The sequence below is a fragment of the Triticum urartu genome, chromosome 5A (genome assembly GCF_056163025.1).
Source record: "Triticum urartu cultivar PI428250 chromosome 5A, HENAU_Tu73, whole genome shotgun sequence".
Lineage (NCBI taxonomy): Eukaryota > Viridiplantae > Streptophyta > Magnoliopsida > Poales > Poaceae > Triticum > Triticum urartu.
In genome coordinates this window covers 534,377,220-534,448,965 of record NC_141877.1, presented here as the reverse complement: position 1 = coordinate 534,448,965, position 71,746 = coordinate 534,377,220, and the positions used below count along the sequence as shown (strand labels likewise).

The 71,746-nt window shown below is 46.3% G+C and overlaps 2 protein-coding genes, 2 long non-coding RNA genes and 2 pseudogenes across 9 annotated transcripts; 2 read left to right on the top strand and 4 right to left on the bottom strand.

The window, feature by feature from the left end:
• The first annotated feature begins 25,173 nt into the window (after window positions 1-25,173).
• Window positions 25,174-27,647, top strand: LOC125538754 (uncharacterized). Of its 4 annotated transcripts, none has more exons than XM_087523228.1 (4): window positions 25,174-25,465; window positions 25,570-25,609; window positions 25,891-26,047; window positions 26,838-27,647. In XM_087523228.1, exons 1-3 carry the CDS (start codon window positions 25,251-25,253, stop codon window positions 25,984-25,986), a joined length of 351 nt encoding a protein of 116 aa, XP_087379354.1. In that variant the 5' UTR covers window positions 25,174-25,250; the 3' UTR covers window positions 25,987-26,047; window positions 26,838-27,647. The 4 variants fall into 4 exon arrangements, 2 of the variants coding, with proteins under 2 accessions (XP_087379354.1, XP_087379355.1); XM_087523229.1 differs by lacking the exon at window positions 26,838-27,647 and adding an exon at window positions 26,123-26,379; XR_015603442.1 differs by lacking the exon at window positions 25,570-25,609.
• A 535-nt stretch (window positions 27,648-28,182) lies between these two features.
• LOC147972561 (thylakoid lumenal 17.4 kDa protein, chloroplastic-like) lies at window positions 28,183-40,937 on the bottom strand (annotated as a pseudogene).
• LOC147972560 (uncharacterized) lies at window positions 40,138-45,040 on the bottom strand. Its single transcript, XM_087521526.1, has one exon. The coding sequence runs from the start codon at window positions 43,615-43,617 to the stop codon at window positions 42,649-42,651; it is 969 nt and encodes a 322-aa protein (XP_087377652.1). The 5' UTR covers window positions 43,618-45,040; the 3' UTR covers window positions 40,138-42,648.
• Window positions 45,041-45,100: 60 nt separating this feature from the next.
• LOC125510336 (uncharacterized) lies at window positions 45,101-62,696 on the bottom strand. 3 transcript variants are annotated; one of them, XR_015602599.1, is made up of 8 exons: window positions 61,914-62,696; window positions 61,734-61,801; window positions 58,058-58,085; window positions 54,743-55,307; window positions 54,431-54,652; window positions 48,156-48,256; window positions 45,602-45,740; window positions 45,101-45,367 (listed from the first exon to the last, which is right to left on the bottom strand). It is a non-coding gene; the product is annotated as an uncharacterized LOC125510336 (long non-coding RNA). The 3 variants fall into 3 exon arrangements; XR_007284550.2 differs by having other exon boundaries at window positions 45,101-45,740; XR_015602598.1 differs by lacking the exon at window positions 48,156-48,256 and having other exon boundaries at window positions 45,101-45,740.
• LOC125510338 (uncharacterized) lies at window positions 58,098-59,966 on the top strand. The gene is made up of 2 exons (XR_007284552.2): window positions 58,098-58,863; window positions 59,275-59,966. It is a non-coding gene; the product is annotated as an uncharacterized LOC125510338 (long non-coding RNA).
• A 4,748-nt stretch (window positions 62,697-67,444) lies between the features above and the next one.
• On the bottom strand, window positions 67,445-67,583 carry LOC125511831 (small nucleolar RNA Z247; annotated as a pseudogene).
• Between the last annotated feature and the right edge of the window lie 4,163 nt (window positions 67,584-71,746).

The window sequence follows — 71,746 nt, the reverse complement described above, 5'->3', positions numbered from 1 at the left end:
ATGGGATGAAGTCGGAGCATGATTTATTTATTGATTGTCTTCCTTATGAGTGGCGGTCGGGGACGAGCGATGGTCTTTTCCTACCAATATATCCCCCTAGGAGCATGCGCGTAATACTTTGTTTTGATAACTAATATATTTTTGCTATAAGTATGTGAGTTCTTTATGACTAATGTTGAGTCCATGGATTATACGCACTCTCACCCTTCCACCGTTGCTAGCCTCTCTAGTACCACGCAACTTTCGCCGGTACCATAAACCCACCATACACCTTCCTCAAAACAGCCACCATACCTACCTATTATGGCATGTCCATAGCCATTCCAAGATATATTGCCATGCAACTTTCCACCGTTCCGTTTGTTATGACACGCTTCATCATTGTCATATTGCATTGCATGATCATGTAGTTGAGATTGTATTTATGGCAAAGCCACCGTTCAAAATTCTTTCATACATGTCACTCATGCATCATTGCACATCCCGGTACACCGCCGGAGGCATTCATATAGAGTCATATCTTGTTCTAAGTATCGAGTTGTAATTCTTGATTTGTAAGTAAATAAAAGTGTGATGATCATCATTATTAGAGCATTGTCCCAGAGAGGAAAGGATGATGGAGACCATGATTCCCCCACAAGTCGGGATGAGACTCCAGACTAAATAAAAAAAGAGGCCATAAAAAAGAGAAAAGGCCCAAAAAAAGAGGCCATAAAAAAGAGAAAAGGCCTAAATAAAAAAATGAGAGAAAAAGAGAGAAGGGGCAATGCTACTATCATTTTTCCACACTTGTGCTTCAAAGTAGCACCATGATATTCATGATAGAGAGTCTCCTATGTTGTTACTTTCATATACTAGTGGGAAATTTTCATTATATAGAACTTGGCTTGTATATTCCAATGATGGGCTTCCTCAAAATTCCCTAGGTCTTCGTGAGCAAGTGAGTTGGATGCACACCCACTTAGTTTCTTTTTGAGCTTTCATACACTTATAGCTCTAGTGCATCCGTTGCATGGCAATCCCTACTCACTCACATTGATATCTATTGATGGGCGTCTGCATAGCCCGTTGATACGCCTAGTTGATGTGAGAATATCTTCTCCTTTTTGTCTTCTCCACAACCACCATTCTATTCCACCTATAGTGCTATGTCCATGGCCCACGCTCATGTATTGCGTGAAGATTGAAAAAGTTTGAGAACATCAAAAGTATGAAACAATTGCTTGGCTTGTCATCGGGGTTGTGCATGATTTAAATATTTTGTGTGATGAAGATAGAGCATAGCCAGACTATATGATTTTGTAGGGATAGCTTTCTTTGGGCATGTTATTTTGAGAAGACATGATTGCTTTGTTAGTATACTTGAAGTATTATTGTTTTATGTCAATATTAAACTTTTGTCTTGAATCTTATGGATCTGAATATTCTTGCCACAACAAATAAGATTACATGGATAAATATGTTAGGTAGCATTCCACATCAAAAATTATGTTTTTATCATTTACCTACTCAAGGACGGGCAGGAATTAAGCTTGGGGATGCTGATACGTCTCCAACGTATCTATAATTTTTGATTGTTCCATGCTATTATATTATCAACCTTGGATATTTTATATGCATTTATATGCTATTTTATATGATTTTTGGGACTAACCTATTAACCTAGAGCCCAGTGCCAGATTTTGTTTTTCCCTTGTTTTAGAGTATCGCGGAAAAGGAAAATCAAACGGAGTCCAATTGACCTGAAACTTCACGGAACTTAATTTTGGACCAGAAGAAGCCCACGGAGTAACGGAGATGGACCAGGAGAGTCCCGGGTTTCCCACGAGGATGGGGGCGCGCCCACCCCCCTGGGCGTGCCCCCCTGCCTCGTGGACAGCCCGGAGATCCACCGACGTACTTCTTCCTCCCATATATACACATATACCCTAAAAACTTCGGGGAGAAAAATAGATCAGGAGTTCTGCCACCAGAAGCCTCCGTAGCCACCGAAAACCAATCTAGACTCGTCCTGGCACTCTGTCGGAGGGGGGAATCCCTCTCCGGTGGCCATCTTCATCATCCCGGCGCTCTCCATGACGAGGAGGGAGTAGTTCTCCCTCGGGGCTGAGGGTATGTACCAGTAGCTATGGGTTTGATATCTCTCTCTCGTGTTCTTGAGGTGGTACGATCTTGATGTATCGCGAGCTTTGCTATTATGGTTGGATCTTATGATGTTTCTCCCCCTCTACTCTCTTGTAATGGATTGAGTTTTCTCTTTGAAGTTATCTTATCACATTGAGTCTTTAAGGATTTGAGAACACTTGATGTATGTCTTGTGTGGGATACCCGTGGTGACAATGGGGTTCTATTGATACACTTGATGTATGTTTTGGTGATCAACTTGCCGGTTCCGCCCATGGACCTATGCATAGGGGTTCGCACACGTTTTCGTCTTGACTCTCCAGTAGAAACTTTGGGGCACACTTTGAAGTACTTTGTGTTGGTTTGAATAGATGAATCTGAGATTGTGTGATGCATATCGAATAATCATACCCACGGATACTTGATGTGACATTGGACTATCTAGGTGACATTAGGGTTTTGATTGATTTGTGTCTTAAGGTGTTATTCTAGTACGAACTCTATGATAGATTGAACGGAAAGAATAGCTTCATGTTATTTTACTATGGACTCTTGAATAGATCGATCAGAAAGGATATCTTTGAGGTGGTTTCGTACCCTACGATAATCTCTTCGTTTGTTATCCGCTATTAGTGACTTTGGAGTGACTCTTTGTTGCATATTGAGGGATAGTTATATGATCCAATTATGTTATTATTGTTGAGAGAACTTGCACTAGTGAAAGTATGAACCCTAGGCCTTGTTTCAACACATTGCAATACCGTTTGTGCTCACTTTTACCATTAGTTACCTTGCTGTTTTTATATTTTCAGATTACAAAAACCTTTATCTACTATCGATATTGCACTTGTATCACCATCTCTTCGCCGAACTAGTGCACCTATACAATTTACTATTGTATTGGGTGTGTTGGGGACACAAGAGACTCTTTGTTATTTGGTTGCAGGGTTGCTTGAGAGACACCATCTTCATCCTACGCCTCCCATGGATTGATAAACCTTAGGTCATCCATTTGAGGGAAATTTGCTACTGTCCTACAAACCTCTGCACTTGGGGGCCGAACAACGTCTACAAGAAGAAGGTTGTGTAGTAGACATCAATCTTCAGAAAGAATCCTGTTCATTGAATCTGATTCAACTAAAGTTGGAGGAACTGACACCCGCCAGCCACCTGTGTGCAAAGCACGTCGGTAGAACCAGTCTCATGAACGTGGTCATGTAATGTCGGTCTGGGCCGCTTCATCCAACAATACCGCCGAATCAAAAAACAACTTGTGACGGCAAGCAATATGTATATACCCCCGCCCACAACTCCTTTGTGTTCTACTCGTGCATATAACATCTACGCATAGACCTGGCTCGGATGCCATTGTTGGGGAACGCAGTATTTCAAAAAAACTCCTACAATCACGCAAGATCTATCTAGGAGATGTATAGCAATGAGAGGGAAGAGTGTGTCCATGTACCCTCGTAGACAGAAAGCGGAAGCGTTAAGTAACGCGGTTGATGTAGTCGAACGTCTTCGCGATCCAACCAATCAAGTACTGAACGCATGGCACCTCCGCGATCTGCACACCTTCAGCTCGGTGACGTCTCTCGAACTCTAGATCCAGCTGAGGCCGAGGGAGAGTTTCGTCAGCACGACGGCGTGTTGACGGTGATGATAAAGTTGTCGACGCATGCTTCACCTAAGCACTACAAGAATATGACCGAGTTGGAAATCTGTGGAGGGGGCAACCGCACACTACTAAGAGATCAACTTGTGTGTCTATGGGGTGCCCCCTCCCCCGTATATAAAGGAGTGGAGGAGGGGGAGGGCCGGCCTCCTAGGGTGCGCCCCAAGGGGGATTCCTACTCCTACTAGGAGTAGGTTTCCCCCATTTCACTACTAGGAAAAGGGCTATAGATGGAAATGACACTAATGGCGCACCAGACATGTGGTGCGCCATTAGTATATACTAATGGCGCACCATGTGTTGGTGCGCCATTAGTGTCCAAATACTAATGGCGCACCACATCCACGGTGCGCCATTAGTAACAAATTTTTTTTAATTTTTTTCAAAACTACTAATGGCGCACCGTGGGAGTGGTGCGCCATTACTAGTTGAACTAGTAATGGCGCACCGCTCCCACGGTGCGCCATTAGTAAAAAAATTAATTTTTTTCAAAACTACTAATGGCGCACCGTGGGAGTGGTGCGCCATTACTTAGTAAAAAAATTAAAAAAAATTCAAAACTACTAATGGCGCACCGTGGGAGTGGTGCGCCATTACTAGTAACTAGTAATGGCGCACCACTCCCACGGTGCGCCATTAGTAAAAAAAATTATTTTTTTTAAAACTACTAATGGCGCACCGTGGGAGTGAACTAGTAATGGCGCACCACTCCCACGGTGCGCCATTAGTAACTTGGCCAGCACTTCCACCGAATGCACCCCCCCCCCTGGACCGCCTTTTCAGTTTTAAAAAAAATAAAAAGTAAATGATGGAAATGTCAAAAAAAATAAAAGAAAATAAGTTTCCCATGTGATATGTGGTCTAGTTGTTGTGAAAATTTACAAATATGAATTTTGACTTTATTTGTGAAATCTCTCGAGAATTTGTAAAATGGGCATAACTTTTGCGTACGAACTCAGATGAAAAAGTTTTTTATATGAAAAATCATCTACTCGAAAAGTTACATCCGAATTTAACAAAGGAGGAACCCCGGTAAACATTTTCAAAATCCCCAAAAACCTAACAAAAAAAAGTTACGGGGCTTCTAAGATCCGGAGGCAAAAAAATTCAAAAAATTTCAAACTTACTAGTGGCGCACCGTATGCTAGGTGCGCCACTAGTAACAGAAAAAAATTGGTTTTGAAAAAAAATGAATTATTTTTCAAAATATGATCGGGAAGTTTGAAATATTTTTTCAAAATTTCATCATACTCATGAACATGAACAAAGTCCTAGACATCAGCAAGGTTTAATAGGATTGATATGATACATATATCAACAAGTGCCTGTGAAGTGAGGTGGTGCTGGGGTTGGATAGAACTATGAAGTTAAGCGTGCTTGGGATGGAGTAGTGTGAGGATGGGTGACCTTTCGGGAAGTTTGACCACAGAGTGTGATTTGACCTGAGATTAAGCATATTGACTCGAGAATAAGCCATAGTAACCCGAGATTAAGAAAAAAATTGAATTTTAAAAAAAATGAAAAAAAATTTGAAAAAAATTTATTACTAATGGCGCACTTCTATGTGGTGCGCCATTACTAAGTCAGATAGTAATGGCGCACCTCTAGGCATACTAATGCCGCACTACTGGTGCGCCATTAGTATCTGGTATACTAATGGCGCACCAGTGGTGCGCCATTAGTAGGCAAAACTGGTGCGCCATTAGTAGGCCTTTTCCAAGTAGTGTTTCCTAGTCCAACTAGGAGTGGGGAGGAAGGGAAGAGGGAGAGAAGGAAAGCCCCCCCCCCCAAACCCTACCCCAATTCGGATTGGGCCTAAGGCGGCGCGCGCCACACCTGGCCGCCTCCTTCTCTCTTCCACTATGGCCCATTAAGGCCCATTAACTCCCCGGGGGGTTCCGGTAACCTCCCGGTACTCCAGTATATGCCTGAACTCATCCGAAACCATTCCGGTGTCCAAACATAACCTACCAATATATCAATCTTCATGTCTCGGCCATTTCGAGACTCCTAGTCATGTCTGTGATCACATTCAGGACTCCAGACTACCTTCGGTACATCAAAACACATAAACTCATAATACCGATCATCATCGAATGTTAAGCGTGCGGACCCTACGGGTTCAAGAACTATGTAGACATGACCGAGACTCATCTCTGGTAAATAACCAATAGCGGAACCTGGATTCTCATATTGGTTCCCACATATTCTACGATTTATCGGTCAAACCGCATAACAACATACGTTGTTCCCGTTGTCATCGGTATGTTACTTACCTGAGATTCGATCGTCAGTATCATCATACCTAATTCAATCTCGTTACTGGAAACTCTCTTTACTCGTTCCATAATGCATCATCCCATAACTAACACATTAGTCACATTGCTTGCAAGGCTTATAGTGATGTGCATTACCGAGAGGGCCCAGAGATACCTCTCCAACAATCGGAGTGACAAATCCTAATCTCGATCTATGCCAACTCAACAAACACCTTCGGAGACACCTGTAGAGCATATTTATAATCACCGAGTTACATTGTGACTTTTTATAGCACACTAAGTGTTCCTCCGGTATTCGGGAGTTGCATAATCTCATACTCATAGGAACATGTATAAGTTATGGAGAAAGCAATAGCAATAAACTAAACGATCATAGTGCTAAGCTAACGGATGGGTCATGTCAATCACATCATTCTCTAATGATGTGATCCCACTCATCAAGTGACAACTCATGTCTATGGCTAGGAAACTTAACCATCTTTGATTAATGAGCTAGTCAAGTAGAGGCATACTAGTGACACTCTATTTGTCTATGTATTCACACATGTACTATGTTTCTGGTTAATACAATTCTAGCATGAATAATAAACATTTATCATGATATAAGGAAATATAAATAACAACTCTATTATTGCCTCTAGGGCATATTTCTTTCAGATCCCCCCTCCTATTCCAACTAGGAGAAGGATGGAAGGAGGAAGAGGAGAGAAGGAAGGAGGGGGGCGCCGCCCCCACCCCTTGTCCAATTCGGATTGGCAATGGGGGTGCCACCTCCTGGATGGCCCTATCTCTTCTCCACTAAGGCCCATGGTGGCCCATTAACCTCCGGGGGGGGGGGGTCCGGTAACCCCGGGTACTCCGAAACTTATCTGAAACGACCTGAACCATTCCGGTGTCTGAATGTAGCCTTCCAATATATGAATCTTTACCTCTCGAACATTTCGAGACTCCTCGTCATGTCTGTGATCTCATCCGGGACTCCGTACAAACTTCGGTCATCAAATCACATAACTCATAATACAAATCTTCATCGAACATTAAGCGTGCGGACCCTACGGGTTCAAGAACTATGTAGACATGACCGAGAAACATCTTCGGTCAATAACCAATAGCGGAACCTGGATGCTCATATTGGCTCCTACATATTCTACGAAGATCTTTATCGGTCAAACCGCATTACAACATACGTTGTTCCTTTGTCACCGATATGTTACTTGCCCGAGATTCGATCGTCGGTATCCTCATACCTAGTTCAATCTCGTTACCGGCAAGTCTCCTTACTCGCTCCGTAGTTCATCATCCCGTAACTAACTCATTAGTCACATTGCTTGCAAGGCTTATAGTGATGTGCATTACCGAGAGGGCCCAGAGATACCTCTCCGATACATGGAGTGACAAATCCTAATCTTGATCTATGCCAACTCAGCAAATACCTTCGGAGACACCTATAGAGCATCTTTATAATCACCCAGTTACGTTGTGACGTTTGATAGCACACAAGGTGTTCCTCTGGTATTCGGGAGTAGCATAATCTCATAGTTAGAGGAACATGTATAAGTCATGAAGAAAGCAATAGAAATAAAACTAAATGATCATTATGCTAAGCTAATGGATGGGTCTTGTCCATCACATCATTCTCTAATGATGTGATCCCGTTCATCAAATGACAACACATGTCTATGGTTAGGAAACTTAACCATCTTTGATTAACGAGCTAGTCAAGTAGAGGCATACTAGGGACACTTTGTTTGTCTATGTATTCACACATGTACTAATTTTCCAGTTAATACAATTCTAGCATGAATAATAAACATTTATCATGATATAAGGAAATATAAATAACAACTTTATTATTGCCTCTATGGCATGTTTCCTTCAACACGTAGTTGAACTAGTTGTTTGCTCACACTAGAAATATTATTGATCAGTTGGTGCCCTAGGCACAACCAAAGATGGCTAGCATACGTTGGAGGGTGGCAGGTTGGTGACTCGGGCGGTGGCACACTTGTTTCTTCTGCAGTGGAGGGGCGAGTGTTCCCGCATAAGCCCATAGATGAAACCGGCAGCAATAAGCTGACAGGGCGTTCCTAGTGGCGCAGGCAAACATGTGCTTGTAGGATATCACGACGGAGAAGGTGAAGAGGCCGAGGTAGGCCATCGCTATCCAAAGGAAGATCAAGCCCCCACACACAAGTTGCCTGCCTCCTCTTCCTCCGCTGTCTTCATATCGTAGTTGCATCTTGACGATTCCATCTCTTCATAGTTAGGATTGATAGAACGGGGCCACTTGTAGTTGCAAATGAATAAGCCATCCCCTGTTCCAGAATGTGGAACGCATTGGGATTGAACCCGACACACAATGTGTGGTTTGCCACCGACAGCGGGAGGATGGCGGACATCTCTTCCTGTGATGCAAAGAGGTAGAGAGGATCTGGAGGGGTTGCGGATAGTGGCAGAGCTTGAGCCGAAATCAGGGGGCAAACATAATTGCTTTGGGGTGATTTTTAGTGGACAAATAGGCCTAATACTAGGCTATATACAGAAATTTTCTTATGAGATGGGGGGGTCATGGCCTAGGTTGGCCCCCACCATGCTCTGCCACTGGTTGCGGACTCGAGCATACACGGCAATCCATACTGAGCTGTGAGTTGCCACGAGAATTACTTGTTGCTATCTTCAAGTATACGTTTGGTAGGCTGCATTAGGTCCAGCCAAGACCGTGCTGGAAGAAATTGGCCCGTTTGGTTGCCTGGGCTGCATCTAAAACCTGGCCCGCATGAACCTCAAAGCAGGTTTGGGCCTGACTCTGGAGGAACGACCAAATCGACCATTTTTGCGAGCACCCGCACGCGTGGTGAAGCATCGGAGACGATGGAAGGCCTCATAACTCCCCTCGCTCCTTCCCGTCACCACCCTCAACAGTTCACCGCCCGTTTCTCTGATGGCAGAGCCGTCGTTTCGCTGCGCCCCACCCACTCCGGTCATCACCGACAACAATCGCATCCAGGAGAGGTGGAGTTCCAGCCTCTCCGCCTATGGGCGGGATCTCACCGGCCAATGCAGCGTTGTCGCCGCTCGCTCCAGCTCCGCCACCAGAGACGGAGCTCCTCTTCTTGGGATCAACGGCGGCGGGTATTCAATACCCGTCGGCTCCGTCATTTGTCGGCCCCTCTTATGGGGGTATTTTTACCCCCATTCGAGGGTTTTCTCCCCTGTGTGCGGGACAAGGGGAGGGGAGCTCGAGGATGCCGGACTCCTCGTCCAACCGGTGCACGACGAGGTCGACGACATCGGCTATCGAAACAGGCGGTTCTTCGTCGGCGATGGCGGTGGCACCCCTCTTCCCACCAGGGTTTTCTCCACGGCTGGCATACGCTCCACCGGCACCCCCGCGGTAAGCTCCTCTGATCTCCCCCTTGCTTCATAGTTAGGGTTCTTAGCGTAGATTATATGGTGGACCGTGGATATATGGTGGACCGTGGATTTGATATGATTCGATTCGAGTGGACTCGGTCCGAATTCACCTGTTTGGTGGTGAATCTGTGTGCATGCCTATCATGTTAATGTTGTTTCTTGCTGTTTGTGCAGAATGCTAGTGTTAGATTAGATTCATGACGATGAATGCTAGTTTGTTCACTCAAAATGGTACTGTTGATGTTTTTCTTGTTGCTGTTCTTAGCATTTTTCTTGATGGTGTTAGTGTTGTTCTTAGCATTGATCTTACTGGTGTGAGTGACGTTCTTAGCATTGATCTTGCAGGTGTGAGTGATGTTCTTAGCATTGTTCTTGATGTTGTTGTTGCCACATTTTTATTGTGTTCACTCCACATTGTTAATGCTGCTGTTCTTAGCATTGCTCTTGTGTATGTTGTGCAAGTGTGTTGGATGTTGTTCTTGCTGTTATTAGGCTACGTGAATGCATAATCAACATAGATTGATGGGTCAAATCTAACGGCTCGCGGCCCGTCGATCTTTGAAAAAGATTGGCTGGCGGACGCGTAGCACGCCCACACCAATTTTACATCATTGGTTAGAGAAGAAAATTTTCTTGTGTCCTAAAACTTTCTCTCTCCTGCCCTCAAACTTTTTCGGTAGTGATCAAAAACTGGCGTTAGATTTTTAATTACGGCAAACAGATTTTTAGCGAAATCCCAATTTGTTTTTGGCACTAATTTTTACATCATCTGATTTAAGAGCTTTAGTTCACTCAAGCCGGACAAGCACCTACTTTCTAGAAAACAACGGCAAAGATACCAACATGAGATCTATGGTATGCGGTGTCATCTAAGCTAGCAATATGTAATAGCGGCTGAGCCGAGGATGTTCCCGGTTCCCCTCTTCACGAAGAAAATTAATAATACTAGCTAAGATATATCAAAAGCATTTTCTAACGGAAGAAAAAGATAGTCACAACTAGCAAGCGGAAAGTGAAATAAACTCAATGAAACGTAAAATGTCATCAATCAATTCATGCACTAGAAATAACCAAGGATGCTAGCACACATCGGCAGGCGGCAGGTCGGCGACACATGCGGTGGCATGCTTGTTGCGGAAGGGCGAGTCCTCCCGTAAAAGCAGGTAGATGATGCCGGCGGCGATGAGCAGACAGGGCACTCCCAGGATCCCCCAGAAGATCTTGTCGAACCTGGTGGCATGGGCAAACACGTGCATGTAGGAGATCACGACGAAGAAGGCAAAGAAACCGAGGTAGAGCACCACCATATAGAGGAAGATCCAGCCCACACACAAGCCGGCCTCCTCCTCTTCCTCCGCCGTCATCACGCGGTAGTTGCTTCTAGACGATGTCAGCTCTTCCTAGTTAGCACCTATAAAGGCGCCTCGTGTAGCCATAAAACAAAGAAGCTTTCGTGCCTGCCAGGTGATTAATAAATACTAGCAAAAAGGCCCGTGCGTTGCAATGTGGGAGGAAAAGAAATTAACGCGGGCCTCCATGGGAGGTTAGTTGGCCACGTTATTAGTTTTTCAATTCACCTAGCCAAACTACTCTTATCCATGCCGGTATGCTACTATTCTTCGGAAAATACACTAAGGGCGTAATTTTTTCCAAGCTTTTAAGCTTATCCATGAGAAGCGGGAGTTCAACACAGACGCCCATAATTTAGCTAAGGCAGCTTCCTCACTACCTTTCGGGGGCCATGTGTGGCTCTTTAATTTGCTCGATATTACCTGTATTCCTATAAATGTTTTAAACTCTGAATAAAAGGATGCAATTCTTTAAAAAGAGAAACCTGGCCGAACAACTTTTACCTCCTACCACGGGGCCACAGATCGTTCGCTCAAAAAAAAGGAACCCTTACACCGGCCAGGATATGTGGGCCGAAATACTTGGCCTCGATAGATTTCTGCTGGCACAAAGAAAAAAACAGATTGTTCGCTTATATAAAAAGGAAACGGATCATTTGTCATCGAGCCGGACGTACGAAGCTGACGGACGATCATAACGACGGACCAAACTAAGGAAGGAAATGAATCATCCTTATTTTTGTCATCAAGGTGGCAGGAGCAGGCCCATTAGAGGAAGGATGCGGGCCAAAGGTGACGTACGAAAGTTCAGGTCGAGGCCCAGCCAGTTGAGCCTGCTCGTGACAAAAAAATCACATGAATAGTGCCATCTCGGATATCTCTCCCTAATAATAAACCAGCTATTGCTTCTGGTCGCCCGTCGCTTAGCGTCGCTGCAATTTTACAGAATAGTCCCTCTGTTATTTAGAATTCAACCCGCAGTCCTTTTTTGAGTGACTACGTGAGATAACGTTTCATTTTTTCAGAAACGTCCCTGTAGTTTAGTACATTCAACCCGCGGCCCTCAAATCATACATCACGCCACGATCCCCTTCCTGTCCCCACGCACGGGCGGTCGCCGCCGGCGTCGCCGCCGCCGCCGCCTTCCTCGCTGAGTCCGCGGCCGAAATCCACGCCGGGAGAAGAGGTATCCATCCCTTCGACGCCTTCCTCTCCCTCAAGCCTCGACCTCGCCGGCAGCCCTCCTCCCGTCCCAAGTCCAGGAGACGCATGGGAACGGCGGTGGTGGCGAGGCGTCTCGCACCCACGGACACCCCCACCTTACGCCCGCTCGTGCGCGCTGCCCTGCGAGGTTTAAGGCATCGCGCCTGCTGTGCTCCCTTGTGGCGATGATGTGGCTTACTGCTGCCATACAGCGCCTCATCAAGGAGTAGAGCAGCTGCCCCATGCCAGCCAAGATCTTCCAGATCCTCTCCACCCTGCCACCGTCATTGCAGGAGGACTTTAACGAGTGGTCACCAAGAAGCTGCCCCAAATCCTACAAAAGGCTCAGGTAAGAATACATACGTACATTAACCTTAATATCTACTTGATTAATTCAGTTATAACACTTTCCTTTTGAACCAATATATGCACTTTCAGTTGAGGACACTCATCTTGCTAATTAAATTGTGTGGAAAAACTTACATGGGCAGTTTAATTGTGTAATTGCTGAGTGGTCCAGTGAGTAGTGCTTCTATAAGCAAGGGAATGATAGAATGATGCACGATTCTGCAGGTTAGATGAGCCGCTGACAAAGACACACCTCTATTCTGAATTTTTACATGCGAAGATGGACCATCAGCTACGGAATATGTTGGCTAACCTCTCACAGGTTGCTAACAATTTTTTTCTTATTGTCATCTTGGTAATTGACATTGGTGGTATTGTCTTTTAGTTCAACAGAAAGTTGTTCAAGTGAAAATTCACAGGAACATGTGGAACAAAAGACATGGTATAAAAAGGAAAGGAAAGACTAAATAGTACAATGATGCAGGTTCAGGTTTCATATGTTGTCTTCGCTGCCTCATGAATATGCTAGCATGGTTGTCTTCTGGATTATGCACATGTCTTTGTTTGCCATATAATGTCCACGCATTGTGTAGTATGTACTAATTCTAGGGAGACTGATCTCATATTGTTCACTCTTCAGAATTAGTATTTATAAGTTTTTGTGTGGTTTTAGCACCTCAGTTAAGAAATAAATATTAGCCTTCTCTAAAGAGGTTTGTTGCCTTGCTTTTTAACCTTTTCCCCTGTTCAAATTGTCAGATGATGGCTACAAATATGGACACCTATATACATATGGGATGTTTCTGTAACACCCTGGATATGACTTACCCAATATGTATTCCAACTCTTGCCCTTTTTGGCCTTAAGTTATTTTATTTTCTCGGGTTCGGGTTTTTATCTCCGTGTGTTGTTATCGTAGTCATGCATCTCATATCATGTCATCATGTGCATTGCATTTGCATACATGTTCATTTCATGCATTCGAGCATTTTCCCCGTTGTTCGTTTTGCATTCCGGCACTTCGTTCACCTCCGGTGGTCATTCCTACCTTTCTTTCATGTGTGGGGATTAAACATTTCCGGATTGGACCGAGACTTGCCAAGCGGCCTTGGTTTACTACCGGTAGACCGCCTGTCAAGTTTCGTACCATTTGGACTTCGTTTGATACTCCAACGGTTAACCGAGGGACCGAAAAGGCCTCGTGTGTGTTGCAGCCCAACACCCCTCCAAGTTGGCCCAAAACCCACCAAAACCCTCTTCATCATCTAGAGCATTCGATCACGATCGCGTGGCCGAAAACCGCACCTCATTTGGACTCTTCTAGCTCCCTCCACCTATATATATAGAGCCCCCCATTCAACTCACGGACGAAACCCTAGATCCACTCCATGCGCCGCCGCCAAACAATTTTCCTCGGGCCGGACGTGTCCGTCTCCACCCCGCCGCCACGTGTCAAGCCACCATTGGCCCGCGCCTCCGCGCCCACATCGCCGTCCTGCCCGCGCGCTGGCCCGCTGGGGCCCAGGCGGGGCCCTCCCGGCCCGCGCGCCCGAGCCGCCGCACCATCGCGCCCCCGCCGCCGTCCTCCTCCCGTCCGGGCCGCCTCCTCCTGCCGCTCCCCGCCGGACCCCGCCGCCTTTCGCCGCCCGCCGCCCGAGAGCCTCCTCGCCGCCGCCGCGCCATTGCCGGCGGAGCAAGCGCCGCCGCGGCCAGCTCCTCCCTCCACCGGCCGCACCTCGTCGTCCCGCGCGCCCGCGGCCACCACCACCGGCCGGCGAGCCCCTCCTCCGCGCCAAGTGAAGATTGGAGGCCGTTCCTTGTTGGAACATTATTTACTTGTTGGGATATCATTATATTGCCATGTTATCTTAATGCATTTATATACTTGGTAAAGGGTGGAAGGCTCGGCCTCTCGCCTAGTGTTTTGTTCCACTCTTGCCGCCCTAGTTTCCGTCATATCGGTGTTATGTTTCCGGATTTTGCGTTCCTTACGCGGTTGGGTTATAATGGGAACCCCTTGATAGTTCGCCTTGATTAAAGCTTTTCCAGCAATGCCCAACCTTGGTTTTACCATTTGCCACCTAGCCTCTTTTCCCTTGGGTTTCCGGAGCCCGAGGGTCATCTTATTTAACCCCCCCCCCCCCCCGGGACAGTGCTCCTCTGAGTGTTGGTTCGACCGAGTAGACTACGGGGCCACCTCGGGGCAACTTGAGGGTTGGTTTTACTTGTAGGATGTCTCATCTGAGTGTGGCCTGAGAACGAGATATGTGCAACTCCTATCGGGATTTGTCGGCACATTCGGGCGGTGTTGCTGGTCTTGTTTTAACCTGTCGAAGTGTCTTGAAGAACCGAGATACCGAGTCTGATCGGAACGTCTCGGGAGGAGGTCTATTCCTTCGTTGACCGTGAGAGCTTGTCATGGGCTAAGTTGGGACTCCCCTACAGGGATTTGAACTTTCGAAAGCCGTGCCCGCGGTTATGGGCAGATGGGAATTTGTTAATGTCCGGTTGTAGTTAACTTGAACCTTAACTTAATTAAAATGTATCAACAGTGTGAGTTACCGTGATGGTCTCTTCTCGGCGGAGTCCGGGAAGTGAACACGGTGTTGGAGTAATGCTTGCCGCAGGATGCCCTCTAGTTACTCGTTCACGCTTTGCCTCCTCTTCTCGCTCTCTTTTGCGAACAGGATAGCCACCAAATATGCTAGTCGCTTGCTGCAGCTCCACATATTTATCTTGCCTTTCCTATTAAGATTAAATAGTCTTGATCACGAGGGTGCGAGATTGCTGAGTCCCTGTGGCTCACAGATTACTTCCAAACCAGATGCAGGGCTTGATGTTTCCGCTCCAGATGGCGCGCTTGAGCTCAAGTGGGAGTTCGACGAGGACTCTCAACGATACTATGTGTCTTTCCCTGATGATCAGTAGTGGTGCCCAGTTGAGGGTGATCGGGACCGTGTCACATGTTGGGTTATCTTTTATTTTGGCGTCGGAGTCGGGCCATGAGTGTTTGAATGTTGTAACGTTATTTATGCACTTTGATTGACGTGGCGAGTGTAAGCCAACTATGTATCTCCCCTTTATTATTTATATTACATGGGATGTTGTGAAGATTGCCTAACTTGCGACATTGCTTTCAATGCGGTTATGTCTCTAAGTCGTGCCTCGACACGTGGGAGCTATAGCCGCATCGAGGGCATTACAAGTTGGTAATCAGAGCCTTCCCCGACCTTAGGAGCCCCCATTGCCTGATCGTTTTTAGCAGCCGAGTTGTGTCTAGAAAAATATTTTGAGTCATTTAGGAATTATATATCGGAGAGTTTAGGAATTCTTTTTACTCCCCAGTCTCCTCATCGCTCTGGTAAGGCATCCTGACGTAGAGTTTTGACTCTTCTCTTCTCAAATTTCACTAAAAAAATTTAGGATCACGTGGGTATCTTGGAATCGTTCCGATGGTTTTGTGACGAGAACATTGTCTTGGTGCCTCCTGTCAGGGGTTTTGTGGAAGTGTCCCGGGGAGTTGAGCTCCGAGGTGTTGTCGTCATAATTTTATCGTTGCAATTCTGGAATACCTGAGTTTAGTACGCCGACATCGAAAATCTCTTTTATGCAGTTCGTTGGTGAGATAACCTCGACGCCACCCAGTACTGGGGTGGGAGTTCGGGAGTATCGCCATAACTTGTATAACGGATGCTTTTCGAAGGTTGAGGTAGATGGTTTCCGAAGTTTTCTCGGTTATGTGTTGAAGGATGGATACAGCTGGATGTAGGATTTGCTAGATTTGGGTGAGATATTATGCTTCCCCTGTATCCCCAACACCTGATTGCATAACCGGAAAGGTTCGGGAGTTTCATAGGTGGGAATTCTTGTAGCTCTAGTCCTTCTTCCACGGATATTTGGTTTGAGATTGGGATTTCTTACTGAGTATACGTTCTTGATCCGTACCTTGTTGATTTATTTCTCTACCTAAATTCTAAGTGGCTTCTCAATTTATGGATGTGTGACCATTTCAAGAGGAATGCATTCGTTCATTTTGTTCGGATGTGAAGACTTTATGTTGCAATTTTCTTTCCGTTGGATTCAGCTTCATTTATCTGTCAATGTGCTAACGGTGGTCAACCTCTTCAGGATGGCTCCCGCTAAGAGCACCAATCAGAATCAGAATCAAGATCCGCCATCACCTCCCCCTCCTCCGGAGGCATGGCAAGTTGTGATGGCCGCAACCAATGCAAACACACAGTTGATCATGCCAATTCTTCAAGAGCGCAATCAAGCGAACCAAGGCAACCAAGGCAACAATCAGAATCACTTTGCTACACTCAACCAGTTCCTTGCTAACGGGCCAAAGACTTTCAGCAATTGTGTTGAGGCAACTGATGCTGACGTTTGGCTCGTGGATCTGTGCAAATATTTCAAGTGCAGTAACGTCAGGCCTGAGGACTTCGTCAAGTTCGCATCCTTCCAACTCAAAGATCAAGCTGCAGAATGGTTCCAGCAGTACAAGGACTCCAGAGGTGGACGTGTTATTACCTGGGATGAATTCCGTCAAGATTTCAAAGCTCATCATATTCCTCAGAGCATGGTTGAAAGCAAGCGTGAGGAATTCCTCAACCTGAAGCAAGGCTCTTTGTCTATCTATGACTACAACAAGTTGTTTCAGAAGCTCGCCCGCTTTCCTAAGCAGGACGTCCCTGACGAGAAGAGCATGATATACCAGTTCAGGGGTGGTCTCAGAGAAGAAATTCAGCTAGCTCTTGTTCTCTTTGAGCCCTTGAGGTACGATGAGTTCTACAACATGGCATTGAAACAAGAGGCTGCTCAACTGAGGTGTGATGCTTCCAAGAAGCGAGTCAGAGATGCTACTCCTTCTTCCTCTACTCAAGTGGCCAAGCAGTAGAAGTATTGGCTTCCTCCTCCTCTGTTTCGTCAGCCGTATCAGAAGAGCAAAGGTGGCAGTGGATCTTCCCACCCACCCAACCCTGGCTTCCAGAACAAGACTTCATCTCAAGCTCCAAGATCAAGTGCTCCATATCACCGTCCGCTTTCAGAGGTCACGTGCAACAAGTGCCAACATAAGGGTCACTATGCCAACAAGTGTTTCAACCAGAGGCGCCTTCCTCCTCCTCCTCCTCCTGTGAGATCGGCAAGTACAACTGTGGTCAAGCATAACCCCAAGCACGCCAAGGTCAACTTGATGAATGCAGCTTAGGCAGAGGACTCGTCAGATGTCATCATGGGTAACCTTCCTGTTAACAATGTTCCTGCAAAAGTATTTTTTGATACTGGTGCATCGCATTCTTTCTTGTCATGCCCTTTTGCATCGAAGCACAATGTTGATACTGAGATCATGCCCAAAGTCATGCAAGTTGTTTCTCCCGGCAAGCTTTTGACTTCTAGTTTGGTTGCTCCCGATATCTCTATCACGTTGGGCGATTACAAGTTTCTTTCTTCTCCGGTGGTTCTTGGTGACTCGGATATTGATCTTATTCTCGGAATGGATTGGCTTTCTAAGCACAAGGCGCATCATGATTGTGCAGCCATGCAGATTCAATTGACTCATTCGTCTGAGGATGTAATTGTCTTTGCCGCTCATGATGATACCATCCGTCTATTTTCTCTCAATGAGAAGGGTGAACTGGATGCTATCTTGCAAATTCCAGTCGTTTGCGAATATCAAGACGTTTTTCCAGAAGAGCTTCCAGGAATGCCTCCACACCGGCCAGTTGAATTCGTCATCGATCTTGAGCCTGGCACGGAACCTGTGTGCAAGCATCCTTACAAGCTCGGACCTGAAGAGTTGAAGGAGCTGAAGAAGCAACTCGATATTCAAGAGAGAATGGGTCTCATCCGGCCTAGTTCTTCTCCGTGGGGTTGTGGTGTTCTTTTTGTGAAGAAGAAGGATGGAACGGACCGACTTTGTGTTGACTACCGTCCATTGAACAAGAAGACCATCAAGAACAAATACCCACTTCCCAACATCAACGAGCTGTTCGAACAACTCAAAGGTGCCCAAGTATTCTCCAAGCTTGATCACCGTATGGGTTATCATCAGATTCGTATCCGTGAGCAAGATATTCCCAAGACGGCTTTCAGGACAAGCTATGGTTCATATGAGTACACTGTCATGTCTTTTGGCCTCGTCAACGCTCCTCCGACGTTCTCTCGCATGATGAACTTCATCTTCAACACCTACACCAATGACTTTGTTTTGGTCTATCTCGACGACATTCTGGTTTTCTCGAAGAACAAGGAAGATCATGCCAAGCACTTGCGTTTGGTACTTGATAAGTTGAGGGAACACCAGTTCTACGCCAAGTTCTCCAAGTGCGAATTTTGGCTCGATGAGGTTCTTTATCTTGGTCATATCATCTCTGCCAAGAGCATTGCGGTGAATCCTGAGAAGGTGTCTGCAATTGTGAATTGGGAACCTCCTCAGAATGTGAAGCAACTCCGTAGCTTCCTCGGTCTCGCAAGCTATTGCCGAAGATTCGTTGAAAACTTTTCTAAGATCGCGAAGCCTCTCACAAATCTTCTCCAGAAGCACGTCAAGTACGTTTGGTCTCCGGAGTGTGACATTGCTTTCAACACTTTGAAAGAGAAATTGGTCACTGCTCCAGTTCTGACTCCGCCTGATGAATCCAAGCCGTACGAGGTCTTTTGTGATGCCTCTCTCCAAGGTCTCGGTGCAGTTTTGATCCAAGAGAAGAAAGTTGTGGCTTATACCTCTCGTTAGTTGAAGCCCAACGAGAAGAACTACCCCACTCATGATCTTGAGTTGGCGGCAGTTGTGCATGCTCTTTTGACTTGGAGACATCTCTTATTGGGAAGAAAAGTGGACATTTTCACTGATCACAAGAGTCTCAAGTACATCTTCACTCAGCCTAATCTCAACCTCAGGCAGACTCGATGGGTCGAAATGATTCAAGAGTATAATCCGAGTATCGAGTATACTCCAGGAAAGGCCAATGTGATTGCTGACGCATTGAGCAAGAAGGCTTATTGCAACAGTCTGATTCTCAAGCCTTATCAACCCGAGCTTTGTGAAGCTTTCCGCAAACTTAATCTGCAAGTTGTTCCTCAAGGTTTCCTCGCCAACCTTCAAGTATCTCCTACCTTGGAAAACCAGATTCGCCAAGCTCAGCTTCTTGATGCTATGGTGAAAAAGGTGAAGATTGGGATTGCCAAGAGTCAACCCAAGTACAAGTGCTACCGTCTTGATGACAAGGATACTCTCTTCTTCGAGGATCGTATTGTTGTGCCCAAAGGTGACCTCCGTAAAGTGATCATGAACGAGGCTCACAATTCTCTCCTCTCCATCCACCCTGGGAGCACAAAGATGTATCAGGACCTCAAGCAGGCTTATTGGTGGACTCGAATGAAGCGCGAGATTGCTCAATTCGTGAATGAATGTGATGTCTGCAGAAGAGTGAAGGCAGAACACCAAAGGCCAGCTGGTCTCCTCCAACCTCTTGCCATTCCAGAATGGAAGTTTGACCAGATTGAAATGGACTTCGTGACTGGGTTTCCAAAGTCCAAACGTGGCAATGATGCTATATTCGTTGTCATCGACAAACTCACCAAAGTGGCTCACTTTCTGCCTATCAAAGAGTCTATCACTACAGCTCAATTGGCGGAACTCTATACCTCTCAGATTGTCTCTCTGCACGGTATTCCACAAGTGATCTCTTCAGACCGTGGCAGCATCTTTACCTCCAAGTTTTGGGATTCGTTTCAGAAGGCCATGGGCACCAACATCCGCTTCAGCACAACTTTCCATCCTCAAACTAGCGGTCAAGTCGAGCGTGTCAACCAGATTCTTAAAGATATGCTCAGGGCTTGTGTGATCTCCTTCGGCATGAAGTGGGAGGATTGTCTTCCATATGCTGAATTCTCCTACAACAACAATTTTCAAGCAAGTTCGGGTAAGGCCCCATTTGAAATTCTGTATGGCAGGAAGTGTCGTACCCCTCTTAACTGGTCTGAAACCGGTGAACGTCAGCTTTTGGGTAATGACTTAATCACAGAGGCAGAGGAAATGTGCAAAGTCATTCGAGATAACCTCAAAGCAGCCCAATCCCGCCAGAAGAGCTACTATGATAGTAAGCACCGTGATTTGGCTTTTGAGATCGGAGATCATGTTTACCTCCGCGTCTCTCCTATGAAAGGTACTCGTCGCTTCGGTATCAAAGGGAAGCTTGCCCCTAGATACGTGGGACCTTTCAAGATTGTCAGCAAGAGAGGCGATCTCGCCTATCAACTCGAGCTTCCTTCAAACTTTGCAAATGTTCATGATGTGTTCCATGTCTCTCAGCTCCGAAAGTGCTTCAAGACTCCTGACCGCACCGTCAACTTCGAGGACATTGAGCTCCAAGAAGATCTCTCTTATCGTGAGCACCCAGTTGCTACTCTTGAAGAGACTGAACACAAGACTCGCAACAAGTCAATCAAATTCCTCAAAGTCAAGTGGTCACACCATTCCGACCGTGAAGCTACCTGGGAACGCGAGGATCACCTCCGTTCTGAGTACCCGGCGTTCTTTCAGTCCTAGATCTCGGGATGAGATCCTTTCGTAGTGGTGGAGTGTTGTAACACCCCGGATATGACTTACCCAATATGTATTCCAACTCTTGCCGTTTCCGGCCTTAAGTTATTTTATTTTCTCGGGTTCGGGTTTTTGTTTCCGTGTGTTGTTATCGTTGTCATGCATCTCATATCATGTCATCATGTGCATTGCATTTGCATACGTGTTCATCTCATGCATTCGAGCATTTTCCCCGTTGTTCGTTTTGCATTCCGGCGCTTCCTTCACCTCCGGTGGTCATTTCTACCTTTCTTTCGTGTGTGGGGATTAAACATTTCCAGATTGGACCAAGACTTGCCAAGCAGCCTTGGTTTACTACCGGTAGACCGCTTGTCAAGTTTCGTATCATTTGGACTTTGTTTGATACTCCAACGGTTAACCGAGGGACCGAAAAGGCCTCGTGTGTGTTGCAGCTCAACACCCCTCCAAGTTGGCCCAAAACCCACCAAAACCCTCTCCATCATCTAGAGCGTTCGATCACGATCGCGTGGCCGAAAACCGCACCTCATTTGGACTCTCCTAGCTCCCTCCACCTCTATATATAGAGCCCCCCATTTCAACTCACGGACGAAACCCTAGATCCACTCCACGCGCCGCCGCCGGACAATTTTCCCCGGGCCGGACGTGTCCGTCTCCACCCCGCCGCCACATGTCAAGCCACCATTGGCCCGCGCCGCCGCGCCCACATCACCGTCCTGCCCGGGCGCCGGCCCGCCGGGGCCCAGGCGGGGCCCTCCCAGCCCGCGCGCCCGAGCCGCCGCACCATCGCGCCCCCGCCGCCGTCCTCTTCCCGTCCGGGCCGCCTCCTCCTGCCGCTCCCCGCCGGACCCCGCCGCCTTTCGCCGCCCGCCGCCCAAGAGCCTCCTCGCCGCCGCCGCGCCATTGCCGGCGGAGCAAGCGCCGCCGCGGCCAGCTCCTCCCTCCACCGGCCGCACCTTGCCGTCCCTCGCGCCCGCGGCCACCACCACCGGCCGGCGAGCCCCTCCTCCGCGCCAAGTTCGACTCCGGCAAGCTCCATCTCCGGCGAGGACGAACCTCGAACCGCGTGCACCGGATCTGGATCTGAGATCCCGTTTGGGTTGACTTTTGCCTCTAAACCCTAATTATTTGCTCCTGTTCATCGCATCGTAACTTTGCATCTGTAACTCCGTTTTGGGCATATAGCATATCAAAATATTCGTCTTAGAGAGCACATCATTTCATCTCACTGCATCATTTTCATTTGAGTTCATCTTGATGCCCGAAATGCTGTTAGAAGAGTGCTATTTGAGATAATTGTCAGATCTGCTGCTCCAATTAGTTATTTGTCATTTTTGCCATGATTATTGTGTGCATGATATGCCCCTGAGCTCTACATATGTTTTGTTAAGGGTTTTGCCATCTTTCCAGAGGTGCAACCCATGTATTTTTGTGATGTGTGTGGTGACTAGCACAAGCTTGCAAAGTGAGGCATTTGTTAATGCTGATTTCAGGGACTTAGCATTTCCACCAAGTCCTTGAGCTGGTTGTCTCATATTGCCATATGTTCATGTTGTTTCCTAGTGATCCGTGCCTCTTTTGAGGATGATCAGTAAGGATGTTTTGTTAATCTTGTAGTGCTCTATCCATCCATGTCTTTGTTTGCAATTATGGAGCACCCTAACTTGAGTCAATCGAGCTCTATTTTTTCTATTTCATGAATCTGGGCAGATTGTCTACTTGTTAGCGATTTTGCCGAGGATGTTGTAGTTGATCCGTGCATGCTATGTTATTGTTCTTGCCATGTCTAGCTTGTATTTTGTGTATTCTTGATGGGTGCATGCTTAGTTTTGTCATGAATTTCTCTGTAGTGAGTGCATCGAGCTCGTAAACATGCCTACTTGATATCCGTTTCAGCATGTTCCAGTTTTCACTAAGTCTGAGAACTGATTATGTTTTTGCCATGTTCACATGCTTGAAAATGTATTTTATGATCCCTTTTGGCTCAAGGTCATTAAGGGACTTTTGTTAAGCTCTTTGAGTAGCTCCATGCCATGCTTTACTTTGCCATGTTCAGGTCCTGTAGCATATTGTTTTCATGCTCCAAAGAGTGCTATCTGATCTGAAATTCCAGACAAGTGTTAATTTCACTAAGTCTGAAATCTGTTTGTCAAATGCATTTTTGCCATGCTTGTTTGAACCTGTTAATGGATGAATTGGCCGTAGCTCAGTGCTAGACTTTTGTTAAGCTTCATGAATGGATTCCTGCCATGTATTTTGATGCCATGTTTGGTTGCTGTAGCATGTTCATCTTGTTGCATTTAGATGGCTACTTGTTGTAAATCGCAGAACGTGGTCATATTTGAATTGCTTGCCATTTCCAAACCGTAACTCCGATTCCAGCGTTCTTTATATCGTTTTCAAGAGATTTCATATCATCTTTCCAGTGGTGCACTTGGATTTCCAAGTTGAGGCCAGGTTCATGCATTCCTTGTCAAATCTTCCATATGCATCCCATATTGCATCCCGCATAGCATACCATCTTTGCACCATGTTGTTTGATCCTTGCACGGGGTTGATTGTGTCCTTGTTGCTTGTTTGTCTTGTTTGGGTAGAGCCGGGAGACGAGTTCGCTAACGAGGAGCCCATTGAGTTTGCTTTCGAGGATCCAGTTAACTCTGACAACTTTGCAGGCAAGATGATCATACCCTCGAAATCACTACTATCTTTGCTTTGCTAGATGCTCGCTCTTTTGCTATGCTTATGCTACGATGCCTACCACTTGCTTATCATGCCTCCCAAATTGCCATGTCGAACCTCTAACCCACCATGTCCTAGCAAACCGTTGATTGGCTGTGTTACCGCTTTGCTCAGCCCCTCTTATAGTGTTGCTAGTTGCAGGTGAAGATTGGAGGCCGTTCCTTGTTGGAACATTATTTACTTGTTGGGATATCATTATATTGCCATGTTATCTTAATGCATTTATATACTTGGTAAAGGGTGGAAGGCTCGGCCTCTCGCCTAGTGTTTTGTTCCACTCTTGCCGCCCTAGTTTCCGTCATATCGGTGTTATGTTTCCGGATTTTGCGTTCCTTACGCGGTTGGGTTATAATGGGAACCCCTTGATAGTTCACCTTGATTAAAGCTTTTCCAGCAATGCCCAACCTTGGTTTTACCATTTGCCACCTAGCCTCTTTTCCCTTGGGTTTCCGGAGCCCGAGGGTCATCTTATTTAAACCCCCCCCCTCAGGCCAGTGCTCCTCTGAGTGTTGGTCCGACCGAGTAGACTGCGGGGCCACCTCGGGGCAACTTGAGGGTTGGTTTTACTCGTAGGATGTCTCATCTGAGTGTGGCCTGAGAACGAGATATGTGCAGCTCCTATCGGGATTTGTCGGCACATTCGGGCGGTGTTGCTGGTCTTGTTTTAACCTGTCGAAGTGTCTTGAAGAACCGAGATACCGAGTCTGATCGGAACGTCTCGGGAGAAGGTATATTCCTTCGTTGACCGTGAGAGCTTGTCATGGGCTAAGTTGGGACTAACCTGCAGGGATTTGAACTTTCGAAAGCCGTGCCCGCGGTTATGGGCAGATGGGAATTTGTTAATGTCTGGTTGTAGATAACTTGAACCTTAACGTAATTAAAATGAATCCACTGTGTGAGTTACCGTGATGGTCTCTTCTCGGCGGAGTCCGGGAAGTGAACACGGTGTTGGAGTAATGCTTGCCGCAGGATGCCCTCTAGTTACTCGTTCGCTCTTTGCCTCCTTTTCTCGCTCTCTTTTGCGAACAGGATAGCCACCAAATATGCTAGTCGCTTGCTGCAGCTCCACATATTTATCTTGCCTTTCCTATTAAGCTTAAATAGTCTTGATCGCGAGGGTGTGAGATTGCTGAGTCCCTGTGGCTCACAGATTACTTCCAAACCAGATGCAGGGCCTGATGTTTCCGCTCCAGATGGCGCGCTTGAGCTCAAGTGGGAGTTCGACGAGGACTCTCAACGATACTACGTGTCTTTCCCTGATGATTAGTAGTGGTGCCCGGTTGGGGGTGATCGGGACCGTGTCGCATGTTGGGTTATCTTTTATTTTGGCGCCGTAGTCGGGCCATAAGTGTTTGAATGTTCTAATGTTATTTATGCACTTTGATTGACGTGGCGAGTGTAAGCCAACTATGTATCTCCCCTTTATTATTTATATTACATGGGATGTTGTGAAGATTGCCTAACTTACGACATTGCTTTCAATGCGGTTATGTCTCTAAGTCGTGCCTCGACACGTGAGAGCTATAGCCGCATCGAGGGCGTTACAGTTTCCTCCGTCAATGCCGTCCTTTAATCCAGTTAATGATGCTGAAGTTTTCAATGGCTTTGGCACCGCATACATATGGGGTGTTTCCTCCGTCAATGGCTCAATGATGTCCTTTAATCAGTTAATGATGCTGAAGTTTTTAATGGCTTTGGCATGCAAAGCCATCCAAATGTGGAAAATAGATCTCTTGGTTGCAATGAGGGAGTTGTATATGAAGAAGCTCTACAGGTATATAATGTTACGAGTCACTGTAGAAATAGTATATGCTTAATTGCCTGGTTGCTTTGATCGAAATCTAACTACTATGGATGGTAAACAGAAATTTTATGCAGCATATCAGTCAAGAAACAAAGGAAGAAGATCTGTCTCAAGGTGCGTCGGGTCGGCGATGGGTCTCTGTTAGGCATGAACTAAGCTATCAATAATTTGTATATGTTTAGTCTGTTAGTACAATTTGCCAGGTTATTTGGAGAAGGGAAACCAGTAGAAACAATTATAATTGATAAAAAATGCATGGTTGCATGTGCTTTCTCTTTACACTAAGCAATGGATAAATATTCCAGCTTTATTTTTCCTTTTGTATTTGGCTTTTTTTCTTGGTGGCTAATCTATAACTACCCAGTAGTAATCACTTTCTCTTTTTATATCAGCAGGATTTAATCGATGGAGTTCCGCTGCTAAAGGACGTGAGAGGCAGTCCCATCATTGGAAGTTTACTATTTGAATCACAGGGATCTGGGATTACATAAGCACATACTTTACTGAATTCTATAGTTCTATTCGTTGGCACATCGGTTGATCAGTTTTGAGGTAAAGCGAAGTTGTTATCCGAAAAATACTTACCTACTTTAAGAAGGTCCAAATAGAAAAAATGTTGGTTTTCAGGTATGCTAGCATTCAAATCTACTTCGGACACCAGATCACACATCAAAATTTTGATACCTGAAATGGTAGCTTCAGAAGAAGGGTATCAAAATAGATCCATGGTCTCTTTGCTTAGTTCTATGCTTCTCAAAATGCTTTAGTATATGCCCATAATATCATAGTACGAATTGTTCTGTGAGCAGCTTCCTTTGTCTACCATCAAGGATAGTAATTCATTCGGTAATCTGATATGTATATGTTCTGCATTTTTGACTGAAATAATGGTAAGTTTGGCTTTGGCAATTGGTGTGTAGTTTTTTCAGTTGATATAATTTGATCATGCTGAAGGCAAGATATACATCATGGTTACTTCGGGTAGCTTAAAGGGTCTGGGTCAGTGTTAAATGTGAAATAGCTTCACCGGGCAAGTTGTTTCACTTCTTTACATTCAAGAGTTAAACCACGGACGAAGCACAATCGGACACTCTGTTTTGCAAAATATTTTCTACCTTCCTCTGTCGTTGAAGTGTATTGGCTTTCTTTCTTACAATACAAAACTGAAAAGTGTTGTTTAATAAACTATAATCGAATTTTTTTGAGGTGGAGATGAGAAAAATTGTGAACAAGATAGAACACACTCAGTATGGTATCTGTATTTCTTAATCAAGGTCCTGAGTTTAGCTTGACGAACTATCAATTCAAATAGATCATAGAACAATGGTTATAACTTTAGTAGGGCATTCTGTCCTGGAAATACAATTGTTGATAGATCTGCTTTCCTGCGATCAAGAGACAAAGAAAACTGGAACGAAGCAATCCTGTTACTGAATTTTCATATATATACGTGCGTCATCCCTCAAGAGAACTCTTAGTCAGAGTCGAACTCTGCATCCTCTCCGCCTTCCCTAACCCCTCTCATAAATATCGTCTTCGGTGGCTTGGGGGAGAGGAGCGGAGTGGGGTTTGGATCCCGTGGATGCAGATGAGAGAAGCAAAACATTGATGCCGGCGGCAAGGGCCTTTTCGAGACTCCGAACGTGCTGCTTGACAGAGCCTGGATATGTGCAACGGAGGCTCGCCGCTGTCGGGATCCGGCCACCACGGGTTCCGAGCGTCAGATCCGTAGGTACCGGAACAAATCTTGCAGCCACCGTTGGTTTCTCTCGGAGCAAGTGCCGCCATTGGGATCCGGCTACCACAAGCTCCCCAGGGTTGGATCCGTCTGTCCTGGAGCCGACCCTGCACCCTGTGCTCGTTTCTCTCGGAGCAAGCAAGCGATTGACGCAGCAGCGGCACGAGGGAGTGAGCTCTGCCTTGAGGTGCCACTGGGGCAGACAACCACGAGCTCTTCCACCACCATATCCTCCCCTACCCGGGTTCATCTGCTCATCTGCACCGTCATGGAGGCTTGCATCAGTACCTCTATCCTCCACACCAGTTACGTCACACACCGATATCAATAGGGACTGTACATTGCTTCGTTCCGATGCGTGGAGGCTGGCCTCCTCACCCACCCCGTACTGCACTGCTGCAAGGTCTGCATTGCTCAAAATTCTCTCTCTACACCTGCTCTCCCTCTATAACTATAGCATGGCATGCTAAAGAACTTGATCAATTCCAAAAAATATTCAGTTTTTACATTACAAGTTGGTGTATGCCAGGTGTTAGATATTTTTCCTACAATAACCTAAACTTCCTTTTCATAATGGCAGGACAAACCAACCCAGGAGGAGGCAAATAATGTAGTCAAGCAAACGCACATAGTACTATAGGGTCTGATCACTTCCTGTGTGTACATTGGTACTGAGTTCAGAATGCATGCCATCCAACTCATGCATCATATACAACTCATGCATCATATATAAGTGATGGCATGCTGTTGCTGAATTGTGAACCATACATCTACAAAGAAAATCATGGGAAACTTCCTTCCGTGTAAATTGTGTTTGTACAGATCAACTGCAGCTGTGTATGTATTGCTGAATATTTATGATATGCAGAGGGTTGTACACACATATTTTCAAGGGGAGTAAAAGGGCAGTTGTTGTCAACCTGCTTGTGCTCTATAACAGACTTGCTTACTAATCGTGTTGGAGGATGCCGATGCTGCCATAAACATGTCTATGATTTAATGACCTGCATCCCAGCTCAAATCTTGTGCCTCCATTGATTTTGTTGTTTTTGCATAGCTTCTGAAGGTCAATGTAGCCAGTGAGTGTGCCCTCGAAATCAACGTCCTTCATATTAGCATCGTCGAAGGTTGGTCCTAACAAGACGGCGTTCGTAAAGATTGCAGCTTTGACATCAGCTTTTCAAAAAGAATTGAGGGCTTTCGACTTTTCCAAAACTGGCAGCGTTCGTGAAGCCCGTGCCTGAAAGTATTTCGAAGAGAAGTGTCTATCTTCATGTTCATAATGAAACATGCTTGGAGCAAAGTTATATCTCAAAGGGTTTGTATTTGGGAGAAATCACAACAATACACTGTGGTGAATAAACAAGCATTTTATGTCTGCCTATGATCAATGTGAGGGTACATATGAAAGGGTCAGTATTTGGAAGCAATGAAAACAATGAACAAAGCAGTGTGGTATAAAACCAATTAACATGTGTAGTTATGTTTTTGTTACCTTTGAAACATGCACCAACATCATAGGCCTTGAAAAATGACAACTTCTATCAAGTTAGCACCTTCAAACTTCGCGTCCAACAGAAAAGCCGCAGGTAGAGTCTTGCCTTTCAGATTATCTTTATCGTTTGCGAAATTATAGAACCGGAGAAGGTGCTACATACCTACACCCCAGTTGCCTGACCAACCGTGTTACCATAAAATCCAGCCTCACATCTCTTTGGATTGGTTGATGGTAGAGGCAACCTCCAACAACCATAGAAATCAGGGAATAATGTTACATCAGAAAAGATTTTCTACTTGACAAACTCATGATCTTTCATATAGTAGCTTGGATGGTTAAATTGGAGCCAGAAATTGCTGCCCATCAACTTCAGGTACAACTGTTCTTCAATATTCAGTAGTCTGTATGCATGCTGGTTAAGAAACTTCAGGTTTGATATTTTGTTAGTACATCTCTCAACTGACTTGGAATATTCTATTAGTGTAATCCCATGTGATATTTTGTTCAAGCATATCCACAAAATCACACACTTCTGACTTATTTTCCTAAGCAGACGAGTTTTCTTTCTGTTAGAAATATGCCCTAGAGGCAATAATAAATTGGTTATTATTATGTTTCCTTGTTCATGATAATCGTTTTTTATCCATGCTAGAATTGTATCGATAGGAAACTCAGATACATGTGTGGATAAATAGACAACACCATGTCCCTAGTAAGCCTCTAGTTGACTAGCTCGTTGATCAATAGATGGTTACGGTTTCCTGACCATGGACATTGGATGTTGTTCATAACGGGATCACATCATTAGGAGAATGATGTGATGGACAAGACCCAATCCTAAGCCTAGCACAAGATCGTGTAGTTCGTTTGCTAAAGCTTTTCTAATGTCAAGTATCATTTCCTTAGACCATGAGATTGTGCAACTCCCGGATACCGTAGGAGTGCTTTGGGTGTGCCAAATGTCAAAACGTAATTGGGTGGCTATAAAGGTACACTATAGGTATCTCCAAAAGTGTCTGTTGGGTTGGCACGAATCGAGACTGGGATTTGTCACTCCGTGTAAACGGAGAGGTATCTCTGGGCCCACTCGGTAGGACATCATCATAATGTGCACAATGTGACCAAGGAGTTGATCACGGGATGATGTGTTACGGAACGAGTAAAGAGACTTGCTGGTAACGAGATTGAACAAGGCATCGGGATACCGACGATCGAATCTCGGGCAAGTATCGTACCGATAGACAAAGGGAATTGTATACGGGATTGATTGAATCCTCGACATCGTGGTTCATCCGATGAGATCATCGTGGAACATGTGGCAGCCAACATGGGTATCCAGATCCCACTGTTGGTTATTGGCCGGAGAGTTGTCTCGGTCATGTCTGCATGGTTCCCGAACCCGTAGGGTCTACACACTTAAGGTTCGATGACGCTAGGATTATTAGGAAGACTTGTATGTGATTACCGAATGTTGTTTGGAGTCCCAGATGAGATCCTGGACGTCACGAGGAGTTCCGGAATGGTCCGGAGGTAAAGATTTATATATGGAAAGTTGTTGTTCGGGTTCCGGGAAAAGTTCGGTTTTTTCCGGTATTGTACCGGGAAGCTTTCAAAAGGTTCCGGAGGATTCTGGAGGGGTCCGGAGGTCCGGAAAATGTTCCACCACGTCCAATACAGCAGCATGGGCTGTAGGAGGGCGCCCTAACCTTAATGGGCCAAGGGCACCAGCCCCCCCCCCAAGGCCCATGCGCATGGGCGAGGGGAAACCCTAAGGGGGAGGGCCTCCACTTGACTTGGGAGGCACTCCTCCCCCCCTTGGCCGCCGCCCTCAACCCTTGATGGGATCTAGGGGGGCCGGCCCCCTCTCTCCCCACCTATAAATAGTGGAGGGGTGGGAGGCGGCCACACCCTTGAACCTGGCGCAGCCCCTCCCCTCCAATACCTCTCCTCCTCCGCGTAAGCTTGGCGAAGCCCTGCCGGAGAACTGCCACTCCATCACCACCACGCCGCCGTCCGTTCGGCGCTAGGATCATTGGTGATTTGGATCACGACGAGTACGACTCCATCAACCCTGTTCACTTGAACGCTTCCTCTTATCGATCTACAATGGTATGTAGATGCACTCCCCTTCCCCTCGTTGCTAGATTACTCCATAGATTGATCTTGGTGATGCGTAGAAAATTTTAAATTTCTGCTACAATCCCCAACAGTGGTATCAGAGCTAGGTCTATGCGTAGTTTCTATGCACGAGTAGAACACAAAGCAGTTGTGGGCGTCGATATTATCAACTTACTTGCCGTTACTAGTCTTATCTTGATTCGGCGGCATCGTGGGATGAAGCGGCCCAGACCGACCTTACGCGTACTCTTACGTGAGACTGGTTCCACCGACTGACATGCACTAGTTGCATAAGGTGGCTAGTGGGTGTCTGTCTCTCCCACTTTAGTCGGATCGGATTCGATGAAAAGGGTCCTTATGAAGGGTAAATAGAAATTGGCATATCACGTTGTGGTTTTGGCGTAGGTAAGAAACGTTCTTGCTAGAAACCTATAGCAGCCACGTAAAAACTTGCAACAACAATTAGAGGACGTCTAACTTGTTTTTGCAGCATATGCCTTGTGATGTGATATGGCCAAAAGGATGTGATGAATGATATATGTGATGTATGAGATTGATCATGTTCTTGTAATAGGAACCACGACTTGCATGTCGATGAGTATGACAACCGGCAGGAGCCATAGGAGTTGTCTTAATTTATTTATGACCTGCGTGTCAACATAAACGTCATGTAATTACTTTACTTTATTGCTAAAGAGATAGCCATAGTAGTAGAAGTAATAGATGACGAGACAACTTCAAGAAGACACGATGATGAAGATCATGATGATGGAGATCATGGTGTCATGCCGGTGACAACGATGATCATGGAGCCCCGAAGATGGAGATCAAAAGGAGCAAAATGATATTGGCCATATCATGTCACTATTTGATTGCATGTGATGTTTATCATGTTTTACATCTTATTTGCTTAGAACAACGGTAGCTTAAATAAGATGATCCCTCACTAAAATTTCAAGAAAAGTGTTCCCCTAACTGTGCACCGTTGCGAAGGTTCGTTGTTTCGAAGCACCATGTGATGATCGGGTGTGATAGATTCTAACGTTCGAATACAACGGGTGTTGACGAGCCTAGCATGTACAGACATGGCCTCGGGACACATGTGAAACACTTAGGTTGACTTGACGAGCCTAGCATGTACAGACATGGCCTCGGAACACGGAAGACCGAAAGGTCGAACATGAGTCGTATAGAAGATACGATCAACATGAGATGTTCACCGTTGATGACTAGTCCGTCTCACGTGATGATCGGACACGGCCTAGTCGATTCGGATCATGTTTCACTTAGATGACTAGAGGGATGTCTATCTGAGTGGGAGTTCATTAAATAATTTGATTAGATGAACTCAATTATCATGAACATAGTCTAAATTGTCTTTGCAAATATGTTGTAGATAAATAGCTCACGTTGTAGCTCCCTATTTCAATACGTTCCTAGAGAAAGATTAAGTTGAAAGATATTGTAAGCAATGATGCGGAGTAGGTCCGTAGTCCGAGGAGTGTCCTCACTGCTACACAGAAGGCTTACGTCTTTGATGCACCACTCGATGTGCAAACCCCTACAACGTCGTCTGTGGATGTTGTGAACACCTGACAGACACATCCTGATGACTACTTGATAGTTTAGTGCACCATACTTTACGGCTTAGAATCGGGATTCCAATGACGTTTTGAACGCCATAGAACATATGAGATGTTCCAAGAGCTGAAATTGGGATTTCAGGCTCATGCCCGTGTTGAGAGGTATGAGACCTCTGACAAGTTCTTTTGCCAACAAGATGGAGGAGAATAGCTCAGCTAGTGAGCATGTGCTCAGAATGTCTGGGTGCTACAATCACTTAAATCAAGTGGGAGTTAAACTTCCAGATAAGATAGTGATTGATAGAGTTCTCTAGCCACTATCACTAAGCTACTAGATCTTCGTGATGAACTATGACATGCAAGGGATGGAGTTGATCCCGGAGCTGTTCGCGGTGCTTAAGACCGCAAAAGGTAGAAATCAAGAAGGAGCATCAAGTGTTGATGGTTTGACAAGACCACTGGTTTCAAGAAGGGCAAGGGCTAGAAGGGAAACTTCATGGATGGCAAACCAGTTGCCGCTCCTGTGAAGGAACCCAAGGTTGAACCCAAACCCGAGACTAAATGCTTCTATTGTAAGGGGAACGGTCACTGGTAGCGGAATTACCCCAAATGCATGGTAGATAAGAAGGCTGGTAACTTCAAAGTATATACGTGTTATTAATGTGTACCTCACTAGTACTCCTGGTAGCACCTGGGTATTGGATACCGGTTCAGTTACTATTATTGGTGACTTGAAGCAAAAGCTACGGACTAAACGGAGACTGGCTAAGGGCGAGGTGACGATGTGTGTTGGAAGTGTTTCCAAAGTTGATGAGATCACCATCGCACGCTCCATCTGCCTTCGGGATTAGTATTGAATCTAGATAAATGTTATCAGGTGTCTACATTGAGCATGAATATGATTAGACCATGTTCATTGCAATACGGTCATCATTTAAGTTAGAGAATAATGGTTATTCTGTTTACATGAATGATACCTTTCATGGTCATGCACCCTATGTGAATGGTTCATTGAATCTCGGTCGTGGTAATACACATGTTCACGCCAAAAGATGTAGAGTTAATAATGATAGTACCACTTTCTCATGGCACTGCCGCTTAGGTCATATTGGCGTAAGGTGCATGAAGAAACTCCATGTCGATGGATGTTTGGAGTCACTTGATTTTGAATCACTTGACACATGCGAGCCATGCCTCATGGGCAGGATGACTAAGACCCCGTTTTTAGGTACAACGAAACGGGCAGGTGACTTATTGGAAATCATACATGCTGATGCGTGTGATCCAATGAGAATTGAAGCGTGCGGTGGATATCGCTATTTTCTCATCTTCACTGACGATTTGAGTAGATATAGGTATATTTACTTATTGAAGCACAAGTCTGAAACGTTTGAAAGGTTCCAGCGATTTTAGAGTGAAGTTAAGAACCATCATAACAAGAAGATCAAATTCCTATGATCTGATCGATGAGAATTTCTGAGTTATGAGTTTGGCAATCACTTAAGACATTGTGGAATTGTTTCACAGTTGAAGCCACCTGGAACACCACTGGGTTATGGTGTGTCCGGACGTCGTAATCGAACCTTATGAGATATGGTGCGATCTATGATGTCTCTTACCGATCTACCGTTTCATTTTGAGGTTATGCGTTAGAAACAGCTGCATTCACTTTAGATAGGACACCATCTAAGTCCGTTGAGACGACGTCGTGTGAACATTGCTTTGGCAAGAAACCAAAGTTGGCGTTTCTTAATGTTTGGGGCTGCGATGCTTAAGGCTTCAGCCGGAGAAGCTCGAACCCAAAGCGGACAAACACATCTTCATAGGATACCCAAGGGTGACAGTTGGGTATACCTTCTATCTCAGATTCGAGGGCAAATTGTTTGACGCTAAGAATGGGTCCTTTCTCGAGAAGGAGTTTCTCTCGAAAGAATTGAGTGGGAGGAAGATAGAACTTGACGAGGTTGTCGAACCTTTACTTCAACCAGAGAGTGATGCAACACAGAAAGATGTTTTCTGTGGCGCCTACGTCCGTTGAAGAGGAAGTTAATGATAGTGATCATGAAGCTTCGGATCAAGTTGCTATCGAACCTCGTAGGTCGACAAGGATATGTACTACTCCTGAGTGGTACGGTAATCCTGTCTTAGATATCATGTTGTTAGACAACAATGAACCTACGAGCTATGGAGAAGCGATGGTGGGCCCGTATTCCGACAAACGGTTAGAAGCCATGAAATCCGAGATAGGATCCATATATCAGAACAAAGTATGGACTTTGGTGGACTTGCCCGATGATCATCAAGCCATTGAGATAAATGGATCTTTAAGAAGAAGACGGACGTGGGCGGTAATGTTACCGTATATGAAGCTCGACTTGTGGGAAAGAGTCTTTTCACAAGTTCAAGGAGTTGACTACGATGAGAATTTCTCACCCGTAGCGATGCTTAAGTCCGTCGGAATCATGTTAGCATTAGCTGTATTTTTCGATTATGAAATCTTACAAATGGATGTCAAAACAAGTTTTATTACCAATTTTCGTAAGAAAAGTTGTATGTGATACAATAAAAGGTTTTGTCGATCCTAAGGATGCTAAAAGGTATGCTGGCTCTAGCAATCCTTCTATGGACTAGAGCAAGCATCTCGGAATCGGAATATATGTTTTGATGGAGTGATCAAAGCTTTTAGGTTTATACAATGTTTGCTAGAAACTTGTATTTACAAGAAAGTGAGTGGGAGCACTACAACATTTCTGATAAGTATATGTGGATGACATATTGTTGATCCGAAATAATGTAGAATTTCTGGAAAGCATAAACGGTTGTTTGAAGAGTGTTTTTCAAAGGAAGACCTGGATAAAGCTGCTTACATATTGGGCATCAAGATCTATAGAGATAGATCAAAACGCCTGATGATACTTTCAAAGAACGCACACCTTGACATGTTTTTGAAGGAGTTCAAAATAGATTAGTCAAAGAAGGGGTTCTTACCTGAGTTGTAAGGTGTGAAGTTGAGTAAGACTCGAAGATTGACCACGGCAGAAGAAAGAGGAAGGACGAAGGTCGTCCCCTATGCTTTTGTCATAGGCTCTATACGGTATGCCATGCTGAGTACCGCACCTGATGTGTGCCTTGCCACATGTCTGGCAAGAGGGTACAAAGGTGATCTAGGACTGGATCACCAGATAGCGGTCGAAATTATACTTAGAGGAATAAGGAAATGTTTCTCGGTTATGGAGATGATAAAGAGTTCGACGTAAAGAGTTACGTCGATGCAAGCTTAACACCTATCCGGATAGCTCTGAGTAGAGATACCGGATACGTATAGTGGAGCAACATTTTGGAATAGCTCCAAGTGGAACGTGGTAGCAGCATCTACGATATGACATAAAGTTTTGCGAAATACATAGGGATCTGAATATGGCAAGACCCGTTGACTACAACCTCTCTCACAAGCATAACATGATCAAACCCAGAACTCTTTGAGTGTTAATCACATAGTGATGTGAACTAGATCATTGAGTCTAGTAGACTCTTGGATGTTGGTCACATGGCGATGTAACCTGTGAGTGTTAATCACATGGCGATGTGAACTAGATTATTGACTCTAGTGCAAGTGGGAGACTGTTGGAAATATGCCCTAGAGGCAATAATAAATTGGTTATTATTATATTTCCTTGTTCATGATAATCGTTTTTTATCCATGCTAGAATTGTATCGATAGGAAACTCAGATACATGTGTGGATAAATAGACAACACCATGTCCCTAGTAAGCCTCTAGTTGACTAGCTCGTTGATCAATAGATGGTTACGGTTTCCTGACCATGGACATTGGATGTCGTTGATAACGGGATCACATCATTAGGAGAATGATGTGATGGACAAGACCCAATCCTAAGCCTAGCACAAGATCGTGTAGTTCGTTTGTTAAAGCTTTTCTAATGTCAAGTATCATTTCCTTAGACCATGAGATTGTGCAACTCCCGGATACCGTAGGAGTGCTTTGGGTGTGCCAAACGTCAAAACGTAATTGGGTGGCTATAAAGGTACACTACAGGTATCTCCGAAAGTGTCTGTTGGGTTGGCATGAATCGAGACTGGGATTTGTCACTCCGTGTAAACGGAGAGGTATCTCTGGGCCCACTCGGTAGGACATCATCATAATGTGCACAATGTGACCAAGGAGTTGATCACGGGATGATGTGTTACGGAACGAGTAAAGAGACTTGCCGGTAACGAGATTGAACAAGGTATCGGGATACCGACGATCGAATCTCGGGCAAGTATCGTACCGATAGACAAAGGGAATTGTATACGGGATTGATTGAATCCTCGACATCGTGGTTCATCCGATGAGATCATCGTGGAACATGTGGGAGCCAACATGGGTATCCAGATCCCGCTGTTGGTTATTGGCCGGAGAGTTGTCTCGGTCATGTCTGCATGGTTCCCGAACCCGTAGGGTCTACACACTTAAAGTTCAATGACGCTAGGGTTATTAGGAAGACTTGTATGTGATTACCGAATGTTGTTCGGAGTCCCGGATGAGATCCCGGACGTCATGAGGAGTTCCGGAATGGTCCGGAGGTAAAGATTTATATATGGAAAGTTGTTGTTCGGGTTCCGGGAAAAGTTCGGTTTTTTCCGGTATTATACCGGGAAGCTTCCAGAAGGTTCCGGAGGATTCCGGAGGTCCGGAAAATGTTCCACCACGTCCAATACAGTAGCATGGGCTGTAGGAGGGCGCCCTAACCTTAATGGGCCAAGGGCACCAGCCCCCCCAAGGCCCATGCGCATGGGCGAGGGGAAACCCTAAGGGGGGGGCCTCCACTTGACTTGGGAGGCACTCCTCCCCCCCTTGGCCGCCGCCCTCAACCCTAGATGGGATCTAGGGGGGCCGCCCCCCCTCTCTCCCCACCTATAAATAGTGGAGGGGTGGGAGGGCGGCCACACCCTTGAACCTGGCGCAGCCCCTCCCCTCCAATACCTCTCCTCCTCCGCGTGAGCTTGGCAAAGCCCTGCCGGAGAACTGCCACTCCATCACCACCACGCTGTCGTGCTGCTGTTGGACTCTCTTCCTCAACCTCTCCCTCCTCCTTGCTGGATCAAGGCGTGGGAGACGTCTCCGTTCCGTACGTGTGTTGAACATGGAGGTGTCGTCCGTTCGGCGCTAGGATCATCGGTGATTTGGATCACGACGAGTACGACTCCATCAACCCCGTTCACTTGAACGCTTCCGCTTATCGATCTACAAGGGTATGTAGATGCACTCCCCTTCCCCTCGTTGCTAGATTACTCCATAGATTGATCTTGGTGATGCGTAGAAAATTTTAAATTTCTGCTACGATCCCCAACACTTTCAATATTACGTGACCAAGTGAAAATGGAACACACTTATACATTTTAATTGGACTCTAGCATTTGCTCAGTAGCGTTGTGCTACACTTACTGTATTCTCCCGTTGCAACGCACGGGCACTTTTCCTAGTAGGAAATAATATGGGGAAGTGGACGGACGATGAACGGACGAAAAACGAACGAAATTACGATGGTAAGAAGCAATAGCCCCTTTATATTATTATAAGGAGAGAAGGAGAGATATCATATCAAGCTGCGTACGGAAGATGAAGCCCTAGCTGTAGTCGGACGGACGAACGTAATACGTATAGTAATACTTATTTTGTTTTGTATTACTAGTAAACATGCCCGTACGTTGCAACGGGAAAAAAAATCACACACCCAAGACTACTCAAGACCCACGGGTCCACATCCTCTACTTCAAACTGGTGCCCCACGCGTGTAATTGCTTATCCTCCTTCCACCTTTGTCAGTGGCTGCGCTGTCAGCACCTGATCACAATGCGCCCGAACGTGGTCAGTGCCAAGGCGATGAGTTCAGACACCGCACGACACACATGTCATTGAACCACACCAACACAATGGAATATTTAAATCTTTAAAACTATAATCTCGTTGAGCTAGATATGAGGGCCAACCTTCGTGAACTACACCCTGCACCTGGTCCATATATACACCGCCCCTCATACCCTCCTCTCGCTTTTTGACTTAATGTGGCAGACTTGTTTCATTGGACCACCCGCTTGCATCCCTTAAGGAAATGTCTTGTGCTTCACAATTGAGTAAACACCACATTCCGAGTCCTCCTCCTTGTACCTCGGACCACTATGGACAATTACATCTCGCCACCGAGCAGCAAGAGAGGTTGACGCTGAGGGTTAATCCTTTCGAGCCGCCACCATCCACATCTAGCTACTCGCTCCGATCCAGTTCGTCACCAACCCAATCAGCAGCAATAATAGTAGCAAAATGGTTAGAATGTTGAAACCCTGAAGGCAGTAAATCTGAGGGCTGTAGAGGTGGATGGTGAGGGTTAGCCATTTCTTCGCTTTCAATTCCGACTTGATGTGGGTAGTATTGTATATTCACCCTGTAATGTAAACATGATCAATTCATGTACATGAAAAAACTCAAGGACTTGCATTACAGTTTTAGGAACTTGGAAATAGAAGCAAATAAAACTAAGAAAAATAAAATGGTTGGGAATAGAGAGAGAACCACTTTTTCTTCGGTCATTCATTCTGTGTATGTGTGGATCTACATGTGTGTTGAGTCTCTCGTTTATGGCGGCAATAATTGCTTCGGGTGCTTGCCTGAAGATTAGAGAAAGCGGCTAAATGATAAACGGATAATGCCACATTGCACAGTCTTGTATGCTGATGTGCATGGCCCATGAATACATTCTTGTGGAAGTCATTATTGGGTTCCATTATGGTCCTGGGGATTTCACGGCAAACAAGTATGAATGACAGGCAGTGTAAAGCAGATGATTTCTTTAAGAAAAAAAATACAGTCGTATGGAATAATATCGCTGCATAGAACAAAAAAAGTATTCCTCGGAATAATCAACAATATAGACAATGTAGGAGCATTTAGGAGAACAACTAATGCAAACTGCACAATATGTGATAAGTGTGTACATGAGAGTAGGATAATCAGCAGAGATGGAAAGTATAGCATAGACAATAATGTGAGAAAGGGCTAGGCAAGTAGTTGACAATAGCATAGACATTTTTTTTGATGTCTCACTCTTGTTTCAATCACAGCTGCTACTTGGTCCAAATAGTTTACATGATTGCTGACAGTTTTTCAAATTATATAAACAAAAGAAGAAAAGGGCTAGAATATACATAAGGCAGACTGCATAATATGTATGAAAACAGTATGGATACATAAAGAAAAATTATTCAAGAGAATATAAATCGGTATCTCTGGTCAACAACAGAAATATTTGACAGGACTCTAAAATGTGCTGAAAGCACTCATAGGATATGTATGAGAAAATTCGTCGAAGTATATCTATAGTGCTTTTAGGCCTATATGTTCATTAGTACAGTATAGTTTGGTCAAGTTAGGATCATGACATGGATGATATTATCTCAAAAAAGAAAGGAACAGAGAAAGAATAGGCCAATAACTTTCTATTACCTTGTAATTATGTGTGCTGCCTTTGTTATTTGATCCAAAGACTGTATATGAATGCTCACAATTTCAGAACTGCGTGGAAAATAAAGAAAATGAAAGATGTTCAGCATCCGTATCAGTCAACTATTTGCAGCTGATGACTTGGAAAAAGAAGAGGTGTATAAAGAAAGATGCAAGAAAATGCAAAAGGAAAGAAGATCTGTGGCTATCAGTTTGTAAGCTCATAACAAAATAAAGTAAACAGATAAACTGGTCCATGGCTAGCCAATATATGTAGCCAAAGGTCTGAAAAACCAGTACATTTGATCTATTGTAGCATCAGTGGCGCTTGCTCGGAGTGCAGAACTGTTAGCAACCCAGAGATATTTTGCTCGATCTAGTAGTTCTTCTCACGAACTCAGGTAGCAATTTAGAGATTACAAGCCTGGATACAAGAATTGGGGGAAGGAGGAGGAAGGGGAAAGAGGTAGCCGCCGCCACCGGTTCGTTGATCCACTGGATAGATTCTTCGTTGCTTCCTCTCCCAGTACTTGTAGCCCGTAGCAGTCGGTAATGCACAGGCAGGCCCGGCCCATGTGATATCCAAGGGCCAGCCCAGTATATGTATGGGCTAGGAAGGTCCCTGACATCCCCCCTCCTTGAAATGCGGCTTGACCCCAAGCCGGCGCCACCGAGAACCACCCGGATCCCATTGCACTTGATGTTCTTGGCCTTGGCCAGAGTCGGGGTAGACTTCAACGAGGGAGAAGTAATTGTTGTGGTCGAAGGGAACCCAGCCAAAGAATATGTTGAGGACGTAGCCATTGTTAGTACCATAGTAGTCGAAACCGAGGTAGTATTCATGGTCGGCATAGACCTGCACGAAGACCACAGTGACGACGATGATGCCTTTCCTTCCTTCAAAATGTTCTTGATTGGAAGCTGAAATCAAAAAGCCTCCCTCGACAGTCATGAAGCTCCCAGGATCCTCGAGTGTGCCCAACACCCAAATTGCACCGCTCCCCATTGACTTCAATGACTGACAAGAGAATGTCGACAGGAAACCTAGTAGCTCCATCGACTTGTCATGTATGTGATCAAGCTCCCATGCTCCACGCAAGAAAATGAGGGCCACCCACTGATGTAGTTCGCCACTGGCTATTGCCTTCTCCATACTCAGTTGTAGGTTTGTCAACTTCTGTAGTCCAAGTAATGCTGCTGGACTGTTGTGACATGGATGACAGAAGCACCACAACTCATTTTTCAAGACTCCCATGGCTGAGTGTTGTAGCATGCTGGAGTAGTTTATACTAGCGAATAACATTGTGATGATCGCTTCCTGGCGCTCACTTATCTTGTTGTCACCCGTACAGGTTCCATTGCTCTCTTGTTCTTCTTTCCCCCTGAACTGCCAGTGCATTGATTTTTCTAGATGTACCATAATGCTCTGGATTTCTGCATTCTCACTCGTAGAGGTAAACACAACAGCCATTGCTAGACATATCCATCCCTCGGAATTGTCTATAACCAGACGGAACCACAATTGCATCCGCCACGAAAATCTGAATATGATACCTCCTGTCGTGCTCATTTTTGTCGTGCAAGTAACAGAGATACTTATAATTATAGCCCCAACAAGAAACTCCCGATGGGAAGATAATGGCCACTCCAAAAGCAACACCATCAATGCCCAGCGGCTAGTGTTTGCATTATTGCATAGAATAGATACAACCCAGGCTTTATCCCACAAGAACTCTGATCTGTGTCATGCTCCATACACTGATATTGAATTCTGCACTTGTGAATTCTTTCAGTAAGTTGCCCCACAGAATGCACCGCTAGTTTAACAACCACTATGCACTTCTTCTCAGGAAAACATCCATAGGGCCTGGGGCTTGTAGCTGAATCCAACCAGGCAAGTAATAGGAGATTCCGAAGAGAACAATTGTTACTGCTATGCATGAGGGAAATAAGGGTACTAACAACGGAATTATTTGAACCACTTCTATCCAGCTTCCTCACCAATGGGTACTTCTTCAAATAAAATTCAGCAGAAACAGTACCATGGACAAGATATTCAGTACCCTCCCGTTGCTGTAGCACACAACATGAATATGACACCAAGCCCTTGTAGTTTAATTGCTTCCCGTGTATCGCCTCTGAACCCAACATTGTAGTGTTGATAAAATCCACATAGATCAGATAACCTGTATGAAATGTGTGAATACAAGATGTTCCCTGAGCCACTGTCCAACTGTAACCTTCTTGATTTAACTGTTTATCATGATATGTTCTTTGATCCAGTAGACACCAAGACTGCAACTGTGCATTCTGCAAACAACCGAAGTGCTCCTCCATGAGAATCAGATCATAATAGTAGACTGCCATCAGAGAGATAATGTGAGGTGGTGGCCCTGAATGAAAAATGACCAATAAGGTTTGGCCCCGATGAAAGCTTCGGCTAGTCATGCACTCCCAAATACTTGCTGGATCAGGTGGATGCTGGAAATAGAGAAGTAACTCATGGTCCTGATGAGTTCTATTTCTATGCTCCAACACGTCAACAACAGCAGCATTGGTTTCCTTCTGTTTCAGATATGCTTGGGCAACACCAACCCCAAAGTAACAGTTTGGCTGTACACACTGAATATGTGATGATTGCAGCATTTTTGAACTGGTTTCTCCATAAACCCTGTAATACTGTAAACATCCCTTGTCCAGTAATACATTACAAGGCATCATAAGAGTATTTTGTGAATTTTTCTCCATGCAAAGGTCCATGTACTGAATGGACAACTGATGTCACCACAGCAGCCTAGTTCATACGGTCCAGATTGCATGAACTGAAGGAAAGAACTGCTTGAGCGTCCTTCATGTAACAGCCGCTTAGTGAAACATGAATCGCCATTGTTCGCTTTCAAACACCACAAGCAGAAAATCTGAACAGGTAGTACCCTCATGCAGTGTCGAGGAAGGTTGCAGACAAGATCTCCAACATGGCATAAGTCCAATGGAAAGGTACTACTAATCAAACCAATGTGATGCACTTGAACAAGCAGACATATATGCTCCATGAACCTTCCAAATGGAAACGACGGCCACGGAATGGGTTGTACCTCGTTTCCCTCTACAGACTCCATCCAAAACGATGGCCACGGCGTCGGCCGTAGCAGCAGCCCCTGATGCCTTGTGTGCGGAAAGACGTCCAGCTCATGGTCCAGGAATGGCTGCATTGCAGCTACAGCATTGGTAGCAGGATGAACGAGGTCGGCGACGAGCGCACATGTGGCTTTTGGGAGTAGTGATGCCGCCGTGACTGGAGGCGGAAGCGACTTGGCACCGACTTGGTTCGAGCATTCTGTCGAACAGGTCCCGGGCGCAATGACGATGCAGTCAGGAGACACATCACAGAGCACCTCAACGACCTTGTGCGTCCTTGCAGCGGGTGAATAGGTGTCAGGGAGGACTGCAGGCATGGTGATGGTCGTCGCAGGGGTGGCGGAGCCGACGAACTTGCCGTCACCACCGGAGAAGACCACGCCGATGGTCGATGATGGGGTGAGCGCCACGGCCGCGAGGCGGCTATGGGGCGCGACAGGAGTATTCAGTGGGGTTGGGGTAGTGGATAAAGCAGCCGAATCAAGTCCTTTCTCACCGAGCAGCGCCGAAGAGGGGGCGCGCTCCTGCTGCAGAGCAGTGAGATTCATGCCATCAAGCTTACGTTGTTGGACCTGATGGCGTCTGTGCTGTTGCGAAGCTCGACTCGGATTTCCTCCATGCGGGAGAGGATTTTCTCAAAATAATCCTTGATAGATGGATCCATGGCTTCAAGTTGATGTAGACCTTGCCGCAAGCTTCACATCCGCGTCGGATCGAGCGAGGGGAAGGATGGTGTCTGGCTCTGATACCAGATGTTAGCAACCCAGAGATATATTGCTCGATCTAGTAGTTCTTCTCACGGAGCCCAATGCCTTGTTGCTTGGGAGCGCGTGTGCCGAGCGAAGAGCGAGGGCGGGCTGGGAATCCACGACCTGGCAACACAAAACTTGTGCCTGCTGCTCAAGATGCTACATCGCCTTCACATGACCCCCGGCTCTCGGTGGGCAGCCTAGATATGGGGCGGGGCTGGTGGACGCTCCCTCCTTGCTCACGGCGAACTGGCCCTTGGTGAGCACTGGGCCACGGTCGTGAAATTGCTCCCTCTCTACCGCGCCATCTTCGTTGTCGACGTCGGGGACAGGAACACATGCTCTTTCTGGTGAGATCACTGGCTGCCCTGCGGGGCTGTCGCGGTGGCGTACCCAGCCCTCTTCTCCCACGCCCTGGACGCAGAGGCGACGGTCGGGCAGGTGCGTGCACGCGGGCTCGCCCGCTGCCTGGTGCCCCGGCGGACAAGGGTGGGTGAGCGCGAGCTCGCGGTGGTTGCGGCGCTCCTGGCCGCGCTGCCTGCAAGGGCCGGGGGGGGGGGGGTGAGAGGAAACTTCTGCACGCCGCTGCGCCTAAAGGCGCCCTGTCGTCCAGCTCCGCGTACAGGCTGCTGTGGTTTGGCGGGGTGACCGCTGGCTTCGCTTCCATGATCTGGGAGGCGCGCGCGCCCTCGCGGGTGAAGTTTTTCTGCTGGCTGCTGGTGCAAGACGCGTCCACACGAGGGACGTCCTGCTTCGAAAACACATTGTCGATGCTGAAGATGTCGGCTGTCCACTCTGCTCTGCTGCTCTGGAAACTGCTAACCACATGCTCTTCTCCTGCCCGTTCGCGGTGGCGTTCTGGAGGCATATCCAGGTCGTTGTCGATGGTGCTACGGTCTGCAAGCTCGGCGTTCTTGCTGCTGCGGTGGCGACAAATGTTAAGTTGGAGGTCGAGTTCGTCATGCTATGCTGCTGGCAGCTTTGGAAACACCGGAACGCGATTGTTTTTCAACGCTTGCCGCCGTCCCTTGCTCGCCTGCTTTACTGCTGTAGGGAGGACGCGGTCCTCTGGCGTGATCGGCAGTCTGAAGCTCGTCGATCACACATAGAGGGATGGGTGCGTGCGTTCTCGGCATTGCCTACGTGATGCTCTTCTCGTCCCTCATGTAAAGTTGGTGTTTGGTGTTTATAACTATCTGGGAGTTTAGCACATAGTGATCAATATATTCAGGTGGGACACCCCCCCCCCCCCCCCCCCCCCCCCCCGCGTGAAAATTCAAAAGAAAAAAAGTTCTTGTCACGAACCCAGATAGCAATTTAGAGATTACAAGTCTGGATACAAGAATTGGGGGAAGGAGGAGGAAGGGGAAAGAGGTAGCCACCGCCGCCGATTCGTTGATCCATTGGATAGATTCTTCGTTGCTTCCTCTCCCAGCACTTGTAACCCGTAGCAGTCGGTAATGCACAGGCAGGCCTGGCCCATGTGATATCCAAGGGCCAGCCCAGTATATGTATGGGCTAGGAAGGTCCCTGACAAGAACAGTGTGCTCTGGTTCATAGAAGATGTCCATGAAAGAGTTAGAAAGACCTGGAACAATTTGGCTAATACAGATAGTAAGACGGTAACTGTGGTAGTAGAGGGATAGGTGTAGCCAGCCACATATATGTCTATAAGATTGACAGGTGCAAATGGGCTCAATCTGAAAGTCGTGTAAAGAGATCATCAAAAGAAATTAAGCAAACAGTCATGAGAATAAGAAAGACAGCCACCAAAATCCATAACCTGATTTTTTGTATGCAGCGCTCAGAGACGATGAACTATTGGACCATTCTAACCAAGTTACTTAAGCAAGCTTTGCAACCGAAATGAAGCTGCTGTACTGAAACTTTGAACATCTGCACTTCGTCCACAACCGGTTCTCCTGCAACAAATAAGAATTCCATTTATTTAATAGAATGTGATACAAAATAGAAGAGGTAAAAAGACCTATGTTGCAAAAAGAGGAAGATTACCACCGTAAGAATCCCAACTAATTAAAATCATAATAGGGAAGATATGTTTTGTAAAATGAGGAAGATATATATTCTGCCTTGCTGGGTCAAACAGCGCAGGGCCACTTGTAATTTCATAGTGCAACAAAATTGTCATAAAGAGATACCGCAACTGAAAATTAGTAGCCCATACAATAGCTACTTCGAAAATCTTGAACCATTCATTATCATCCCTGACTAAGCCCCGGGCTTGTCAACACGTCTTAGAAAGTCCCATAAAGGACGCCATTATAACACCTCACATCTCAAAGCAAGTGCACCTGTGACTACCATGAGTAACATCCGATGGGAAAAAAGCTCACCAGACGTACATGGGAGCCTTGGTTGAGTGGTTGGGTATGCGGTTGTGTAGCCTAACGATCCGAGTTCAATTTCTAGAATTGACAGGTGATGCACAGGGGTTTTCCTTCATTTATTGACGATCAAGTTTGGTGTGTGGTGAAACCACTCATCAAAAAATATCTTCTTACTCATTTATCTTCATACTCATTTAAAAATTTCTGAGGACCATGTTTATCTTGTTACTCATACTAAAATGGTCGTATGCATCTCTAGTTGGTGCAGAGGGCGGGGAAGTAAAATTCTCCCCCATTTAAGGCATACAGTGCTGCCTCCTCCCGACTCGCCCTCGTGTGGTGGACGGCGGCGGCACAACCGGGTCAGGGCCCAGGCGCGGGCTTGGTCTCCGGGTCATGGTCGGCGCGATGGCGGGTGCAGCACGTCGGCAGCTGGGCGGATCTGCAGATTCCATCCTTGTTTGGTCCTTGACGGCGCGGACAACTTCGGGGGGAAACCCTAGATCTCCTTGGGATCGAGCAATGGTGGTGCTTTTGCATCGTAGTCCCTCTTCAGGGCATCGTTTTGTAATTTGCTCCCGTTGAAGGGACCAGCGACGCCGACGGCGCACGCCCGGTGGCGCAAGTGCCGATGAAAATCGTGCAGACTACGGTCATGGCGGATGATGGCGGCGTCTTTGATGTCATTTCCTTGTCGAGGCATCGTCGTTGCAGTTTGCGTCATCAGGCTCAGGATGCTCCGAGGGAAACCCTAGATCTGGGTCTCCCGGATCGGATGATGATGGCGTTCTCTGTATCGCTTTCTCTCCTGGGGGCATCGTTTTGAAGCAAGTGATGGATGGAGGTGGCAAGAGGAGGAGCGGTGTTACATTTACCGCAAGGCCGACAACGGATCACGGCGGCATGGCGCTGCGGAGTTTCGGCGATGGCGCGCGTGGATGGACACACGCAGGATGGTGGCGTTGTCTGGCATCATGGTGGCGTCGACGGCAGGCCTGGCAAGGTTGATGCAGCAGTACAACACTGAAGATGGATTGGTGGCAGTTGGCTGCGGCGGCCTCATACCCGGCAGGTGTCCTGGTTGGGACCTCGGGTCTTAGATGTTAGGTTTGGTTGTGAGGTTTGTTTGGTATTAGACCCAGTCAGCATCCCTTCATCAACTGGATAGGAGTAGCGACAGATGTTGTTAGACGATGGTTTTAATCTTACTGTTAGTATGACTTTATAAAGTTTTGTGTGAATAATTAATAAAATGGTTGCATGCATCGCTTTTTCTAAAAAAAGACGTACATGGTAGATACAACCAATTCGACCGCCTAATTTTTATTTCCTCCGCCTTCTAGTCCATACTCTGTCCGAACTATGTCAGGTCCACTCCGGAGGGAAATTCATCAAATATCTTAAACACCTGGCATCCTCAAATTCTTGTAATTAGTGTTCTTATAGCGAGTATGTTCAGAGGACCGTAGAGAAAAAACAGGTTCGTATTAATTAACTTGTTAATTTGCTCTCTGCAGCCACTCACAAATTATACACAAACATAATCGACAAAATCCGGAGCTGACCCTCAAGTAAGCTAGCTAGGTTCTGGGCTTAGTGCTGAAGTGCATAGTACTGTGCTACATCACATTACAGGGAGACGATGATATGAGCAGGAGGAAATTGAGTATCCTGAACTGTAACAGAACAGCCCCATGACCGCAAACCGTCGATACATCAAGATCTTTATTTTACCATCTCTAAATAAATCTCTGAACACACAAAAGATCAAGGGACTGACTGAAGGCACAGTTAGCTTCAACCAAGCTCTGTTATACTACATGAAGAAGAATAAAGCATGTGAGACTGGGTATCTCCATTGCCACTCTGCTCCACATTGGTCAGCTCAAACAGACTCCAGCCAGTACTAAATGGCAGGGAGCAGCGAAGGTTTAAGCCACATCCTATCTGATCCACCCAACGATTTACTAAGTTTAAGACTGGACTTACTTTTTTCCAGTAAAATAGCTTCCTTGCTATGCATTATTGATCCAGTAATCAATACCATAATCATCACTCATCATTATAGGTTTCACTCTTGTTTGTAAACTCTGCAGAAATATTAACCACATAAATCTTGTAAGCACTTATCTACGAAAAATTGGTTCTGCATGTAAGTACACTAATTCTTGCAAAACATAAATCTGCTTGGACTGAAATCCTGGAACAGCATAACTGTTATTTGGGCTCTAAAACTTTCACCACATAAAACAACTACTGTGAGAAGGAACACGGGCACCACAAGTTAAGCAAATTTTCCAGCCTCGACATGATCTCTATTGTATTGTCTCAGCCCATGATCTCTAGTGTATTTGCCAACACCATGTCCAGCCACAGCCCACAGTGCATGGCAAAAATCAGACAACACAGATAACAACCTAGTGCTCAGTTACCATCTCTGACCGTCTTATCGCCCCTCACGTCGCCCTCGCGGGCGACCCGGGGGGAAAACCCTAGCCGCCGCCCCTCGAGTCTCCTCCTCCTCTCCCCCTCCTCGCCGCCGTCCATAGCGCCGTCGGGCGAAGCCTGGCCGGCTGGGCGGCAGCGGAGCTTCTCCCCATCCTCTCCGTCTTGGCTGGCGCGGGACAGCGGGATCCAGAGGAACGCCGGGCGAACGTGGGGTCCGGCGGCGCGGCGGGCGTGTAACGCCCCGAGACCGTTGCGCCAGGTGTCTTCCAGTTATTCGCCGTTGTTGCCTTGTCATTTGTTTGCGTGTCATGCATTTCATATCATGTCATCATGTGCATCTCATTTGCATACGTGTTCGTCTCATGCATCCGAACATTTTTCCCGTTGTCCGTTTCTCAATCCGACACTTCTACGTCCTCCAGTGCCTCCTTTTGTTCTTTTTCCGGTGCTGGTGTTAAACTTTCTCGAAATGGACCGAGATTTTCCAAGCGGCCTTGGTACACCATCGATAGACCGCCTGTCAAGTTTCGTGCCATTTGGAGTTCGTTTGATACTCCAACGGTTAACCGGGGAACCGCAAAGGCCTCGTGTGTGTTGCAGCCCAACACCCCTCCAAAGTGGCCCAATAACCCAGCCAAACCCTCTCCATCCTCTCGGCCGTTCGATCACGATCGCGTGGGCAAAAACCGCACCTCATTTGGACTCTCCTAACTCCCTCTACCTATATATATGTCCTCTCCCCCGAAATTTTCACGGATGAAACCCTAGCCCCGCTCCTCTCGCGCCACCGGACAAAAATCGCCGCCGACGGACATGTCCGCCGGCCACCTCACTCCGACCAATGAGGGGACGCCACGTCATCGCGCCGGCGCCCTCGCCCACTTACATCGCGCCACGTCAGCTCGCCCGCGCCTCCTCTCTCCACCGCACCCGCCGCGGCACGCCGAGGCCCGGGTCGGGCCCTCCCGGCCCATCTCGTCGCCGCCGCGCTCCGCAGGCGCCCTGCCCCGAGCGCCGCCCGGCTCCCTCCTCCGCCGCCTCCTCGCGCCATCACGCCGCTCGCTGCCGGTGATCTCCACCTCGCCGGCCTTCGTCGTTGCCTGCGTTGTGCGCCGCCCGCCGTCTTCACTGCCGCGCCACGCCGCCGCTTCAACTGCCGACCCGCGCCGCCACACTTGCTCGCCGCCGCCACCCTTTGCACGCACGTCACCGCCCGGGGCCCCTTCTCCCCGCCTCCTCGTCAGCTCGCCGGAGCGCCCACCTCGCCTCGCCGGAGGCCGCACCCTCGCCGTATTTGGGGAAGGTGGATGAGATCCACCAACCCCGAGAACCAAAAAGGCACCCTCGCCCCTCCCGGATCTTCTCGTCCCGGGTCCTCCTCGTCCCGGTTCCCGCGAGGTCTAAATTTCTGCCAAGTCCCAAATCCGTGCAATTTTATGCACCTGTTCAACATGCCATAACTTTGTGTGTGCTGCTCCGTTTTATGCGTGTAGTATATCAAAATGTTCATCTGGATGTGCTCTTCATTTTGTTCCATTGCATCATGCTTGTTTGAGTCCATCTTGATGCCCAAATCATGGGTGCAAGAGTGCTATAAAATGTTAGGTGCTGATTCTTGGCAGATTATGAGCTTTTGTCATTTTTGCCATGATTAGTGTGTGCTGCATATGGGCATTAGCTCTACATGTGTTTTGGGCTATGCCATTCCATCTTTACAGGGCTGTATGTCATGTATTTTTGTGATCAATGTGGTGACTACCACAAGCATGCAAAGTAGCTCTCGTGATATTGCTGATTTCAGATATTTAGAATTTCACTAAGTCTTTGTCTGCTGTTATTTTTATGCCATGTATTCATGTTGCTATAGTGAGATCCATGCTTCTTTTGAGTATGTTCAGTAAGGATGTTTTGGACATATGGATGTGCTCTATCCATCCGTGTCCCTATTTGCATTTATGGAGTGCCCTAGGATGACTCAATCTTGCTCTACTTTTGATATAAAATGTTTCTGGCAGATTGTTTACATGTTAATCAATTTTGCCAAGGTCGTTGTAGTTGATCCATGCATGCTATGAGTTTGTGCTTGCTTTGGTTAGCTTCATGAACATGTCTTCTTGCTGGTAGTATGTTTAGCTTGTCATGCAATGCCTTGTGATGAGTGATTCGAGCTCGCAAACATGCCTTCATAATTCTGGTTATGCCATGCCAAGTTTTTCTGCTAAGTCTGAATCTGCTAACGAAACTTACTATGTTTACCTGGGTGCCATCATATCTTCTAATCCTTTTTGGCTTATGGTCAGTAAGGGACTTTTGTTATGTGCTTTGAGTAGATTCATGCTATGCTTTTGTTTTCTATAATCTTTTCCTGTAGCATGTTGTTAGCTTGCTCTGAACTTTGCTTCCTGATGTTAATTCCTGGCATGTTGTTATTTTCACTAAGTCTGTGATGCTGATATCTTTTGCAATATTGCCATGCTTGTTCGAACCTGCTATCTTGTGATTTAGCCGTAGCTCAGTGTTCATCTTTTGTCAAGCATCTTGAGTAGATCACTGCCATGTACTTAGTTGCCATGTTGGAGTGCAGTGGCTTAGTTTCTCGTTGCATTTTAGATAGCATTGTGCTCTTAATCGCAGATTTGTGCCATTATTGTTTTGCTTGCCATTTGCAAACCGTGTCTCCGATTCCGGCGATCTTTATATCGTTTTCGACTGGAACCATCTCATCTTTCCAGCGGCACTCTTGGTTTGCCAAGTTGAGGCCTGATTCAATCTTTCCCTTCCGAAGCATGCATATGCATTGCATATCACATCTCGCATATCATGTCTTGTTTTGCATCATGTTGCTTGCGCATTGCACCATGTTTGATTATTGGTCTTTTGCTTCTGTGCTTGTCTTGGGTAGATCCAGGAGACGAGTTCCTGATCGTGGAACCTGTTGAGTATGCTTACGAGGATCACGCTTTCATCAACTCAGAGAACTTTGTAGGCAAGATGACCATACCCTCGAAATCACTTCTATCTTTGCTTACTAGATGCTCGCTCTATTGCTATGCCGCGATACCTACCACATGCTTTATCATGCCTCCCATATTGCAATGTTCAGCTTCTAACCCACCTTGTCCTAGCAAACCGTTGTTTGGCTATGTTACCGCTTTGCTCAGCCCCTCTTATAGCGTTGCTAGTTGCATGTGAAGATGAAGTTTGTTCCTTGTTGGAACATGTTTATTGTTGGGGTATCACAATATCTCTTATTTAATTAATGCACCTATATACTTGGTAAAGGGTGGAAGGCTCGGCCTTATGCCTGGTGTTTTGTTCCACTCTTGCCGCCCTAGTTTCCGTCATACCAGTGTTATGTTCCTTAATTTTGCGTTCCTTACGCGGTTGGGTGATAATGGGAACCCCTTCACAGTTCTCCTTGAATAAAACTCCTCCAGCAAGGCCCAACCTTGGTTTTACCATTTTCCTCACCACCACCTACTTTTTCCTTGGGAGTCGCGCTCCCGAGGGTCATCTTTATTTTAACCCCCCCCCTTGGCCAGTGCTCCTCTGAGTGTTGGACCAAACTAGAGCCCCTTGCAGCGCCACCTCGGGGAAACTTGAGGGTTGGTTTTAGTTGTACGGATTGCTCATCTGGTGTGCCCTGAGAACGAGATATGTGCAGCTCCTATCAGGATTTGTCGGCACATTCGGGCGGCTTTGCTGGACTTGTTTTACCATTGCCGAAATGTCTTGTAACCGGGATTCTGAGTCTGATCGGGTCGTCCTGGGAGAAGGAATATCCTTCATTGACCGTGAGAGCTTGTAATGGGCTAAGTTGGGACACCCCTGCAGGGTTTTGAGCTTTCGAAAGCCGTGCCCGCGGTTATGGGCATATGGGAATTTGTTAATGTCCGGTTATAGAGAACTTGACACTTGACTTAATTAAAATGCATCAACCGCGTGTGTAGCCGTGATGGTCTCTTTTCGGCGGAGTCCGGGAAGTGAACACGGTTTTGGAGTTATGCTTGTGCGTAAGTAGCTTCAGGATCACTTCTTGATCATTCTTAGTTCTAGATCATACTTTGCTTCTCTTCTCGCTCTCTTTTGCGTATGCTGGTGCTTGCTGCAGCTCCACCTCACTACCCTTTTCCTATCCATAAGCTTAAATAGTCTTGATCTCGCGGGTGTGAGATTTCTGAGTCCCCGTGGCTCACAGATACTTCCAAAACAGATGCAGGTGCCGATGATGCCAGTGCAGGCGACGCAACCCATCTCAAGTGGGAGCTCGATGAAGATCTTGTTCCTTGTTTTGTTTCTTTTACGGTCGATCAGTAGTGGAGCCCAGTTGGGACGATCGGGGATCTAGCATTTGGGGTTGTCTTTATTTATTTTGGTTCCGTAGTCGGACCTTGATTGTATTCGCGATATTGTATGATATTTATGTATTGTTTGAAGTGGCGATTGTAAGCCAACTCTTTATCCCTTTCTTATTCAGTACATGGGATGTGTAAAGATTACCCCTCTTGCGACTTGCCTACTATGTGGTTATGCCTCTAAGTCGTGCTCCGACACGTGGGAGATATAGCCGCATCATGGGTGTTACAGGGCGGGTCTCCCATCGGCGTCGTGCGCGGCGCGACGGTGGCGACCTGCGTGTCGTGAGGTGGTGGCTGCATTGGCCTGACCGGTGGTCGCGGGTGCCGTCGGATCCTTCTGGATCCTTTCTTCGGACTCCGTCGGCCGCCGCGGGGTGGTGATGATCATCGCTGGCCATGTCGGATCGTTGGATTCAGCATCTGGAGATCTACAAGGAGTTCTTCTCGATCCTCCTTTCTGGTGGGTTGAGCCCCATGTCTCTTTCATCTTCGCGGGTTTCGGATCGTGGCTTGCCGGATCCGGAGTACACGGAGGTTTGGTGGCATAGGATGAGGACTGGAGGTAACTTTGGTCGGCGTGTTTGGCCCGGCATCGGCGACGTCGCTTGACGCCGTTACCCTTCCTGGAGGAGAAGCCGAGGTCCCCCCTATCCACCCCAGAACCCCTCCCGGACGAAAGTCCAAAATTCAGTCTAGATTGGGCGATGGCGGTGTCCTGCACGTCGTATCCTCCATGGAGGCGCCGTCTTGGGAGGAACTGCTGTTCGGGGGAGAGATGTTGTGGATGGTAGGCTCCGAGTAGCTCCAGCAGTGGCGATGGTGTGGAGGTTGCCAGGTGGTGCAGCGTTGTATCTACTGCGTCATTGACGACGAGTGGTGGCGGCATGGTGCAGCTGCATATCGATGACGGATGCGGGTGGATGGACAAGCGCAGGGTGGTCGAGCTGTCTGGCGCCATGGTGGCGTCGACGGCAGGCCTGGCAAGGTCTGTGCGTTAGTACCTGCTCTGGAGATGGATCGGTGGAAGAAGGCGGCGGCAGCCTCGGTGAGTGCGCCGGACTGGCGTGTGACCCAGTCCCGGTATGTGGCTAGGATGGGGCATCCGGCATTAGATGTTAACATTTGGTGCGATGTCTGTTTGGTATTAGGCTCGAACATTCGACACCACTGCATCAAAGGGGGAGGAGTAGCAATAGATGTTGCCTAGATGGTGGCTTCAGGTTTATTGATGTACTATTTTGTAAGGTCATTTGTGCTTAATAATTAATAAAGTGATTATATGCATTGTCCAGATGCAGAGGCCGGGGGTGCATCTTCCTTTTCTAAAAAACCCACCTCTGAATAAATCTCTGAACACACAAAAGCTTGAGGGCACTCAGTTAGCTACAACCAATCTCAAGAATAAAGGGAAGGGGGAACAGCAGGGCTGTTTTTGAGTGTGGTCGAGGCATCACATACCTCTGGTGTAGCCACCGTCGGCGATATTGGATGGCTCGACAAACGTTCTTCTACCTCCGGCGAACTTGGTGCTTCTTCCTTCAGCGAACTCAAAGGCGACATGATGCTTCTCTGGACCCAGAATTCTGGGAATTGATGGATTTTCTGATGGAGATTCCGGCCAGAAACACTTCCTTCTTATAGCAGCGAATTCCAATCCGGGTCGGGACTCAATTGATTTATCTGTTGGAGAAGGACACGGGAGCAGGATGTCCGTCAGAGATTGAAATCAAACGCGTGAGCAGGATGTCCGTCAGAGATTCAGAAGCCTACTACGGTGCAGGCCGGAGACGACTGGCAGTGGTGGACAGCTCACAGTGGCGCGTGCTCGCGTCCGGCGCTGGTGCACAACGTACTCACCCTGCCTCCTCCGGGCATGGTCTCCCTCCACCACCAGCGCGAGTGCTGAAGCCGAAGCCACTCCATCGTCGCCTCTGCTTACCTGATGCAAACACCTCGGCATCCATGGTCGACTTCTCCCATCGTCCTATCCTCCGACCGCCCCTTGAATATCCGACGCCCGTGCCTCCTTGCCTGCCTTCTCGCCGTCCTCTGCTCCGGCCGCCACTTCGCTAGCCGACGCCGATGCCTCATTGCCTTTGGCCGCCTCTGCCTCCTCATGTTGGCCGACAACCAACGCCACCACTCCACCTCGACGCGCGGCAGAAGCCGTCTCCGCCGCACATGCCTCGGCGAGCGTCGTCCATCCTCCCCACGCGAGGCACGATGGCCGGACAACCACCACCACCACCACTGCCCCGCCTCGCCGCGCCGTCTCCGCCGCACACGCCCCGTCGAACGTCCTCCATCCTCCCGCGCGAGGCACGGCGGCCGCCAGCTCAAGACATAATGGATAAGATGAAGGGGAGGGTAAGGACTGAATTCAAATAACTATAGGGTTTGTTTTGTAAAAGTGAAATGTTTTCTCAGAATGCCACTAAAGCAGGGACCGGGGGTTGATTTCATGTAAACCGAGGGGCTTTTTTGAAAAACTAATACTACGACGGACCACCAGAAGCAATAGCTGTTTTATTATTACTAGCACAAATGCCCGTGCGTTGCAACGGAAGAAAACAATGGTTCCTATCAATTAAGGTTGGCCAGGTTGAGGAACTATGTAGTAGAAGAATGGTCGCTACTGACAAGGAAGGATGGATCAATCGAGGAACGTGTGGCGTGAGCTCGAGACGGCGGTATGATTCCATGTAAACTAATTGACTGAACAACATTAAGTTTAGATTATTAGATCTACTGAAAAATTATGCATAATAGCTCAAATTTTCTGTGCAATAACACAATCTGCAAAAAAATGGCCACTTCTTTTATATATACACACAGAGAAAAGAGTAATGTAAACATTCTTTACCGAGAATTCACATTGGTATTTTTGGATAAACGAATGCTTAGGATGGCACATTCTATAGCCTTCGTGCCCCAAAGCAACCAAGAGGTTGGGAGTTCAATATCAAAACCAAACATATATTTTCATCTTTTTTGTCAAGAGGTAAATACACCAGGAGTCATAGAACTTGCACGTGACGGTCAGTTTGGTGCACAAACTTGTAAAATACGTGTTTCTGGTCATCAAACTTGCACAAACGTTCATATACGGTCACATTCCATGTACGCGGATGTATCCGTGGTCTATGTGGCATGCCAGCATGGCCAGGGCCCACCGTAAGCCCGCGACGCATGGTAGATCTGCAGACTTTTTCTTTATTTACGTATTATACACCTATTTTTTTAACTTATTAAGCCCCTAAAATAAAATTATTTTTTATTTACGTATAAAGCCCCTAAAATAAAATGAAAAAACAAGGGATGGTTCGGTTACAAACTAGGGACGTGCCACTACTAGGCTCAGGTTAACAACCACCAAACCAATGATCATTCATGTCTAGGTAGCACAAATAATTTTTATATCATATAAACATGGCCGAAAAATCAATTTTACAAGAAATGTAACCCCAAAAAAGAGAGCACCGTGGCTCGACTATGTGACCTCGTGATCAATGTTAACTAAGATTACCACCGGGTTTCGAAAACACAACATATCCAAATGGGATAAATATTTTTCATGTTGTTATTCCTTCTTGTTCTATGTAAGAAAAAAATTTATATTTTTGTGTTTGTGATATTTAATAAATGTTTATGTGTTACAAAAAAGGTGTGTGACATTTAAAAAAATGTTTAAACATTGTAAACCACATTTGTGTAATTAAAAATGATACGTTGCATTTTAAAAATGTTCGTGCATTCCAAAAAAACTGGTCATGACATTTTTTAAATGCCTATACAATGTATAAAACTGTTTGTGTAGCTTAAAAATGTTTTGTACCATCCGAAAATGTTAAAAACATAGTTGAAAAAAGTTTCAAAACTTGTATTTGAAAAAAATGTTAATCATATGTTTCAAAAGTATTAAGCATATATTTTTTAAAATACTCCAAACATAGATGTATACTGGAGTATTTAAAATATATATATATATATATATATATATATATATATATATATATATATATGTATCATAACATAGATGTATACTGGAGTATTTAAAACATCAAAACATATGTGTATCATATGGAGTATATGTTTCAATACACATAAATTTCAAAACTTGTATTTGAAAAAATGTTAATCTGGACAGGTTGTGTTGATTAACATTTTTTTAAATACAAGTTTTTGAAACTTTTTAAAATGTCGCATACCTTTTTTTGTAACACATAAATATTTTTTGAATGTCACAAACACAAGAATATAAATTGTTTTCTTACATCTGGACGTGTTGTGTTGTCGGTGGTAATCTTAGTTAACCTTGACCACAAGGTCACATGATCGAGCCACGGTGCTCATTTTTTCCATGTTACATTTCTTGTAAAATTTATTTTCAGTCAATGTTTATATGATACAGAAATTAGTCGTGCTATATAGACATGAATAGTCAGTAGTCTGGTGGTTGTACACGTGAGACTACTAGGGCACGTTGCAGCTTCAAAACCCCATATCGCTTGCTTTTTAATTTTATTTTTAGGGGCTTAATACGAAAATAAAAAAAGGCAAAGGCTTCTCTGCAGATTTAGATGCTACAGCGGATGACAGTGGGCCTTGGCCACACTGGAATGCCACATAGGCCATGGATACGTTCGTGTACATGAAATGTGACCGTATATGAATGCTCGTGCAAGTTTGATGACCAGAAACACGTATTTCACAAGTTTGTGCACCAAACTGACCATCGCGTGCAAGTTCTATGACTTCGGATGTATTTACCTCTTTTGTCAAAGGTGGCAGGAGCAGGCCCATCACAGGAAGGTCTAGGCCCAGCCGGTTGGGGCGTAGCGCATGTTTTCATGTGAAACGGTACCACCTCGTCGGGTAATAAAATAATTTTAAAAATTCAAAATAATGAAATCACCTAAGCGGGACGAAACCAAGAATATCACCTTGCTTTAATAATAGGTATAGACTAGCAAAAAATGCCCGTGCGTTGCAATGGGAGAGAAAAAAAATTGCATGTATGTACTTCAAAAAGTATGGCTCATGACCTCCGTAGGTCCACACCATCTTCTCTAACACGATGCTCACCTATGTCACCTCTTAAAGCTCCTTTCCGCTTTCATTGATAGTGGTCACGGTGTCCAAGACAATGCACATGAGCAACACAAATAATGATAGAAATGAGTAGAGTGTGTTTTTCCATATAACTTCATTCAAAACAAATAATAAATAGCACATAGGTAATCATAGCGCATACCATCAAAATATACAGCCATTAATATTGTGTAACCGTTTTCTCCGGCTAACAAAATCACTTTGATATTATTTTAAAAGCTACATCCTTTTGATCGATGGATGTGTACAATTGAAAACCTTGACAATTGAAATATAAAATTAAGTTGTTAAATTTTGATCTACCGATATTTTTTTGATTTTTTTATAATCAAACTACATGGTCATGTGCAATTTTCTTTTTTGAGAAGCACCATGTGCAAATTAGTACTCTAGCAATCCAACCACGTAATTTGAATTGACCTCGTACACTTAGAATTTTTTAAGCAAACCCCATACATTTGGATTTTTTTTAGATAAACCGTACACTTGGATGTGTTACCACGGGCCAGCTACTTGGGCCTGACTAACCTCGCAGGAAGCCGAGCTAACACCTATGGCTCAGCCGCCCCACCGCTTGGGTATGGCAGCGCACACGCCTTATCCCCTGGTTCCCCACCGCTGAAATCGTATCCTCTCGTCTCGATTCTTCCTCTCCCTCTCACTTTTCTCATCTTCATTCGCGCAAGGTGCGGGCTTTGCAAGGCTGCTCTCCAAGGGGCAGGCGACAGCCACTGGTGACACCGTGTGTCACAACACACGCATTTTCAACTTGTACATTGGTAATTGTTTGAGGAGTGTGGCTTGTGTGTTTAATATGTTCCTTCGTAGCCTTCCATTGAGTTTAATATGTTCCTTCACTGCTTGTTGCTGCCTCAAGCAGCCGCCGTATATAAATTAATTAGATTGATTACAAAGGAGCGAGGTGGTACTATTTATATTTTGATAATAAACATATTTCTTCTTACAACAAAAGCACGCAACCGCACTCGTTCCTATCCCCCCTTCGCAAATCCTCCCTTTTTGCCACTCCAGTAGCCTGGCCTCCCTGCTTCCGACCGCGCCTGGAGAGGAGCTCCAGCTGTGCCACGAGCAGGCCAGCCTAGGAGCTGTCGCTGCCCCCTCTCTCCTTCTCTCTCTCTCTCGGCTTTTACCTTCTTCTTCTCTCTGTTTCTAATCTTTGTTTTCTATAGGGAAGTCACCATGGAACAACCCCGCTGCCTTGGAGCTCGCCCCGCCTCCGGCCGGCCACCCATCCGTCGGCCTCGTGCTCCTCCACCTCGATCCGTCCGCCCCACTGCTGGACCGGAGCAGCCGGGTCCGCCGCCCAGACCACCAACCAAGAGCCGCCTCTTGCCTGTCCTACGGTCGGGAGGAGGACGACCGAGAGGAGCGGCCATTGATCCGTCACCTGGGCCGCCTTGGAGCACGCCCTGCCTCCGGCCCGCCACCTCTCCGTCAGCCTCGCGCTCCTCCGACATGATCCGTCTGCCCCGCCGCTGGATCCGCCGCCCAGACCACCAACCAAGCGTCGGCCCTTGCCTTTCATACGAAACTAAGCTACAACATCCAGCTACGCTAGCCCACTTATCTGACTATGTACAACTTACACACTAGTTATATCGTTCTGAAACAAGAATAAACAAAAAAGGCAGTGATTAGTAACTGAAAATTCAAACTAGCAGCCTCATTTGTACGGGTTTTAGAACAATGTACCCTAGTTTTATCATTTTTTCTGCACGTCTCACATGGTTCACAAACCCGGGCGTCCTCTTTACTCCTTTTAAGATGTAAAATATCATGATGTTTGCACGTAAGTTATCAGGTACGAAATTCTAATGTTGCCATGCTTTTCTCACTCAAGTTTTTGGGGTATGTTTCTCAATAGCTTTTTCTCTGTTTGTATTTAAATTATCAGGTATCGGCTTCGTATATTACCATGATATTTGCAGATAACTTATCGGGGGTGTATTTTTCAACACCCCCTCCAGGTCAATGTTACCATGGTGTTTGTATGTAAGTAATTAGATCTGTGATGAGTAAATTATCACGTTATTTAGACAGAGGTTATCACGTGTTCATTAAAAAAAATCACTTGGACAAATTTATTACGGTGTTTTGTACCAAAGTTATCATGTTTGCGGTGTGTAAATCGTCATGCTAGGTACATAGAAGGTACTGCGTGTACCTTTTCAACAATTTTTTCACCCCCATATCATAAAAATTACCATGATGTTCATACACAAGTTATCAGATCTGCATGAGTAAATTATCATACTATTTACACAAAGGTTATACGGGAAATGTTTTCAACAACTCTTTCTCTGAGTCAAAAATTGTCGTGGTGTTTGTACGAGTATTATGCGGTGTGTATCTTACTGTGTTATTTACACATAATTTATCGGGGTATGTTTCAACATCTTTTTTCTCAGAGTCAAAAGTTAGCACGGTGTTTGTTCGTAAGTTATCATGTCTGCGGTGCGTGAATTACCATTATATTTACATAAAAATTAACGGGAATTATTTTCTCAATAAATTTTCAACTAGTCAAAATTACTGCAGCCTTTGTAAGTAAATTAGTATGTCTGCAAGGTCTAAATTACCATGCTATTTACATAGAAATTACCGCGAGTATTCTCTAAAACATTTCCCTATCCAAAATTACCACGGTGTTTGGATGTACATTACCGTGTTATTTGCACATAAGCTATCAAGGGTAATTTGCAATGATTATTATCCTAGTTAAAATTACCAAGGTGTTTGGATGTAAGTTATCAGGTCCGTGAGGCATATATTACCATACTATGTACAAATAAGTTAGCAAGAGTATATTTTCCAACAATTTTTTCGTAGGGCAAAAGTTATCATGGTGTTTGTATGTAAGTTATCGGTTATGAGTTGCTTATACTATCATGATTTTTTTAATTAGTGGGGGTATGTTTGAACAAAAAAAATCCGGGGTCAAAAACTTATCATGGTTTTTGTAGGCAGTTTAACAGGTCCGCAGTGCTTAAAATAATATGCTATGTGCACAAAATTTACCATTGTATGTTTACAATAAATGTTTTTTCATCGAACAAAAAATTATTGTGATATTTCAGACGTAAGTTATCAAATCTATGGTGCTTATATTATCGTGCTATTTACACAAAAATTATCGAAGGTATGTTTTCAATGTTTTTTAGTTGTGACTCAAAATTATTGTGGTGTTTGTGTGTAAGTTATCTAGTCCTTGGTGCTTATATTACCAACTATTTACAGAGAAAATCACCAGGGTTATATTTTTCAGCAAAAATTTAGGGTCAAAATTACTGCGGTGATGGTACCTAAGTTATCAAAATCAGTATAGGGAACATTTTCAAGGAGCAGTTTACTGCGAGTGAGAGAGATACCTACCTGACAAAATATCATTCTTTTCAAAACTACTTTTTTTCTTACCAAAAAAGAAAGGTCCACGAGAATTATAGCAGCAGATAGCAGTACCATGAAGGAGCACGGACGTGTAATTTGCTAACTAGCAGCACGCTAGCTAGCTTGCCAAAAAACTAGCATTCGTTGGAAACAAAATTAAGGCATTCGTTGTACTAAAAAAGAAAAGGCATGTGTTGCCCAGAACCAAAATACTATTGTCTCCTCTGATTTTAGTTGCTACCTGAAGTTCAGCTGGAGCTACCGTGATTGAGTGCAGTCTCGCGGGAGCAGAGCCGCCCAGCACTGCAGCTGCAAGAACACCAATTAGTCTGGGAGACATAGAGCACATGGATCGATCTAGGAATCAGCCGAACCGACGGACGCAAAGAATCAATCGATCGGTTAGCCGAAGAGTAGGTACCTCCTGTTCAGAACAAGTTGAAGCGGCGGGATCCTGGTTGGTGGGCGGCGGCGCGCGTCGCCGGGGCTGGCGGACCCGAGAGAGGGAGGGGCAGCGGCTCGCTGGGGGTCGGAGGGTCGGCGGGATGCAGGTGGTACTGGTGTGGGCTGGCCGGCGCGGCGGGTGGGTGGTTGTCGTAGCGCCGACTATAGGTGGTGGACCTCGCGGCAGCGGCGCGCGCGACCAGGTGTAGGTCGAGACCTCCTCCAGCTCCAGGTCGAGACCTCCCCCAGCTGCAGGTAAGCCGAAGGGATGGGGAGGCAGTGGTTGGTCGGGAGGCGAGCGGGACGTGGTGGGGAGGCGGCGGTTGCCCGGACGGAGCGCGGGGCGGTTCAGGAAGCGGTGGTTGGCTGGATTTCGCGGTTTTGTTGTCGGGACGGGGGCGGCGCGTGTGGCAGGGGGTCGTCGCCGGAAGAGGAGCTGGGCGAGGCCGGGGGCAGCCTAGATGGCAGGGGAGGCGTGACAGCATACCAAAGATAGGCGGCGGGATCGCACGTCGACGCTTGGTGGCGGCAGGCAGTGGCGGCATCGGTTCCGGGCGGATCCAGGGAAAGGAGGCGGCGCGTCGGCCGGATACGGGGACGGGGAAGGGGCAGGGACAGCGCGTGGGTGCCGGTGGTTGGATAGTGCGCTTGGAAAGATGGCGAGCTCTAGCGATTTGGACGGAAGGTGTGGCATTTTTGTAAAAACGGTTCCGGTTGCCACATACATATTTCGATTTATTTATTACTATATTATTTTTTGCGGGGAAGATATTTATTTATATTATTTCATGACTGTTTCTAACATATTTACTTTAGTTTTGTGTATCTAATTAAAAATGAGAGTAATATATAATTAAAAATTACTCATATCTTGATAAAAAAATGTTCATTAAATTTTACAAAGTATTCATGTACTTTTAAGATGGCATGCATCCGATGAAAACCAACGTCTTTGAAATCTGAAACCTTTGCTTGTGAGATGTCGGATCGAATGGAATACTAATTATGGATGGGGTCGCATAACTTCAACCAATTCTTATTTCTTTTCTTCAGGAACTCTCTCTCTCTCTCTTTTATATGTGTGGTTGTGTGCATCTCTCAAAGGGCCATTGACCGAACTTTATTAGATGGGAAAGAAATACAAGCTGGTTACCAGTCTAGGCGCACTAGAACTGAAAACCAGAGGATGCTCTCCTAGAACCGCCATGGATACACGTGAGCCTGAACAAACAAGCATTGTCAAAACTAGTTACACGTGAGCTTGAACAAACAAGCTTGGTCAAAACTAGTCGCCCAGGTGGGAAATGCATCCTGCTGAATGTCTTCACGCACCATATCCAGCACTCTAATTTGGAACTCCATTCCTTCCACAGCCTCCAGTGTGTCAAAATTGAAAGAATAAGAAAGGCGTGGAAGCGTATACCTTCTGGCAGGGACATGTACGTGTTAAATACTCAGAGAAGATTACATCATGCGGCGCAGGTTGTTGCAAGACTTTGCCCCTACTCCAAGCTATACAAGATAAGGCTTGATCTATACTAACAACCTGCACCGGTTACAATATACACACGCCACAATATACGTGACAACATGTCACGTTTCCTACAACTACTAGCCTACACTTTAACATCTTCCTTTAATCTTAACGTGTCAAGGTTTAGATCATGCTTGAAGGCTTGTAGTTTTCTGACTTGAAGAGGCTTGGTGAATCCATCTGCAACTTGATCTCCTGTTGGAATAAACTGAACATCCAATAGTTTTTGTGCAACTCTTTCTTGAACAAAATGACACATGTGTTCTTCCAATCTCTTTGTGTTTTGTCCTTGCATGAAACACATGATTTGCAGAAAGATATGTTGCCCCAAGATTATCACACCACAAACATGACACATGTGTTCTTCCAATCCCTAGTTCATCAAGCAAAGTTTCAATCCACATTACCTCAGCAGTTGCATTTGCCAGAGACTTATATTCTGCTTCAGTGCTAGAACGTGAGACTGTGATCTGTCTCTTTGCATTCCAGGATACAAGATTTGACCTAAGAAAAATTGCAAAACCTCCAGTTGATCTCCTATCATCTAGACACCCGGCCCAATCTGCATCAGAGAATGCACTCACTGCCGTTGAAGGAGACTTGCATATTTTTAAGCCTGTTTCAGCACTGCCTTGAATATATCTTATGATCCTCTTAACAGTTGTCCAATGCAAAGAAGTAGGAGCATGCATAAACTGACAAACTTTATTAACAGCAAATGATATATCTGGTCTTGTCAATGTTAGATACTGCAATGCACCTACTGTGCTTCGGTATTTAGTTCCCTCTTCTGGACTTAACAGTTCTCCTTCATGCAAAGATAGCTTGTCAGTGGTAGACATGGGAGTACTAGAGGGTTTACAGTCTCTCATGCCTACTCGCTTGACTATGTCTCTGGCATATTTTTCCTGAGTTAACATAATACCATCATGACATTTTTTTACTTCAATGCCTAGGAAGTAATGCAACTCTCCTAGATCTTTAAGAGCAAATTCTCCTTTCAGATTTCTTAATAGTGCTGAGGTGGCTTCTTGTGATGAACTAGCAACAATTATATCATCAACATAAATCAACATAAACATGGTCACCTTCCCTTTTTTGAAGAAGAACAAAGACGTGTCTCCTTTAGATGCCTTGAAACCAAGTTGTTGTAGCTTTGTACTCAACTCGTGGTACCAGGCTCTGGGCGCCTGTTTTAGACCATACAAAGCCTTGTCCAGTTTACACACATGATGTGGTTTTGAACGGTACTCATAACCTGGTGGCTGTCTCATATAGACCTCCTCCTCGAGAACGCCGTGTAGGAACGCATTCTGTACATCCAATTGGCGAAGACTCCAACCCCTGAAAACAACAATAGACAAAACAAGTCTGATAGTAGCAGCCTTAACTACAGGGCTAAAGGTATCTTCATAATCAATCCCATAGCGTTGTTTAAAGCCTTCAGTTACTAATCTAGCCTTGTATCTATCTATAGTGCCATCAGGTCTTTTTTAACTTTGTACACCCACTTACAGTCTATGATATTTCTCCCTTGCTTTGAAGGAACTAAGTGCCAAGTTCGGTTTTTCACAAGTGCATCATACTCTGTGTGCATTTTCACTGCTTAGTGCCTCTGTCAAATTTTGAGGTTCACCAGAAGAAGCAAAGTTTGCAAACTTAAAGTTCTTCTCATACCTGACTGTACCGTCCTTGAATTTTGTAGGTTTCAAAATACCTTTCTGAGCACGTGTGGTTATCCGTGGCAACACGTCCTCACCCGTAGAAGATCCTTCTCCTCGTACTGCAGCTGACCGGATCGGGGTGGCTCCCTCTGCCACCGGGCTCGAATCCCGCGTGTGTGGGACCGGCGAAAGCGACCCGCCGGCTCGTCCCGCACCGCTCGTGTGCGCGTCTCAGGCGGTGTACCGCCTGTCCTGCCTCGACAACTGGCGACCAGAGGCGAGGAGGCGCATGCAGGCGAGGGAGCGTCCAACCGCGGGCCCGCCTCGAGGTGAGCGCTTGCGTCCGCGCCGCCCGACCAGGTGGCAGATGGCGAATCTGGAGACGCTGGGGATCCTGGGGCCACCAGAAGATCCACCTGGGATCCCGTGACCGCGTTAGGCAGCGCGCGCCCGATCCCGAGGGTGTATCAGCCTCGTGTCCAGCGCCAGGAGTTCTCTGCTGCTGCTGCATAAAATCACAGGCCGGAGCGCTGTTTTCACTGGCATTTTTTTCACCGCTGTCTCCATGAGGGTTAGGATTATTAAACAGATGATCATTAGCATAATATTCACCCCCTTGATCAGTAGGATTTAATAACTCCGGAGATTGCAAAAGTATTTCTGCACGTAAACGAGCGCCAGCATTAGGATGCAAGGTAGAGAAGGGAAAGATGTTTTCATCAAATACCACGTCTCTGGATATGTAAACACGTCCAGTGGAGATATCAAGACATTTGTATCCTTTTTGAAGATTGCTATAGCCAAGGAAAGCACATTGTTTGGATCAAAATTGGAGTTTATGGTTATTGTATAGCCGAAGATTTGACCAGCAAGCACATCCAAAAATTCTGAGAATGGAATAGTTGGGTTTTTCATGAAGCAATCGTTCAAAAGGTGTCTCAAAATTGATGACATTGCTAGGAGTACGGTTTATCAAGCACGTGGCAGCAATGAAGGCTTCGTCTCAAAACTTCAGAGGCATAGAAGCTTGGGCAAGAAGAGACAAACCAACTTCGACAATATGTCGATGTTTTCTCTCAGCTGAACCGTTTTGTTGGTGAGCGTGAGGACATGAGACGTGATGAGATATACCTATCTTGGTAAAGAAGGAATTTAGCCTAACGTACTCCCCACCCCAATCTATTTGGAGAGCAAGGATTTTACGATCAAATTGTCGTTCCACAAGATTCTGAAAGTCATGAAATTTCTGAAAAACCTCAGACTTATGTTTGATCAAATAGATCCATGTAAATTTACTAAAATCATCGATGAAGCTAACATAATATTGCTTTCTTCCTACTGTTTCAACAGCAGGACCCCACACATCAGAGAACACAAGTTCTAAAGGGAACTTTGATTCACTTATTGAATTTGGATAAGGAAGTTGGTGACTTTTGCCTTTTTGGCAGGCGTCACATACAAATCATTATTGAGATAACTAGAGATAACTAGCACACGGGAGATTATTTTGACTAATGACTTTCTTGACAATAACAGAAGAAGGATGCCCTAGACGTCGATGCCACCTATCTGAAGACAGCTTTGTAGCACTTAGCACTTGCTTGTTGACGTCGGTTCCCGTGTGCCTAACTGGGTAGAGACCTCTTCTACCCCTGCCTCGAAGAAGTACCTTCCTCGTTCCCCGTTCCTTGACAAGAAAAGAATAGGGATGAATTTCAACAAAGGAGTCATTATCAATGGCAAGACGGCTAGCGGAGATTAGGCTTTTGTTTGCTTCGGGTACATGAAGGATATTATTCAGAAAAAGATCACGATCTTTGGTGTGAATGGCTGAATGACCAATGTGTTTAATATCCGTACCTGAACCACTCGCGGTTTGAATCTGCTCGTTGCCTTGGTAGCGGTCTCGCACGGTCAGCTTCTCCAGATCGCCTGTGATATGGTCGGTAGCACCACTGTCAAGGTACCAGTTGGTGTCTACCCCATACTGTGGCGCTGCGAGATTGGCTGACTTCTCTTCTCCTTGGTAGGACTCGTCGTAGCATTTCTAGCACTTCCATGCTGGGTGGCCCATCTTGCCACAGATCTGGCATTGCACCCTGGGCGCGGAGGCATTGTTGTTGTAGTTGCCGCCGCCGCCGTTGCCGCCATGTCCACCGCGACCGCCGCGGCCGCCGCTGCGACCGCCGCGATCACCACCAGCGCCGGCCTGTCTGCGGCCGCGATCACCACCTCCGCCGCCAAACTTGTAGCCTCGAGTGGCAGCATTGGCAGAGGACTGAGACCCTCCACCACGAAGATTCAGCCTCATCTCGAAGCTGAGCAGCTGTAAATACAGCTCGGCCACGCTCACCGGTTCCACCCGAGAGAACATAGCAGAAACCACCGGGTCGAAGTCTTCTTCGAGCCCAGCTAAGATGTGGGAGACGATGTCATCCTCGTCCACCCTCTTCCCGGCTGCGATCAGTTCATCGCAGAGGGACCTGATTTTCCCAACATACTCCGTGATGGAGGAGTTGCCCTTCTGCAAGTTGGCGAGGGCGATGCGGACGTTGGTGGTCTGGGAACGGGTGCGGGATGAAAGCATACCCTCAACCGTATTCCAGAGCTCGGCCGAAGTGTGACATGATGCAACCTGGATGGCTATCTCACGAGGGAGAGTCGTCAGAAGATATGAGAAAACTTGCTGATCTTTCGCGTACCAGGTTTGGAACTCCGGGTTTGCTTCCTTCGCCGTGGTCTTGCCATCAGACGAGGTTACGTCGATCTGCATCGGTGGTGGCGGCCGCTCGACGTCGAGGTACTGCTCCATCTGCGCCCCTCGGATGGCGGAGAGCACAGTTGCGTGCCACAGGGCTTGATTGCCCTTGCCGATTTTCTCTGTGGCGGCGTGAGCAAATGACGAGACATGGAAGGAACTTGATGATGTCACCATGGATGAGTTCGAGGGCAGCTCTGATTACCATGAAAGAAGAAGAAAGGCGTGGAAGCGTATACCTTCTGGCAGGGACGCGTACGTGTTAAATACTCAGAGAAGATTACATCATGCGGCGCAGGTTGTTGCAAGACTTTGCCCCTACTCCAAGCTATACAAGATAAGGCTTGATCTATACTAACAACCTGCACCAGTTACAATATACACACGCCACAATATACGTGACAACATGTCACGTTTCCTACAACTACTAGCCTACACTTTAACAAAAATCGCAATGTAGTCAAAGTTGCGACTCATCATCTTGGGCACACCGGCCCTTGCCTGCAGCCAGCTCTCCTTGATGCAGCTAAACCGGTCATCCGGCGTGATGAATTGAGCCCCCAACCAAAACTGTAACATTCTCCAGACCAGGCTATGTCGCCAAGTCGCTGATACAGCCGGCCACTCTCCACATGTGTATATCCTCCAAGATTAGATCTCGAACCTTGTCAGGAGTGCTCGCCACGTTTTGTCGAATATCCTTGCATTTCTTTCCTTCCAGATTCTCCAATGTAGAAGGATGGCAATTTTATCAAAGTTACGCCTCATTTGCTTGGGGATCCCCGCCCTAGCATTCAACCACCAGTCTTCCGTGGTGCTGAAGTTGATATTTGGAATCTGAAAATCAGCTCTTGCCCATGTTCTGAACCTCTCCCAAACCTGAATACTGAAACTGCAGTGCACAAACAAGTGCGAGAAGGTTTCAGGTTCAAAGGAGCACAGGGGGCAGACTTCCTTGGAAGGCCAGTTCCTTCTTTCTAAATTATCAGCCGTTAGACATCTTCTATGAACAGCAAGCCCCATAAAAAACTTGCAGTGCGGCGGCGCTTTGGATTTCCAGATTGGCTTATAACACGCAAACCCAGTGTTCCCTAAGAAGAACATCTGGTATGCACTCTTCACCGAAAACTGTAGGTCATGAGTCAATTTCCAAACTGGCCGATCCCTCATACCCAAGTTTAACAAAGTGTCTTGAACAAGATCCCAGACCCTCAGGTATTGGCCCATGGCTATGAGCGACAAACCTCCAGATATGTCACTGATCCAGGCCCTATCTTGCAAGGCCTCTCTTACCGATTTGTTTTTGTACTTGACAAAGGAGAGCAAAGCCGGAGCCAACTCAGCAAGTGAACGACCATCCGGGAGCCAATTATCCGTCCAGAACCTCGCGGACTCGCCGTCGCCCAAGCTTATGCGACAAGCCGCGGAGAACATGACCTGCACCTCCTTCTCCGTTGCCTCGGGGATCAGTTGCCATGGTCTCTCTTCAGCATCCCAGAGTAACCAAGTCCACTTACATCTTAGAGCGAAGCCGAACCACTTCAGATTAATAATACCGAGCCCTCCCACCTCTAGAGGTAAACAAACTCTAGACCAAGGCATAAGACAATGGCCACCATTGATCTCCTCCTCCCCTTTCCATATAAACCCTCGACATCGCCTGTTAATGATCTTAATGGCCCATGCCGGCATGGGAAGCACAACCATCAGGTGTATAGGCAATGCCATGAGTACCGAGCGGGTTAGAGTCAGGCGGCCCGCAACAGCTAGCATCCTCGGCTTCCACCCCTTCAATTTATCCGAGAACTTGTCAATGAGAGGAAGCAGATCTTGACGTTGCATACTATAAATGGTAAGAGGAAGCCCCAGGTATCGAATAGGGAATTGCTGCCTCCTGCACTGGAAGTGCTCTTCCACCACCGCGGCTACCTCTTCGTCGCAACGGATAGTGGTGATCGTACTCTTTTGCATGTTGATTCTCAAGCCTTAGGCCTCTCCAAGTAGCTTTAGAATAGAGGATATGATTTGAAGGTCTGGGCTAACTGGCCTAAAAAACAATACTGCATCATCTGCAAAGATAGATGCCCTCGGCATCTTCGTGTTGCACCCAATGTCAGAGAGCAACTGATGTTGAACCGCCCATTGCAAGATGCCATGCAGCGTGTCCATGGCTAGGATGAAAAGAGTGGGAGATAAAGAATCTCCTTGCCTAACTCCCTGCCCAAGGCAAACGGTTGACTCAATTCTCCATTAATGAGAACTGACGAAGATGCAGTGTACAGGAGACCACAAATCCATGAGCACCAACGTCTTCCAAAGCCTCTCGTCCTCAACACCTCAAGGAGGAACTCTCATGATAATGTATCAAAGGCTTTGGAGATATCAATTTTCATTAACACCGCTGACTTGCGCTTCTGTTGGAGCCATCTAGCTGTGTTGCGCACGAACTTGAAGTTTTCATGCATGTTGCGCTTGCATATAAAAGCACTCTAAGCCTGAGATATTAGAGCTGGGAGAAAAGGTGCCACCCGAACCGAGAGAACTTTTGCAAAAATCTTGGCAGCCCCATGAATCAAATTGATTGGCCGAAAATTACCCATCTCCAGAGCCTCTGTTTTTTTCGGCAGGAGGGTTATGATGGAGGAGTTGAGATCACCGAAGGAGTAGAAGCGTCCATCGTACATCGCCTTCATAAAGGCCATAAAATCCTTCGCTATGATATCCCAGCAACTCTTGAAGAACAGCCCAGAGAACCCATCCGGCCCCGGAGCTCTATCCGAGGGCATGTTCATAGTAACCTTCTTGACTTCCTCTTCCGTGAATGCACCTTCCAGACAAGCTGCCATCTTTGGAGAAAGCTGCCCCAAGTTCAACTCTTCAAGACATATAGTGTGACATCTGTGTTCCGGAGCACCCATCAAGCTACTGAAGAAGCTTCTAGCCAAATCCAACTTGTCCTCTAGAGCCGTTGCCGTCTGGTTACCCGCTTTGAGATACGGCAACAAGTGTTTTCTACGTGTCCCATTAGCCTTCATGTGGAAGTACTTGGAGTTTGCGTCCCCCTCCTTAAGATCCCGCACTCTCGCGCGTTGCCAAAGACGCACTCTTTCTAGGGAGGCAAAAGCCAAACATTTGCCTTTTAGAAAATCTTTCAGCTTGAGCTCTTCCTCTGACAGAGTCCTGGCCTCTTGTGCCGTATCCAGACGCAAAATGACTTCGCTCGCAATCTGAAACTGAAGATTCAGCCGGCTCATGCTCCTCTGACCCCAACTTCTTAATGCTTTCGCCGTGCACTGCAACTTGATACTAAGAATCTTCATCGGGTCACAACCAAGAATTTCCTGTCCCCATGCCTCCTTAACTACCTCCAAGAATTTCCGTGCACCAGAAGTTTTCAAAGCGAAAGCGGTTAGCCCGCGGCCTAGCGGCAGAACAAGTGAGGAGCAACGGTGAGTGATCTGAAATATTCGAGCTGAGCAATAACAGATCACTAATGGGGTGTATCTCCTCCCAATCGTTGTTGAAAAGCACTCTGTCCAGCCTAGCCATGATAGATTGCTCCTGCTGGTTGCACCAAGTGTATCACCTACCCATCAAAGGCATGTCATAAAACCCGAGCCTGTTTATGGTGTGTCTGAATTTGGAAATAAGCCTCCTATTCCCTCTTCCAGAGCTACGCTCATGCTCAGAGTAGACTAGATTAAAGTCACCCACAACGATCCACGGTAAGTGCACCTGATCACCAAATTGCACCATCTACTCAAGAAACCTTATTTTGTCATTGTCACCTTGAGGCCCATAAACAGAGGACACCAACCATTCTTTGCCGTCATCCAAGGATATAACTTGTGCCG

Excerpts from the sequence above, each read along its gene's own strand:
- LOC125538754 (XM_087523228.1), top strand. The coding sequence starts at position 25,251 with ATGCCGTCCTTTAATCCAGTTAATGATGCTGAAGTTTTCAATGGCTTT. Across the intron at positions 25,466-25,569 it reads TATATGAAGAAGCTCTACAG|CATATCAGTCAAGAAACAAA; the intron begins GTATATAATGTT and ends AATTTTATGCAG. Across the intron at positions 25,610-25,890 it reads GGAAGAAGATCTGTCTCAAG|GATTTAATCGATGGAGTTCC; the intron begins GTGCGTCGGGTC and ends TTATATCAGCAG.
- LOC147972560 (XM_087521526.1), bottom strand. The coding sequence starts at position 43,617 with ATGAATCTCACTGCTCTGCAGCAGGAGCGCGCCCCCTCTTCGGCGCTG.